At 43.7% G+C, this 72089-nt stretch overlaps 1 protein-coding gene across 1 annotated transcript; it reads right to left on the bottom strand.

Annotated features, from left to right (window-relative positions):
* Positions 1–20302: 20302 nt before the first annotated feature.
* rdh14a (retinol dehydrogenase 14a) lies at positions 20303–38745 on the bottom strand. Its single transcript, XM_068023672.1, has 2 exons — positions 38323–38745; positions 20303–21473 (listed from the first exon to the last, which is right to left on the bottom strand). The coding sequence occupies exons 1-2, from the start codon at positions 38662–38664 to the stop codon at positions 20859–20861; spliced, it is 957 nt and encodes a 318-aa protein (XP_067879773.1). The 5' UTR covers positions 38665–38745; the 3' UTR covers positions 20303–20858.
* Between the last annotated feature and the right edge of the window lie 33344 nt (positions 38746–72089).

Here is a 72089-nt window from a genome sequence, read left to right on the forward strand (position 1 = left end):
TGACTAAAAGGAAGCTGCTGCTGAGTTCCAGCATTGGAATTGTCTGTAATTGGAAAGAAAGCAAATGGAGGACCAGGGCAGAGAGAAGGCTCCCAGGTTTACAGATGTGGTGCTGGAGGATTTAGTCATGAAGGTCGAAAGGAGGCGAGTGGCCATGTTTCCAGACGAGGTGATCAAGGAAAGCACTCCAAAGGGAATGGGAGCAGCTGGCCAGGAAGGTCAATGCAAGGAGTCTGGCCTAGAGGATCTGGTAGTGGTGCTGGAAAAAGTTCAATGACCCAATGTGGGAATTTAAGGTCAGTGAATGCATCTTCACATGACATCTCCAACCCACCACATCATCAACTTCTCAATGCACCATACCCCCATCACTCACCCATCAGCAAAAAAGACTCAGGACTAACATCCAAATACTCCATTTCACCTTCACACACCTTTCAATGCTGTCAACCTCATACCCATCTCTCGCTTCCACCACATACCTCCAACTATTCATCTATGGCAGGCACACTCCCTTAATACAGTGCAACACAATCAATGACATTCTTCCCTCACTGTTGCAGAACACAACAGCAGACAATGGAAAGGAGAAGAGCAAAAGTTTTAGGGGATATGCATGCCTGCATCTCCACATCCCCTGAGTCCTATGGAGGAAATGGTGCACCGCATTATGTGACAGAGCCCATGGCAGCCAGCAGATGTAGGCATTGTGGCTGCTGCCGGGATAGTGGGCATTTACTGACATAATGGTATATGCATGGTCACACACCAACTCCACATTGACAGAATGGTAATGCTTGTACCTCTCCTTGTTGACATGGAGGGGCCACAGAGCCATATGCATGCAGTTGTTCGCTCCTGTAACCATTGGGAATCTCACTATCCTGGCAAATCTATGGGCCTACTCATCTTGCTTCTTTGTACTTAGAAAGCACATGTTGAAATCATATACAGGGCCTCCATTACCTTCCAGATGCAGCGATGGATGGCGGACTGGGAGATGTTTGCTAGGTCACCCACACCCAACTGGAATGATCCAGTCGAATAGAGGTTTAATGCGAGTCTGACTTTTACAGCCACTGACAGTACTGTACTCTCCCTGGCGTGAGGCTACACTTCCTCTTGAACAAGGTGGTACAGTTCTGTGACCACCTCCTTGTTGAATCTCAGGTGCTTCAGGCAAGGCTCCTGAGTGAGATGGTGATATGACAAGTGCTCTCTGAAAAGCCATAGGGGGTAGGCCCTTCTGTGGAGAGCCCTCCTTCTCCTCACTCTTCACAGAGCTTCCCCTCTCTGCAGCCTCTGCTCCATTTGTTGGTCATGTTGCAGACGCAGAGACACTGCAACTGCAGCCCCCCCCCACACCTCTTGCAGACTTGGTGTGTACAAGTGACCAAAGCCCTTGCCTACCCTGAATGGGTACACCAACTCACCAAAAGACAACCAAAAACAAGTCACAGTACTTCCCCAAACTTTGCCACAGCAGAATTAAGTCAAACACTCCTCACCTGCAAGTTGGACGCCTTTTTAAATAGTGCTGGTGAGGGTGGGGGGGGCAACGTGGAGCTGAATGCTTTTTCAGCTGTGAGTGATTAGCACAGGCATTCACTGGACCTGCGCAGTCCAAGTTTCCACAACATGCATCAAATCAGCTGGAAGGACTGTTTGAAGTGACGATCTGACAACTCCTGACGTGCCTGGCACACGCATGGCATGCCAGCGCTATCGTCCTTCCCAGAATGGGGTGCCACCCGGGCTGCGCTGGGAGTGGCCGGAAGCACAATGTACGCCATTTACAGATATTGGGCTTCTGTAGCGCTGGCACCGGCACTGCTTCAGAACCCAATTTTGCAGCCAAGGTGATTTTATCTCCAGAACATCACAACTCACTTTTGCAGTAAATCAGCTTTTGATTATTGTTTTTAACTTCTCCCTAAAAAGACCTTTTACTAAATACCAAGCAATCATATTTAAGCAATCATATTTAAGCATCACAAGGTAAATAATTATATGCAGAGTAACACACCAATAAAATTATTTGCAAGAAATATGACTTTTCTGCAGCAAAATATTTGCTTTTAAGTATAACTAAATAAATACCAGAAGTAGCCAGTTCAGCTATTTGCACAAAATGTTGCCAGCATCCCCCTGCAGCTCTTTATACTGGCAGTGCTTCTACCTTGAGCATTCATTCTGTCACGGCTGATGTACTTCACCATTCTGATGAGCTATTGTTAAAATAACTCCAGCTCAGCATGTCAGCACAAAGTCCCATGGTTGTATTCACATTGATCAGATGAAAACAGCACAAATGTCCAATTTCAGCTCATTTGCAGGATTTCTATTAATTTAGTTTTTTTTTAGAAGTGTGAAAAAAACTGGTAGTGTTGTTAACATGACAAAACTGTTGGCTTCACCTTATCTCCTATTTTCAGCAAGCTTTAAAGTACATCTTCACAATCATGGGCTGTTATTCTCTGATGACAAATGGCAGCATTGTGCCTTTTTATTGGATTTCATCTTTCATGCTGAAATTGTCTGTACTGAATGTTTTGTAATCACACTTGTTTTAATATTTGGCTGTTGTTCTTGACATGCTTTTACTCTTAATTGTTCTGGATTGCACGGGCTCAACTTCATTTTGAGTTATCAAAATGTTAAAATAGAATTTTTAAAAAAGGAAAGAAATAAATTAACACAAACTGTATATTTTGTGGATTTTTAGCTGACACAAGAGACTTCTTGACTCTGGGATGTTCTCCTACAAGGGCTGCTACAGCAACACAAGCAGCACAGTACATGAGCTCTGTGGCATACTGGATGTTTGTGTTGTGATAGGGTTATCCCTGTGAAGCACCCTTTCTATGATGCAGTGGGTTTGGAGGTGGCCTTTCCATTGACAATCATAATCTTCGGCTCCACATAAAAGATACAAATCTTTTTCGGACATTGTTAACCAGGACCAACCGCAGCCAAGTTGGGTGGGTGCAGAGGCACTTATGCTGACTTTGTGTCAAGTTATGATTTTACTACATTCAGGGCTCAAAGGAAGTCTTTCCACTGATGTCAAAGGCCTCTCAGGGCTTGGTCTAACATCTGTTTCTAATCTTGCTCATCTGTTTAATCCTAGTTTATCCTGTAAAAACATGATCAGAGTGAATTTGTGGGGCAACCTGATTCGCTACCTTGTACTACACCTATGTTTTATTTCTACAAATGTAAAAAAAATGCGACTTAGAACCTTGATCTATAAATATGTCCTTCTGCTCATTTTCTTCCCTTGCCTTGATCATCTTTTCCAAGCCAAGTACATTTTTGTAGACTTCCTCTCTTATCAAATTGCCATTCTACATTTAGAGGGATGAAATATTGCCCTTGTCTGTTAGTTAAATGGCCATTTGGATGTTTCAAATCAACAATATTACAGGTATGTCCTAACTGAAGCTTTTCATTAACACGAACATTCTCAATTAGACTTAGATTTCTTCCATTGGGTTGTGCCAGATCTCAATCAAATTCTATCAGCAAACAGCAAAAATGAATTCCCCAATCCTCTCTCATGCCCAGTGAAGATGACTATTTTGTAGGATTTTGAATTTAACATTACTTTTGGCATTTATACATGTGATTTTATTCTTCAGGTCTCCTCTTCTTAGAAGTGTAACTTTGTAGGCTATAATATGTTGCCACAATATAGGCTGGATTTTGTTCTCAGCCCAACGTTGGGTTCCATGGCGGGAAAGCCGGAGAATCAGAGTGGCAGCGGCCGCCACGGAACCCGACGCCAGGATTGCCAGGCCTGATCTTCCCGGGGATGGGGAAGCTCTGAGGCGGCACCTCCACTGCTCTGCAATGGGACCCGAGCTAGCATATGTAAATTACATCTTTGCATGGATTAAAATGCAAACCACAGTGATCTTACCTTCAGTTCCCAATCTTCAGCGCCTTCATTTTCCAGTCTAGGGAAAGCTGGCGTCACCGAGATGGGGAAGGGATGAACTCTGTACTCTGATGGGTATGGGTGGGGAAGGGGTGAACTCTATGTTATGGTGTGCTGTTTGTAGGGCTGGCAGCCTTTTAAAAATGGCACCATTACCTGCTCCTTCAACAGGTGATGCCGTGAAAGGCACCACCGAGGCCACCTCCGCCACGTGATTGGGGGGTACGGCTGTTGTTAATATGTAAAGTGGCCGCCCGCCTCATAATTGTGACGGCGCAGGTCCCATCGGGGACGGTAGCCATGTTCCACGCCCACCACCGGGATTACAAAATCCAGCCCTACTTTTCTATATCTTTGACCCTAAAGAGTACAACAGCTCCATGGATCACCTGGCTTCATGGGTCAACCAGTTTTACGAATTTTCACATTACACATCATGAGCCTGAAACAAACTCTCATGGAGAAATTTTAAAAGGAGGTTAAAATGTAACGGGGCTTTCCCACTCCATTCCTGTCCCGATCTGGTCAACTGCAATTTTAAAGTGCAAGCAGTGAGGGCAGTCACCAGGGAACTTATTTAAATATGCAGGTTGGGCTCTGATGATATCCTTGGAACCTGACCACTGTTTTAAAATGGAAACTTGAGCGACGGAGGGGTGGTGCTTACCCATCAGGCCAAAGCTGCCGGATTCCAGACACAGGGCCAGAAGAGGCCCAGACAAGTGTGATTTTTTTTTTACATGTTTCTTTGTGGGCCAAAAGCAGAAGAACCTGCTCAAGACTTCCCTCATCTTCTGTCTACAATTCCCCTCTCTGAGCCTTCCATTCTACCCAGTCCCCTGGGTCCTCAGTAACAGTGTCTGATCCACCTGATTTTAATGGCTGAGTAGTTGTTTCCCACCAACTTCCCTGTCCCTTTGTTGAAAAGTGCTAAGCGGCAAACAAGTGGGATCCGGCCATCAAAATTAGCAGAGCTGCCTTGCCACTCCCACACGAGCCAGCCACTCACTACCCGCCTTTCTGCCCTGGAGTGAAAGCCAACCATTAATTTTCAGATGGCCAAGTAACTTGATTAGTGTCTAGCACAAAAATAAGCACTCAAAACAATTTTAAATATAAAGTTAACACATTCAGCTTATGCTTGCCACATCTTCCCCTTTTCTCTTTTGATATCTTTCCACCTTTCTCTCTGGAGGTAAAATTCTAGCTTTTCTGTTACTTTTTCTTCCTAAGCCCTACCATTCGCTGTCTAAAAAATAACTGTTAATCGGCTGAAGTTCATCTCTAAGGGTAGTTTTTCAGCCAATCAATACTCAGAACTGTAAAGAAAGCCATACTTGTATCATAGATGTGACCAGTCCAAAATCTTGACTTTATATTGTGTTAAGTTTAAAGCAGGGTGACCTGACAAATTATCCTATACAACACACTCCCATCTTGATGAGATAATGTAACACTAGTTTCTAAGGGTTATCTTTAACTGTCTGTCTATGTTGTTACATTAGTAAAAAAAAATCCCAATTCCTTCCTGAAATAGATGGGTGAATCAACAATCTTACTATCATGAAACTGCTGTCCACTTATTACAAAAATCTGAGCACTTATCTTCCATTATTTAGCTCATAAGGAGCAAAGGAATGCATCTCAAAGATCAATGGAAACTGGTGCCTCCAGTCATAATGCACATAATCTATGTCTGTGAACTTAATCTTTTAATTACACATTTTTAATAGTATTAATTCCACATCAGCTGCAGTAAACAGCTAGTGGTAAGATCACAAGCTTTTGGCAATCAGTTTCACATCAGCATTCTAGACTTCAAATCGCTGCTTAATTCACCTCAAGGTTGCAACTCTTGAGACAGCCTATTCACTGTAGCTGAAACTGAATTTGTTAGTACTTTCTAGGTTTCATTGTACTATTACTCAGTAGAGGTATAATATTGGTCTTAGTGTGATAAAATTCCTAACAGTAACATTTTGTCACACTAAGATTTAGATACCTAAGTAACAGGGAAAATAAGAGTCAGGAGAAAACTAGGAAAGAATATAAATACCCTCAACTATGATTCTCTGTTATATCTTTCAAATTTATTTCCCCTTTCATAGAATCATAAAATGAAAAAGCACCGGGGTCGGCAACATGTCCGTACACAGACACCAGTGTCCGTGGTAAAATATTTTGAGGCCCGTGACTGGTAATGTCAGGGTTGACAAATTTCCCATTGGCTTCTTCTTCCAGACCAGTCTGACTTAAAAAAATCGCAGCTGTCAGTTTCAGAGCGAATAGGTGCTTCGAGCAGAGACAGCACTTCCGAACCTTGAACAAGTTCGGGATTCTCCGGCGGGTTCCAATTATTTTTTAAAAAGCAAAGAGAGAGGTGGGAGGCAGAGAGAGAGAGAGAAAGGGGGTCAGCGGGAGAGAGGGGGCAGGGGGAGAGGTTCAAAGGGGGCGGAGAGAGAGAGAGCAAGGGGAGAGAGAGAGAGGGGGAAAGAGAGGGGGGAGAGAAGGGGAGAGAGGAGGAGGGGTGAGAGAAGGAGAGAGATGGAGGAGAGAGAAGTGGAGCGAGAAGAGGGAGAGAGAAGAGGGAGAGATGGGGGAGAAAGAGGGGAGCAGAGAGAGAGAAGAGGGGTGAGAGAAAGAGGGAGGGGGAGAGTGAAAGGGGGGAAAGGGGAGAGAGAGGGACGAGAGGGGAGAGAAAGAGAGGGGGAGAGAGAGAGGGGAGGGAGAGGGTTTGATTCTCCAGGTCTCCTCTTCTTAGAAGTATAACTTTGTAAGCTACAATATGTTGCCACACTATGGGCTGGATTTTGTTCCCAGCCCGGCATCGGGTTCCATGGCGGCCGCTGCCGCTCTGATTCTCCGCACCCCACCCCCCCACCCCCGCTCTGCCACGGAACCCGATGCTGGGATTGCTGGACCCGATCTTCCCAGGGGCGGGGAAGCTCCCTGGCAGCACCTCCGCCAGTCTGCGACGGGACCCGAGCTAGCATATGTAAATTACATCTTTGCATGAATTAAAATGCAAACCACAGTGATCTTACCTTCAGTTCTCGATCTTCAGCACCATGTGCGGCACACACGCCTTCATTTTCCCATCTAGGGAAAGCTGGCGCCACTGAGGTGGGGAAGGGGTGAACTCTGCATTCTGATGGGTATGGGTGGGGAAGGGGTGAACTCTACTTAATTTATGCTGTTTGCAGGGCTGGCAGCCTTTTAAATATGGCACCAGTATCTGCTCCTTCAACAGGTGATGCCGTGAACGATGTCGCCGAGGCCGCCCTGCCACGTGATTGGGGGATGCGCCTGCTGTCAACATATAAATTTTTAATGCCTTTATCTTTCCTAAATAGTCTCACCAGTCTCCTATGTTCAGACAAAAATTGAAATGTGCACCCCCCACGCGAAAAGCCTTGTGTTTTAAAATAATCTAACAGCAAAAGTAATTTGCATTGTTATTGCACACTATTTTGTTTGCTAGCTAGCTCATACAGTTGTGCTGCTCTCCATTGATGTTTGTACGCTTAGCTACTTTATTTATAGGGAGAAATGTGTTTTAAATTGGACTGTGTTTTGATGGCATTAAATTGGCTCTACACTTTATATACAGATTAATAGCCCCCATGTCCGTGGCTGAGTCAATAATTTTATCAAATGTCTGTGGTGCAACATGTCGGTGCCTATCCCTGAACAGCACAGAAGGAGGCCATGCAGCCATCGTGCCTGTGCCTGTGCCAGCTGTTTGTAAGAGCTGAAAGAAATCTTACATTTTGTCACCATAATACTTTGCTTCAGTGGCAGACAGTGCACCCTAAAGACACTTTTAATTATTTGCATGCTGTCAACTCCCAAAATGTGGGTCTCACACAGTTGTTAGCGCTACAGGAAACAAACCTACAAGCCTCCAGCAGCTGATGACAATCTTTCCCAGGGTGGTTGGATCTGCCTCCAGAACTCCGTCCTGAGCCTTGGCCCTTTAAAGGTGCTGAACTGGTCCAGCATGTCAGTATCCTTTTGATCTTACATAAGCAGGTATCATACCACAAGTACATGGGATGCAATGTGTTGAACCAATACCTGGTTCTGGCTCCTGAGCCAATTTTATTTAACCTGTTTTTGTTCCAAGTTTAAAGGAGGAATATACAAATTAGTGCCTCACTCCTTCATAAGGACATTTGAGGCAGCCAATTTAGAAAATGGAGCCTTCAGCATTGGGCTCCAATTGGCTAGAGAGAGAAGACATGCACAAAAAACATCTCAAGGGGTTGCTTTGGCATTGGTCTCCCAAAATCAACAGTAAGTATAAAATCGCCCTGAGCCAAGACTTCTCCAAAGCCACTGCCAATCTGCTTCCTGATATGCCAAGAACTGTCTTTTCATGATGTAGGATAGGAATTTTGTCATCCAATGTTAGAAGATACACCTTCCAGATTATAAACCTATTTATCTCTCATCTGAGCAGTAAGGAGTGAGATACATTAGTGGAAAGAGAGCACTGAATGAGGCAATGGACTGGGGACAAAAGGATAAGGCAGTAAAAATGGAAACAGGCCTTGAAGAGGGAGCATGAAAGGAAGATAAAGATGTGAAAATGCCTACAGCAGAAAAAAAAACACATTCAGTATGAGAAATGTGTGACCAATGCTGAACTGTACAAGCAAATACAAGGGAAATTTAATTTCAAAAATGAAATAATGTGGAATATAAAGAAAATAACTCTGATCATGTTGTAGTAATTAAATTGTCAAATTTGCACAAATGCATGTAATATTCTAACTAATTTACCTTGCTGTTGGTTATATATAGCTGCAATGGTTACACAAGGTGCTACTGATTATACATTTTTTTCATATATTAAAATATTCCCATATTGATTCGCTCAGTTCTGCTTTTTCTACTACTTAGCCTGGGGATTCTCAGGCTGTAGTCATACCGGAAAAGAATCAACCAGATGTTGCAAATTATCAATGCACAGCACACCATAACGGAGAAAGTGCTGTGGACATTGAGAGTTGTAATGTGGGTGTATGGAATTTATATGAGCAATTTCTTGTGAGCATAAAGGCTAATACCAGTGGAATTGAACATTACTGGGCAGAACTTTTGGGAGTCTGTTGCATCGTGCAATGCCCATCTGGCTTCTGCCTGTCCCTGAATTACTGCAACCGCTTTGAGGTTTTTGAATGTATTGCATTGCATGTATGTTTTGTGACAGTTGTTGGGCTGGATTTTATACTCATCCCAATGGTGGGTTTCGTGGGGGGTGGGGTGGGGTGGGGTGGAGGGCACACAGAGAATCAGGGCAGAATTTTCCGCCACGGAACCTGATGCCAGGAATCCTGGTTGTGATTCTCCTGGGGGTGCGATAGGCCAACAACGGCCTTCCCGCTAAGAGGCCAAATAAGGGCCTCTTCCCGCCGCTGCTGGGATCTCACCAGTGGTGGAGGGAGCCTCCACCATGCAGGGAGGACGCCTTGGAAAATGAGGCACCCTCCCTGCGGGCTTGGGGGGGTGGTCCCTCCTTTTGTGTGCCCACAGAGGACCCCACCAGGAACCAATTTGCGCATCGGGGACACTCCCTCCCCCTGGACCGAATGCCCATCCCCCTCACCGGGTCCTTCCCAACTGGCCCTGGCGACCCCGCCACACCTACCTCTTCTCTGGGGTTCCACCTCTGGGCCCGGATCTGAGGCCTCTGCAGTACCGACAGTGGCCACCGCTCCCAATGATTGGCCAGCAGCTCTTGGGGGCGGGATCCCTGTCCCTATTAAGTCTTTAAAGGGATGGGGAACCTGCCTCCTTAAACTTTGACCCAAGATCAGAGGATCGCTCTGGTGGTCAGAAAAATTGGAGAGGCGGAGATCCCCCCGACTTTTCGGCCTGGCACCGGGAGCTCTGCCTGCTGCAAAAAATCGAGCCCATTGTATTCTTTATTTCTGATGATTAAGGGAGAAGTTCACAAAATCTCAACCTTTATACAACATACTGCTGCCTCTGGGATAGAAGTTTGTGGGTTCAAGACCCACTTCAGAGACATAAGCACATAATCCTCTGGGCTGATACTTCAGTATGATGCTAAGACAGCATCTGCAGTCAGCAGTGCAACCTTTCAGATGAGATATTAAACTGAGGCCACTGTTTGTCCTCTTCTGCTGTCCTAGTGAACAGTGATTATTACTGAAAAATTGTGGCTCACTTACACTTGCTAGAAGCTACAAATATTCATAGAAAGGACCTGTCTTCTGCAGGCAAAAGGAACGTGGCCAGGTGTTCTGCCTTTTTTGAATTAAACAAAAGCGTGGGGGACAAGTGTTCCCTGGTGCATTCTCCATGGCAACACCTTGAGCAATCAGAGTTGGCTTGCCACCCAATCAGCAGCCTTTCTTATGCAGTATAAATTGTTGTTCCCTTTGAAATTTGGCATTCTTGCGTCTGTCCTGATGAGAGCAAGACAAAAAGCTTTTTTCAGCAATACTCATGTTCTGTACCACCAAGCGACTATATGAACAAAGATTCCTTAACCAATACCACCAAAATAGTTTACTTGGTCATTTGTCTCATTGTTATTTGTGGAAATCTTGCTATGTGCAAATTGGCTGCCACATTGCAACATTGACCACACTTCAAATGTGATTCATTAGCTGAAGTGCTTTGGGACATCGAGGAGAACATAACCCAGTTACAGCCCTATTTAACTAACTACTGACTATTTTATGCCAGACATCTATGCCAGGCTTAGTTAAAGTTAAATGGAGACTTGAAGCAAGGTTCCTGAGAGACTCTTTAACCCTGACTAATGATTCCCTTGTGGCAGCAGCCAAGAACAGAAGCAAAATACAAATACAATGAGGCCCATGAAACCGCCAGAATCATTACTCTTCATAGCAATGACATTTTGAAGTAGAGCTTCTCAAGTCTGGACAAATCAGGAGGCACCTTACAGTATAGCCCATTGGGGCTCCAAGGATCATTTGACAGCTGTTGCATGCTCCATATCTTTGCTATACAAAGTGGCTGCACCATGGAAGATAAGGAGACCAATTCGGAATCAAGGCTAAAACAGGAGGCAGACACTGACCACATGGGTTTTGCTCCCAGATATCACTACAGCCAAGAAAACTGGCACAAAAGTTGTTTGTCTTAGATATATCCAACAAAGTGCTTGTACTGCCTGTTTTAGTTTCTTAGTAATATCATTGAGTTTCTTGTCTGGATTTCTTTGAAATCTAAGCAGAATTTTACAGGACCCAATATCATGTTTTATAATTAGACCCAGGAGACACTTGCATATCCATCTGTAGTTGAGAAAGGTTTCCTGCAGTTTATGTGGAATTTAAAAGCAACAACGGACGTGAAACTTAGCCTTTAAAATCTCCCCAAGACTCAAAGCAGAACTCCAAAAGTTTTACAGAATCAACAGCTGTGATGTAATCACTTTGCAAGATGCTCTCGTGGCACATAGCTTGTGAGTGATGCCAACGGCAGGAGAGCAAATCTGAAAGTGATCCATGAGGGGGTGGTGTTCAAGCTAGTTTTAATGACATAGTAATGGATATAAGCAATTGGAGGTTATAGAGGTCTGTTTTTTTTGGTTACTGATCATATTTTACAATACAAGTTCATGGAGTATGGTTCAGCGAACTATTCGGATATAAAAACCAAATTTGTTTCCGGCAAGTTAATAAAGGTTTCAAAGCAGATTTGACAAGAATTATTGCAAGATCGGAACAATAATCTGTTATCCAAACATCAGTAATGAAGGTAATTTACTGCTGCTCCATCTCAACATATCATGCCCTCTTTTCAGTAATCTCACTGCCCTTGTATCCTCCTGTAATCTTTTACAGCGTATAAACTCACCTACCTGTATTCACGACTAACACCTCGAACATGCCACCTCATGTGGCCTCTCTACTCCCATCATGTCAATCATGGATAAGGTCATCTCTAATCACTTCCCTTGAATCCCTTTCCACTCACATTCCCCTTCCCCTAACAACCTCAGTTCTTTACCTTCCTGCTCCTGAAAAAAAAACTCTCACCCAAGTCACTTACAAAGGCACTTTCAAACTCCTAACTGTCTAGCCTTTGGCCCTCCATTCTGCAGATATGGATTTGCTCAATCACATCATCACCTCCATCTTTGATGCTCTTTTCCCCAATAAAACCATAAGTCTCTCTCACTTTGATCGTTCCCCTGGCATGACCCTGAAGTCCAAGGAATGCAGACATCAAAGTTGATGGTTTAGTCATTAATCGCCAGATCTGTTTGGACCACATAAAGCATTATCAGGTCCTGCTCTCCTCTGCCAAAACTGCTCACTATTCCAGAATCATCCTGGAATGCAAAGACAAAACCGGCTTCTCTTTTCCACGACTTCTGAAACCCCATGCCTCACCCCCTCCACGCTCACCTCCAACAAGAATTGCCAGGAGCACTTGGACTTAATCATCATGATTGAGACCATCCGTTCAGCTATCTCTGCTGCTTCCCTAACTTCCCCTAGCCCACTGGGCCTAAGTTCCCCTAAGGTTCCCCCATCATAGCCCCAAACTCACATCTTTCTCTAGTCACTCTCCTATCTTCCATCATGTCCTCTCTGAGTTTACCTGTCCATGAGACCCACCTTCTTTTCCAAAGAAACTAATACTGAATCAGGGACAGGGGTTCATCAGAATTAACATAAACAAAATATCAGTAATGAAGAAAGTTATGGCAGAAAAGAATAACAAATCCTGAAATCCAGATGGCTTCCATCCCAAGATTTTACAGGAGGTAGGTGAGAATATTGCTGATGCCCAAACTATAATCTTCTAAAGTTCTCCCAATTAGGGAACCATTCCTTTAGATTGGAAAATTACACAACTCACTCCGCTATTTACGAAAGGTGAAAGAGGGAAACCAGGGGATTATAGATGTTAGTCCAACATCTGTTGTCGGGAAATTACTAGGGTTTATAGTTAAGGATAGATTGACTGAACACCTCAAAAGTTTCCAGCTGATCAGAGAGAACCAACACAGATTTTTAAAGGGTAGGTTGTGGAGTATTCTGTCCAGTTCTGGGCACCACAGTTTAGGAAAGATATTAAGGCATTAGAGTGCAAAAAAGATTCATGAGAATGGTTCCAGGGATGAGGACCTTCAGTTATGTGGATAGATTGGAGAAGTTGGGACTGTTTTCCTTGGAGAAGGAGGTGTTCAAAATCATGAGGGGTCGGGACAGAGTAGATAGAGAAAAACTGTTCCCATTGGTGGAAGGATCGAGTACAAGAGGACACAGATTTAATGTAATTGGCAAAAGAAGCAATGGAGATATAAGGAAAAAAATTTTCACACAGCGAGTGGTTAGTATCTGGGATGCACTACCTGAGAGTTTGGTGGAGGCAGGTTCAATCGAGGCATTCAAGAGGAAATTGGATTGTTATCTGAAAAGGAAGAATGTGCAGGGCTATGTGGAGAAGGTGGGGGAGTGGCATGAGGTAAACTGCTCTCTCAGAGAGTCAGCGCAGACGGGACGGGCCAAATAGCCTTTTCTGTGCCGTAAGAATTCTGTGATGTCTGACAAACCTGATTGAATATTATGAAGAGGTAACTAAAGTAGTGGAGAGAGGAATGTCTATGGATGTTATTTATATGGACTTCCAGAAGGCATTTAATGAAGTTTTGTTTTATTCATTCATGATGTGGGTGTCACTAGCGAGGCCAGCATTTATTGCCCATCTCTAATTGCCCTTGAGAAGGTGGTGGTGAGCTGCCTTCTTGAACCGCTGCAGTCCATGTGAGGTAGGTACACCCACAGAGCTGTTAGGAAGGAAGGTCCAGGATTTTGAGCCAGCGACAGTGAAGGAACGGTGATATAGTTCCAAGTCAGGATGGGTGTGACTTGGAGGGGAACTTGCAGGTGGTGATGCTCCCATGCATTTGCTGCCCTTGTCCTTCTAGTTGGTAGAGGTCACGGATTTGGAAGGTGCTGTCGAAGGAGCCTTGGCATGTTGCTGCCGTGCATCTTGTAGATGGTATACACTGCTGCCACTGTGTATTGGTGGTGGAGGGAGTGAATGTTTGTGGATGGGGTGCCAATCAAGCGGGCTGCTTTGTCCTGGATGGTGTCGAACATCTTGAGTGTTGTTGGAGCTGCACCCATCCAGGCAAGTGGAGAATATTCCATCACACTCCTGACTTGTGCCTTGTAGATGGTGGACAGGCTTTGGGGAGTCAGGAGGTCAGTTACTCGCTGCAGGATTCCTAGCCTCTGACCTGCTCTTGAGGCCACAGTATTTATAAGGCTACTCCAGTTCAGTTTCTAGCCAATGGTAACCCCTAGGATGTTGAAAGTGGGGGATTCAGCGATCATAATGCCATTGCATGTCAAGGAGAGATGGTTAGATTCTCTTATTGGAGATGGTCATTGCCTGACACTTGTGTGGTGCGAATGTTACTTGCCACTTATCAACCCAGGCCTGGATATTGTCCAGGTCTTTCTGCATTTCTGCACAGACTGCTTCAGTATCCGAGGAGTCACGAATGGTGCTGAACATTGTGCAATCATCAGCAAACATCTCCACTTCTGACCTTATGATTGAAGGAAGGTCATTGATGAAGCAGCTGAAGATGGTTGGACCTAGGACACTACCCTGAGGAACTCCTGCAGTGATGTCCAGGAGCTGAGATGATTGACCTCCAATAACCACAACCATCTTCCTTTGCGCTAGGTATGACTCCAACCATCAAAGAGTTTTCCCCCTGATTTCCATTGACTTCAGTTTTGCTAGAGCTCCTTGATGCTACACTTGGTTAAATGCTGCCTTGATGCCAAGGGCAGTCACTCTCCCCTCACCTCTTGAGTTCAGCTCTTTTGTCCATGTTTGAACCAAGGCTGTAATGAGGTCAGGAGCTGAGTGGCCCTGGCAGAACCCAAACTGAGCGTCACTGATCAGGTTATTGCTAAGCAAGTGCCACTTGATGGCACTGTTGACACCTTCCATCACTTTACTGATGATCAAGAGTAGACTGATGGGGCAGTAATTGGCCGTGTTTGACTTGTCCTGCTTTTTGTGTACAGGACATACCTGGGCAATTTTCCACATTGCCAGATAGATGCCAGTGTTGTAGCTGTACTGGAACAGCTTGGCTAGGGGCGTGGCAAGTTCTGGAGCACAGGTCTTCAGTACTATTGCCGGAATATTGTCAGGGCCCATAGCCTTTGCAGTATTCAATGCCTTCAGTAGTTTCTTGATATCACATGGAGTGAATCAAATTGGCTGAAGTCTGGCACCTGTGATGTTGGGGACTTCAGGAGGAGGCCGTGATGGATCATCAACTCGGCCCTTCATAAGAGACTGTTAGCTAAAGTTAAAGCCCATGGAATTGAAGGCAAATTATTGACCTGATTGGGAAATTGGTTGAGCAGCATAGGGCATAGAGACAGCTATTCTAACTGGCAGGATGTGACTAGTAGTGTCCTGTAAGGATCTGTGTTGGGACCTCAAACATGCTCCATATTTATTAATGACTCAGACGATTGGATAGAAAGCCACATATCTAAATTTGCCAATGACACAAAGATAGGTGGCATTGTAAACAATACAGATGGAAGCATAAATTACAAAGAGATACAGATAGTTTAAGTGAATGGGCAAAACTGTGGCAAAGGGATTTCAATGTAGGCAAATGTGAAGTCATCCACTTTGGACCTAAAATGGATAGAACAGGGTACTTTCTAAATGGTGAAAAACTAATCCTCGTGAAGATCCAAGGAGACTTGGGGATCCTAGCACATAGATTATCAAAATATCATGAACAGATGCAGAAAATAATTGAAAAGCTAATGGAATGCTTTTATATCTAGAGGAGTAATTGTCATAAACTTGCCTATTTCGTCCTTCTTGACCTGTCTGCAGCTTTTGACAGCGTTGATCAAATCATCTTCCACCAATGCCTCCCCTCCATCGACCAGCTGGGTGGGTCTACTTTCACCTGGTTCCATTCTTATCTATCCAGTTGGAGCCAGGGAATCACATGTACTGGCTTCTCTTATCACTGCCATATTGTTATGTCTGGGGTCCCTCTAGGATCGATTCTTGACCCCCTCCTATTTCTTATCTACATGTTGCTTTTGGGAGACATCATCCAAAATCACATAGGGTTCCACATGCATACTGATGACAACCAGCTCTACACCCACCAGCACCTCGCTCAACCCTTCCACTGCCTCTGATTTATCACACTGCTTCCCTGACATCCAATACTGGATGAGCAAAAATTTTCTACAACTAAATATTGGGAACTGCAAAGCCACTGACCCTGATGTTTACAAGGAGTTGACAGGGCAGGTAGGAAACAGCCAAGGATCCTGGCAAGGCCGGGGATGCAGAGGTTCTGCCAAACTTAACAGCAGGCCCTCTATCATTATTGTCTTTGCTTCCCGCCCAGATGGGAAAACCAATAGCAGGAGGCCGCAACTGGGGACAATCAAAAGGGAAGGAAGGTGCTTGAAACTTGCTGAGGGTGGTTGGCTGTAATTGCTGCAGGAATGAGAGGCCATGATTGGCAGAGAGAAGGCCAAAGGCTTTTTTGAGGGGCTGAAAGAAACACTGCTGCCAAAAGCACCTACCTTGAGGAGCTGACAACTCCCACCACCCTTTCACTGCCTGGTTTCCTGATCCTCGAGAAACCCGTGCAGCATTGATAAATTTTTAATTGACTTCCAATTACGGTGTGGGGGCCCAATTTAAGCATATGTTGAATTGTCTCCCCTCTCCACAGTGGGACACTCTGATGCCAGGGAACCAACCACCGTAAAAATGGCAATGATGTGTGTGCACCATGGATGTTTTAATGTCAAGGCCACTGTCTTCAATCCCCACCACAAACTCCATTCCTGAGCCACCACCTACAACCATTTCCCAGACCAGTCTGAGACTGGCTGTTCACAACCTTGGTATCTTACTTCACCGTGAGTTGTGCTTCCAGCCCCATATCCACTCTATCACCAAGACTGCATATTTCCATCGCTGTAGCATTGCCCAACCTGCTCCTGTCTCAGCTCACCTGCTGAAACCCTCACCCATGCCTTTATTACCTTTAAACTTGACCATTCCAATGCTCTCCTAACCAGTTTCCCACCTTGCCTCCTCTGTAAACTTGAGTTCATCCAAAACTCTGTTGCCCATATCCTAACTCACATCAGGTCCTGTTCGTGCATCATCCCTGTGCTCACAGACCTATACATGCAACAGTCCAGCAATGCCTCAATCTTAAAAATCATCATCCTTTTTAAATCCTTCCCCCCGATCTCTGTCATCTCCTCCAGCCCTATTACCCTCCAAAAACTCTTGCTCTCCCCAATTCGGAACTCATCCACATCCCCAGTTTTCATTGCTCTACCATTGGTTGTTACGCCTTCAGCCGCCTGGGTTCTAAGCTCTGGAATTCTCTCTCTAAACTTCTCCACCTCTCTCCTCCTTCAAGACACTCCTCAAAAATGACATCTTTGACTGAGCTTTTGGTCATCTGCCCTATTATCTCCTATGTGGCTAGGTATCAAATTTTGTTTGATAATGCTCCTGTGAACCACCATGGGGGACATTTCCATTTTAATGGTGCTATATAAATCTAAGATGTTTTTGTTCTTGACAACAACTCCATTAGGAAAGGAACGTCTGAAATATTACCCAAGGTTTTCAAACATTAAAGGACAATGATAAACATAGAATTGAAAAAAAAAATCTTAAACATACAGGTAAGGTTCTTTGTGTAGATTTGGTTACAGTATCCCTGTTCAATGTTAATCTAACTCATTAAGAGAAAAAAATGAAATACTATCTAATGACGCTTTGTAGAGTTCATTTATATATTCAAGCTAGTTGCCACATGATCTACTGCTGATTTTGTGTGCACACGCACAACTGGATCACTGAGATGCACAGCTACAGATGTCTTAATGCTGTCCAGTAGCATTCGTTATAGATCACTGAACTGCTTAAACACTTTGCAATACTAAAACACAAACTCAATTCTGCATGCCAGCACTGTTGGAAAATGTTTAAGGATTAAATTTATCTCAATAAACTGGATTATAAAGTGAAAATATTAACGGACCTAGAATATCATCATTCGATCTTATAAATTACTTTGCTCTGCCTCATCTGAACCCATTAACTCCTGCTGGAGTTCCGTTCCATCTACTCCCATTGCCGCCAGGACTATGTCTAACCGTCCATTTTTCATTTATAAGACTAAACTGTGGCAGTAATTCTATGAATCCTGACTAGTTTTCCCTTCCTAATCCAGGAATTGTGGTAACCCTGATACCCACACTCCTACCCATAGCTGAGATACGTTAACTCACTAAAGACCCCATGAGTTAAACCAGACACTTTCTGGTCTACACACTTCAACCTTGGCCATTAGCACATCTCCCATAATCTCATTCTAATACTGGATATTGATTATCTGTATAAAACCTTACTGATAAACTGGTAGTTTAAAGGCTATTCTTGCCTTACGTTCATGTTTTTCTGCCAGCCCATTTTTTTCAGTAATCAAAGACCTATTATGCACCTCCAGGTTAGCTATTTTCACTTTTACAAAATGGATAATTTTTTAAAAATCTTTATAAATTGTTGAATTTCACCTTTAAGCCTATGCATTATTCAAATCAGTATGTGGCCATTCTAAATGTTAGTGTTGCTTTCCAATTTTATTGGGCAATGTTAATCACAAACAGTTCCAAGAATTCGTAAAGGTCATTCAATAACTTATATTTATATAGCGCCTTTATTATAACAAAACATCCCAAGGTGCTTTACAGGAGCATTATAAAACAAAGTATGACACCGAACCACAAAAGGAGATATATTAGGTCAGATGACCAAAGGTTTGGTCAAACAGGTAGGTTTAAACAAGTGTCTTAAAAGGAAGAAAGTGAGGTTGAGAGGTGTAGGGAGAGTATTCCAGAGCTTGTAGTCCAGGCAATTGAAGGTGCAGCCACCAATAATGGAGCGATTAAAATCAGGGATGCACAAGAGACCAGAATTACAGGAGTGCAGATATCACAGAGGATTGTGGGGCTGGAGGAGATTACAGAGATAGGGAGGGGCGAGACCATGGAGGGATTTGAAAACAGGGGTGAGAATTTTAAAATCAGGAGTCACCTAAAACATTAACAGTTTCTCTCTCTACAGGTGCTGCCTGACATGCTGAGTATTTCCAGCATTTTCTGTTTTATTATGTGTTGCTTTGTAGCTACTGTAATCACATGATCATTGTCAGTTTCAAGCAATCTCACTGACCAAGTCGCCTTGATTGTTCGGGATCAATGCTGGTGCGTAAAGACTGACAAAGAAGGGGCAGGAGCTTGGCAGGCTGCTTGGTAGAGAAATTACAGCAAGATTCTATCTCAGTGCTTACTCTTGCTCTTACTCTACTTGCTGAGTGTCTCTGGGCAAGCGAGCTGACTCCTCGCCTCCTGGTGCCCTGAAGCCACTGCTTGCCAGTCTTTGCTGGTCACATCTGCAGTTTATCTGACTGTAAGTGACCTTCTGAGGCACAGAAGTGTCAATGTAATTTCATAGTTCTCTAGAAGCTGTCAACTGCCTGTTTGCAGGTGCCAATACCATTTTTTGATCTGGCTGTGCATTTCATTTGCCATTTTACATCAAGTCACAAATGAGTTATAAATCATTCTGTTAAGTCAAATTTAATTGTATGCCACTGGACTTTGTAATGTATTTCTGTTCATGTTAACTGCATGCACACATGTGTGCTGCACAGACAGAATTAGTTATAAGGTCTTTGCAATGTTTGTGTTGAAAACTTTAGCTTGACGATGCCAATTAATTCTGATCCATCACCTCTGCTTTGACAGAATGGACAGCATCTTTCACCATTGTCACCTCTCCATTCAAAAAGTACGTTACTTAAAAGACACTAAACACTGGACAGATCAGGTCATCTCCTACCGACTCAGACAGCACTGCTTCGAGAGCCCTGTGCTTCTCATAGATGTGCTGCAGAGTAGTTTAATAAGATCCTTTAAGAGCAAGACACATTAACTCTCCAACTGAATGATCTTTGAACTCTCTATACGTTTCTCAAACACAGGTGGTCCTTATTTTGCTTTTCCAAAGATGAGCAAAACATAATCGTCTTGGTAGCCTGACTGAATCAGAGCAATTGTTATACTCCTTTAAATATATTACTAAATTACAATTCTTGTGAAAAAGTTATATGTAAAAGTTACACAAATACTTTTTTACTATACAAAATATTGACTGAAAGTACACAAAACTTTCAAACTTCTGGAAATATTCCCAAAATAGTTTTCATATAAAGTACAAACAGCAGGCTTCAACATTAGCTTTCAGGAATCGTATTTATTTACTAAGTACTACAAAATTTGAAGAAATTTATGTCCTTAAAATTAAGCTGCAGTGGTAGGCTCCATGGGTCAAATTTTCCAGGTAGCTACAATAAAGTATCAATTAAACAGGACCAAGCATTTCCATTACATTCCCTTTCTTTTAAAGAGTTGTTAAGTGTTGGGAAAAGGTAGAGGGTTGGTCTTTACCCGCCAGTTACAATGTTTGGCGTGCAGGAGTGGGACTCATTAACAAAAGATAAATAACGCCCACGTAAATAATTGTTACAATCCCAAGAATTTGCAATTTTGAACCCTATGGAGAAAAATCAATCACATCAAACAGGGCACTTTCCAACACATTATTTTATCACATCATTCCATGCAGATGCAAACTTAAAAGGATTTACTTTAAAATATATTCCAGGCTGTGTTCACTGATCTAATAACTGCTTTTCACACATACAGCAACTTTTTATTCAATTAGGTAATAATCCACACAAGGCATATGTTTGCATTTCAGGTAATAGCATAGAAGAATATTTACAGTAATTTAGTTAGATCAGTCCCACCATTCTCTCACTCGCATCCCACAATTTCTTTGCAACCATATCGTCCATTGCCTTAGACAATAATTCCTCCTGTTTGCAGTCTCCAAAATATTTGCCCGACACTCCTTTAACTTCTGGAGATGTAGCCAGGTAAAGCGTGGTTTGTGCTCCTTGTTCTGGTGTTTTAAAGAAAGCCCAAGACACCATCTTAAAGAGCGGTTGTCCAAGTAGAGGAATATTGATGTGTCTTCCCAGGTTTGTGCGTACAATGCCTGGGTGTAGCACATTTGCAGTGACCCCGGTGTCTTCCAGCTTTTTGGCTAGTTCATGAGTGAACAGAATATTGGCCAACTTACTTCTACCGTAAGCAAAACTCTTGTTGTAGCTTTTTTCACTGTTCAGATCATCAAAGTTGATTTCACCATACTTGTACAGCTTGGAGGACACCACCACTATCCTGCTTGGGGCAGAGCGTTTGAGGAGATCAAGGAGAAGATTGGTCAGAAGGAAGTGCCCCAAGTGATTCACTCCAAACTGCATCTCAAAACCATCTTCAGTTTTCATGTAGGGACACTGGAAGATTCCTGCATTATTGATTAGGACATCTAGTCTTGGTTCTTCCTTTTGGGGAGAAGAAATTAAAAAAAACTTTTGATCCACTGTTGTGCTGCATTATTCACAAACAATTAAAAAAAAACAATGAGAAGCAATAAGGATTCTGTGCCCTCTGCAGGTTCATTAGTGATGACGTTTAAATGAGAAATACTTTGCAGATTTTTGTATTGCAAATGCATTTTTTAAAATAAAAAGCAGGTCCCAATACAAGCTGGGTCTTACTTTCATACATTTCTAGTCTTGGACCTTTCAGAAATTGAACTGTTAATATTCAAATAAAACTACAGGGGATGGGATGAGTGTAAAATGGGAACAAAAAAGAAAAGATTTTTAAAAAAGCAAAATGGAAGCTTACCCATGATAAAAATGCATATGTACACAAACAAAAAGCCCTTCAATAAATGTTCTAACAACTCAAACTATTCAGTTAATAAAACCATTGTGAATGAGATTTAACAAATACAACAACTTATATTTATGTAGCTCCTTTAACGTCATAAAACCTCCCAAGGCGCTCCAGAGGAGCACTTTAAAATAAAATATGACACTGAGCCACATAAGGAGATATTAAGTCAGAAGACCAAAAGCCTGGTCAAAGAAATAGGTTTTAAGAAGTGTCTTAAAGTAGGAATGCGAGGAGGAGAAGTGGAGAGGTGGAGGGAGAGTAATCCAGAGTTTAGGGCCCAGGCAACCGAAGGCGCGGCCGCCAATGAATTAGATGTGTGCAGATATCGCGGAGAGGTGTGGAACTGGAGATTACAGAGATAGGGAGGGGCGAGGCCATAGAGGGATTTGCAAACAAGGATGAGAATTTTAAAATCAGGAGTCACTTAAAGCATTAACCATTTCTCTCTCCACAGATGCTGCCTGACATGACACTGAGGTTGCAAACAGAATGGTTTAATCTCAGACTGCTGCCAGGGAGAGGGATGGAGTATGTGGCTATTTGGTACCATTGCTGTTGTTAGACAAGGGCATGTCCTAAATTGTTTAAATGCGAGTGTATCACAGTTCAAATATTGTGCTACCAGGCTTAATTCTGAAATGTGTGAAACACTGGAGCTAAAACTGAGTATTCCTTATTTACTAGAATCTCTCATATTTGCGCATGTTTTGTATCATTCCACATACAGCAAACGCATGGTTGCAGGTCAATTTTGTTGCTCTTAAGAAAAAAAAAATTGTCACCTTAAAATGTATTTTAAACACTGAAAAGTACAACTGGTCTTGTCCATTCTTGTCTAAACCCCCTAGTTCAACAGTAAAAGACTTTATTCTAGTCTATGACTTACTGAACCCAAACATGCCAACTCACAAATTTATTGAAAGAGGCACAATTTCTCAGTCAAATTCAGCCTCATTCACAATCTCATGAGGGGGGCTTGGAAAACTTGGGATTTTACACAGTCCTTCTGCACATATGCACCCGGTCCGGGACTGCATATGTGCACCAATCGGTTGCACCCACACATTGTAGGCAGGCTTGGGTAGTTAGATTTTAGTTTAACTTGACAATTTTTAAACTGTATCCATTGTAATGACCAACAAAGTCAAGGAAGCCATTTTAATACTAACAAGTGACCAAAGAAGCCATTCTGTATTGTGTATTAACTAATATGTAGTTACCCATCATGAAACAGATGATTGTAAAAGTAATGAACCTTGATTAAGTTATAACTAATGAATCAACAATCATGTTAGAAAGAATGGGTTTTCATTTAAAGTTTGTTAAGTTTAATTAATACAAGTTTCTGTGCCTGTGAGAGAAAGCGCAGTTTCAGCTAAATGTGTTCAAACAATGGATTCCTGATAAAGAATGGTACGTCATGGCCTTGTGGAGTCTGGCTTTTGTGAATAGAGGGGCTGTTTAAGATCAGATTAAGAGACAGTGTGAAACCACTCCATTGTACTCTACTGAGCCCAGGTGGCCATTAGTGGAAGACACAATTCTCTTTGGCCTCCTTATCTCGAGAGACAATGGGTAAGCGCCTGGAGGTGGTCAGTGGTGTGTGGAGCAGCGCCTGGAGTGGCTATAAAGGCCAATTCTAGAGTGACAGGCTCTTCCACAGGTGCTGCAGAAAAATTTGTTTGTCGGGGCTGTTACACAGTTGGCTCTCCCCTTGCACTTCTGTCTTGTTTCCTGCCAACTGCTAAGTCTCTTCGACTCGCCACACCTTAGCCCCGCCTTTATGGCTTCCCGCCAGCTCTGGCGAACACTGGCAACTGACTCCCACAACTTGTGATCAATGTCACAGGACTTCATGGCGCATTTGCAGACGTCTTTAAAGCGGAGACATGGACGGCCGGTGGGTCTGATACCAGTGGTGAGTTCGCTGTACAATGTGTCTTTGGGGATCCTACCATCTTCCATGCGGCTCACATGGCCAAGCCATCTCAAGCGCCGCTGACTCAGTAGTGTGAAAGACACAATTAGGACCCAATTAAATTTATCTAGTAACAGCTAGAGCTGACTATTAAATTAACAAGAGCCTGACTCTGAGGTGGTATGATGGCCATCCAGGGGTTAAAAGCAGGAGTCTAGTAAAGTTTTGTTGCGCAGAGACAATAGAAGACCTCAGAGGTAGACGCACAGACCAACAGCCAAGTTCTCCGCTTGACAGGGGATCAAGACTGAAAAGAGAGGACTGCATCACTCTGCGACCAATACTTGATCAGGAAGCGTGCCTGCGAGAGCAGTAAAGTTATATTCTCAAGTTTGTTGAGTATAATTCCACTTCCAATTGTTATGTATTGCTTTACTTGTCATAAAAACATGCTAGGTTGAATGATGATTTTTTAATCCACCAGCTGGAAACCTGAATATTAAACTGGTGGCGACGAACCACTCAAACCTTGCAAGCTTTGAACTCTGCCTGCTAACTGTGAGCACCGAGGCATATTCCCTGTTGCTGACTGTAGTGTTCAGTGGTTTAATTGATCTGTGTTTGTGTTGGTCTGTTCACTAATTGACACTCACTGTACTTAATGACTTATGCCTGACAGGGCAGCTACTGAGAGTAGAGAACTTTCCAGAAAGAACAGAGATCTCCCTTGAAGGAATTCAGCTGCATTGCTGTCTCCTGGAGGACCAGTGAATCAGCATCGACATCTTCAAACCAGAAGTCTCTCAGAATTGATACGGCGCAGAAGGACGTCATTCGATCCATCGTGTCTGCACCTGCTGTCCGAATGAGCAATTCACCCAGTGCCACTCCCCTGCCTTCTCCCCATAACACTGCACATTCTTCCTTTTCATCTAAGCCTAATTCCCTTTTGAATGCTTCAATTGAACCTGCCTCCACCACATTCTCAGGCAGTGCATTCCAGACCTCAACCACTCACTGCCTGAAAAAGTTTTTCATGTCGCTTTTGCTTCTTTTAACAATTACTTTAAATCTGTGCCCTCTCATTCTCGATCCTCTCACGCGTGGGAACAGTTTCTCTCTATCTGCTCTGTCCAGACCCCTCATGATTTTGAATACCTCCAGCAAATCACCTCTCAGCCTTTTTTTCTCCAAGGAAAACAGTCCCAACTTCTCCAATCTATCTTCATAACTGAAGTTCCTAATCCCTGCAACCATTCTCGTGAATCTTTTCTGTACCCTCTCTAATGCCTTCACATCCTTCCTAAAGTGCAGTGCCCAGACCTGGACGCAGTACTCCAGCTGAGGCTGAACTAGTGTCTTATACAAGTTCAACATAACCTCCTTGCTCTTGTACTCTATGCCCTATTAATAAAGCCCAGAATACTGTATGCTTTATTAACCACTCTCTTAACCTGTCCTGCCACCTTCAATGACTTATGCATATATACACCCAGGTCCCTCTGCTCCTGCACCCCCTTTAGAATTGTACCCTTTTAAATATAAATATACCTTATATAAATATAGCCCATGATCTTCTTACCTAGCTGGGTCAGGACCTGTCTGTGTGTTAACAGTGACTAGGAGCAGTGAGAAGCTGGGTTATCATGGCCAGTTTTCCTACTGGTGATGCATTGCTTGTTGAGGTGTATTTGGGAAGCTCCAAATCACCGAACATTCCTAGCCGTGTTTCTAAGCACACGTGCTGTGTATTTAGGTTTCCACATCTATGCCAGGTTATCTGGGCAAAAAGCTACTGCTTTCTTGGAATGCACTGTATGGACCCTGTCAAAGCTCTGCTAAGAGTTTGTTACTGTCAGGAGATATTGCCTTACTTTTGGATATATGAATAAATATCTATAGAGGTATGAAGTTGCTGTAGTTGAGTTTCAGTGAGCAGCGACAGTGTGAAGCACAAGTGTACTTACACCATTTCCATCGTTTAAACTTCTCGCCTATAATCTGGTGGATTCTGAGCTTGTTGGGAGTGTTACCTCCTGCTCTTTAACGAGTGAAACAACTTCAGTGACTGTGCTTGTAAAAAGTTTTTCATTGGCTGTGAAGTACTTCGGGACGTCCTGAGGTCCTGAAAGGTGCAACAGAAATGCAAGTCCTTTCATTCCATGGATGTTTCTGATCACCGTAGGCTGTAATTTCTTTTGGGAGTGCGCTGGTGATTTTATAAGTTTGCAGCGTCGCATATGCAGTAACAAAGGGGCCGACTTGTGCGCAACCTGCATGGGCACTTTTGGGTTGCTGTGCAGCCATGCAGCTTAGAGGGAATGTTGGTTCTGATGGTTGCATTGTGTATTAATTGATTTTTACATTGAATGCAGGTTTGCATATTTGACCTCACTTGTGAAAACACAGCCACTGTTCTGCTACTGACTCCCATCACTTCAGTCACATCAGTAACTGGGTACAAGGTGCGAGTGAAAATGGCAGCAACACTGTGGTACTTTGCTTTTGCGACCGATAACTGCTGTCTTTGCAGTTCTGGACCAATTTTTTTATTTAGTTTCCCTAATTTGCCTGATGACATGCAGATTCTAATCAAGTGCTTCTGGTTTGTATTTAATTCCATTTTTGCCTCAATAGTAAGGACTGTGGTGTCCCCTGGAATGTTCTTTATGTTTCCTGTTACTCTTTGGGGAAAATAAAAAGTGGTTTGTACCAGTTGAGTGTGATGTTTTTACAGCAGGAACTTTGCTTGTGTGCATGCATTCATCGCACTCCCTTTACACCTTAATATCCCACCCAGTCTAATCCCATTTTCCTGCTCACTCCCTGTACAAAATTCCCCATCAGCTGTGCTATGAACATGTGCCTGGCACAATTATGCTGTGTTAGATTGTGCCCCCCCCACCCCACTGCGTTCACTGTTTCTTGGAGATAGAGAGCCCAGTGGTCCTGGTAACGGCCACCATCATTTGTGCTTGGCTTTGTGAGCTCACTTGTCTGGGTGAGATGGACGCTGAGCATTGCATTAACTCAACTTAATGTGAAGAGGCAACGTGATTTGTCTGGAGGTTTCATCTATCCAAATATCAAAGTGTGAGCAACTGGGCCAGAAGACATTGGGTTCACAAGACAGGCCTGCAACCAATTTGCTGGCTGGGTTACACTGGCTGCAGGAAACTGACTTTCAAGGTGTAACAAAGGCCAAACAAGTACAGTGACTGTTTGGGCAGGCACCAGCAATGAATCATAATGTATGTATCAGCCTTGCCTAAGTGGGTAACTCTCTTGCCTCCGAGTCCCAAGGTCTTAGATTGGATCGCCACTGCAGAGACTTGAGCAACTAATCTACAGTATTGTGGGAGCGCTGCACTGACGGAGGGTTAGTACCAAAGAAGGGGTGCTGCACTGTTGGAGGCACTATTTCGACGAGTAGGGGAGATCTCCTGTGTGACCTGGGGCCAATATTTATCCCTCAATCAGCAACACAAAAACAAATCATCTGGTCAACATCAGATTTTTTTTCTGGGAGTTTGCTGTAAGCAAATTGGTTGCTGCGTTTCCAACATTACAATAGGACCACATTTAAAGTATTTCATTGGCTGTAAAGTGCTTTGGGGTGAGCTGAGTCGTGACAGTTGCTGTATAAAGGCAAGTTTAAACAAATCCCATTCTCTCCCCAGTCTGCTATTAATCCAAACTAAGTGAACATACAAATTAAGAGCAGGAGTAGGTCACTCAGCCCCTCGAGCCTGCTCCGCCATTTAACAAGATTTTGGCTGATCGGACTGCAACCTCTACTCCACATTCCCACCTACCCCCATAACCTTTCCCCCCCTTGCTTATCAAGAATCTATCTACCTCTGCCTTAAAAGTATTTAAAGACTCTGTTTCCACTGCCTTTTGAGGAAGAGAGTGCCAAAGACTCACAACCCTCAGAAAAAAATTTCTCCTCATCTCGGTCTTAAATGGGCAACCCTTTATTTTTAAATAGTGACCCTCAGTTCTAGATTCTCCCACAAAGGGAAACATCCTTTCCACATCCACCCTGTCAAGACCCCTCAGGATCTTATGTTTCAATCAAGTCGCCTCTTACTCTTCTAAACTCCAGCTGATATAAGCCTAGCCTGTCCAACCTTTCCTCATAAGACAATGCACCCATTCCAGGTATTAGTCTAGTAAACCTTTGCTGAACTGCTTCCAACTCATTTACATCCTTCCTTAGATAAGGAAACCAGTACTCCAGATTTGGTCTCACCAATGCCCTGTATAAATGAAGCCTAACCTCCCAACTTTTGTATTCAATTCCCCTTGCAATAAACGCTAACATTCTATTAGCTTTCCTAATTACTTGCTGAACCTTTATACTAACCTTTTGCGATTCATGCACTAGGACACCCCGATCCCTCTGCAAGTCAGAGCTCTGCGTTCTTTCACCATTTAGATAATATGCTTCTTCTTAGAACTGTTGCCCCATTGTTCTGTCAAAATTCCAAATCGAATCCCATTGCACCTCTCTGCATCTTCAATTATTCAACTTTTCCCTTAAAAGATGCAATGGGTCCTCTGACACAACCTCTACCTGTGAATAAACTATTGCGTAGTGCAATAACTGGGGGTAGTTTTTGATGGACTGATTGGCCTTTTCTCCTAGCAGCCTGGACTCAATGCAACAGGGGTGCAATGCACAGAGCAGTGACCACTGAATTCAGCCTGAAGCCAGCCGAGTCACCAACCTCCATAGACTGTATACTTCTTTTATTTCTCTGGACTCCAGTAAGACCAATCTATCCTTTTCCACTCTGTAACCTATTTGTGTATGTGTGTGTAAGTTGGAGCATATTCTGTTTTACGTAGATCAGTTTCAGTACAGTAAAGCTAGCCTCTTTCTTTGTTAAACTCAAGAAAAATGGTCCGATTGGCTCTCTTTATGATCACAGTGCATAAACAAGTAAACACTTATTGAATTGGCAAGTATTTCCACTTGAAAAAGAAATAAAGCTGTTGTGGTCAAACAAGAAGGGAAAAGAAGGGAGCCCTTTGACACGTCCTCACCTGATCATAACACTCTCAATAAACTTTCTGGACTGATCAGGTATCCTGTTGCCTTGATTGGTTACATCATGCCCGGACAAATTGCAACAGAATTTCAACATGCACCTAGACTTGAGAGAGCTGACGGCAGAGGAAACCAGAAGAGGGGACTGCCAAAGCATGTTGCTTTATTGAGCATGGAGCTTGAATGAAGTTGCCTCTCATAGTGATTTCCATCTTGTCCACTTACTCCAATGTGCCTTTGCGTGACTGCCTGAAACTCTTACTGAAGTTGTGAGTGATGCTAGACAGATTCAGACTCACTCAGTGAGATGGGCTAGTACATCGGCACTGACTCCCAATGAGAGTTGAGTCCTCACCTTCCTCTGTTCAGCTCTGAGATTGCTGAGAGTTACGGTCATGTGAAGAGGGGTCAAAGGGCTTCCCTCTTTTCTCCTTGTTTGACCACAACAGGTTTAAGTCTTTCTTAAAGTGGATGTACTGGCCAATTCAACAGGTGTTTGATTACTTACTTGCTGTGATCATAACAAGAACCAATCAGACAGGTTTTCTTGAGTTAACAAAGAGGTTAACTTTATTGTACCCAAACCAAACTAATAAAAATAATAAACAATGCGGCAACTTTCACTCACATACACACACACACTGGAGGTAGGTTAGAGTGGGGAAAGTAGATTGGTTGAGTTACAGGCCATAAAAAAGGTATACAGTCTGTGGAGATTGGTGATTCGGCCAGCTTCTAGGCTTTTAGTTTGAGGAAGTAGATGATGATTTGGTGAGTCTCTTGGAGATAGCGATGTGGATGATTTCCTCCAAGGGGTTTCTGATTGACCATCTTTGCATATTCTGGCTGCAATCAACAGGCAGGATTTGAAAGCTTTCAAGCTAGAATGGAGAGGGAGGGAGAGGGGTACCCCCATTAGGGTCTGCTCATGTCAGAGTCCAGTTGCTTCTCCTCTGCTGCAGAGAAAACACCAGCTTAAAACCACAGATGGGGAGGGGCCTGTCACCTAAAAGTCACTCAGTGATTCAAACATAGAAGTTATCAGTATTTCTCTGCTTGCTAAAAGAAAGAGAACAAACAGTTCCCTTAAGCCTCCTGGGTCTTGGTTCTGGCTGGGGAATTAGCAGACATTTTGTCTCCCTCCTCACAGCCCTTTGCAAGGTACAATACAGTGTAGCAAACTAGGTGATCATCTTAAGCTGCTAGCAGTCATCCTGTTTTAAATGGTTATTTTTTGAAGAAATTCAAAAAGATCAGATTTCCAGTTAGTGGACCAAAGAAAAGTATCATTCAACAAACACATTGGAGTAACATGGGCATTAGTTTTGACCTCAGTAGCTTACCACTAGCAACACAGAGCTGTAAGAATCGGTTCAGACCTGTATAGGTAAAGAAGTCTCGACACCATTTAAAATCAATTACTCTTTATTGCTTGCAAGCTGAACTCAGTTGATTCTACTGTGCAGGACCACACACCCCACTGACAGTATCACAAGTGAGTTAAGTTAAAACAATTCGAGGTAGCATTTATACATTTCAGAGCATACGTCACTTGTTATTCTAAATTTAGTGTGGTTGCCTAGGCAATTTACAGAAACGGAAGGTCCAGCAGATTATTCTTAGCTTACATCACCATATCTGTCATGAGTTCCGTCTACTCCTTGAGACAATTAGTGTGGTTAGATTAGCTCCAAACTGCATCCTATTATCACTGTTTCTAAAGGTTAGCACACCTAGTCTGGAGATCACGAACTTGCAATAGTTAGTGAATGAGTCATTTTTGTCTGCTGAGCTTCCCTATCCGAACAAACCAGATGGAACATTTTACTGCTGACCTGACCTCACAGATCATGCAGCTAGGAGTTTAGTCTTGCTTTCTCTAAACTTGTTTTCATTGTTTTTCCTGGGTTAGGGCTAGGAGTCCAAGCAATTGTCCACATTTCCACAGAGCAACAACATTCTTTGATCGTCAAACTGAGAACACCTCTCTCCTTCCCCATCATCTCCTTCCTCTGACACTACAGGCTTTAAGTATCCAAACTCACCAACACCTGAGTTCTACTTCTTCACGTGTGCTATCTGGGCTCCTACTCTTTCCAACACCGGGTCTGGTTCGCACTATGGCCATTGCTCCTTCTCCAAGCTGTCTCATTGTGTGTAAAGCAACCACTAGCTCTTTGTATCAAGAATGACTGGGGAGAGAGGAGTTAGTTCCTACATAACATATATTTGAAGAGAAAGTTGCAGGGCTATGGGGAAAATGCAGGGGAGTGAAACAAATTGGACAGCCATGATCATAGCTGGATTAACAGGTAGCAGTTAAAGGTTTTTGTAAAGCATTTTCAGTTGCAATATAGTTTCCCTCTAGTTTCTGTCTCTGACCTGTTAGAGATTAAATAAGCCACTAATGAGACTTATCAACCAACTGTCCACCCATATTTGATTACGTTCAGGGAAAAAAATGAAACTCATGATCTTTATACCAAATCTCTGGATTTTTAAGAATTTGTCTCTTACTTTTTTGAGACAGTTGGCTTGGCATGATCAACTTTCCTGGCAAAATTAAATTGGCCACCAAAATTGCACTGCAGGAAGCCTCAACAGGACTATTGGACCCACATTGTACACGAAGATGTAGCCTTATGATGGTCTCTCTACAGAAATCATTTGCCTACATGCTGTAAGACCAATTGCAATTGGTAATTTCAGTAGGTGGGATATGGCACCGAGCAAAAAAGAACAGCCTGTGGGCTAAATGGAATGATGTTAAGACTAGATTGAGATGTGAGTTAAAACTTGCAAGCTGGGGGTGGGTGGGAGGGTAATATAAACTTCAACCAGGCATGAACTATTTGACTTCCATCATACCATCCTTACATTATAACCCAAGGTTTAAGTTTGCAGCCAAGAAGAATCTCAGCAAAAATAAACCTCTCAGGTATACAGAAAAATATACTGAGATGTTTGACAATTTTCAGTATTGTTCCCTTGACTACAGATCAACAGCTGGCGAAATTGAGACCGATACAGCACTGAAGGAAGTAGAATGCCCTTCACAATTGGGACTCTGGGCAAGTAATTAGTATTTAGCTCAGTGCAGTAATTAACACTGAGCACCATCAAGCAGCAGCAAATGTGGCCATCAGGGCTGAAGTATTTAATGGATACATACCCTGCAACTGGAATGGAAAATGCTGAGAGCTGACAGAATCAAGAGTTCACACAAAGAAAAGCAGAAAAGGGATTAAGAGGATTTTCTGCAAGGTTAAAAGAGAAAATACTGCTAAATGGTAACTACATGTAAAGAATAATATTTTAACAGTCCTTTGATTTAAATCAAAAAATTATCTTTTCAGTGGTAGTATCCAAAGCATGCATCTATGTAGTAATGTACAGATTAAAAAGTGTTTATCACCGGTAGATTCAGTAATAGATTTCAGAAATGTAAAATCCTAATATTTTAATAATTGAGGAAAGAGTCGTGTAATCTGGTGTTATAAACTAAATAGACATTTTACTTAAAGGGACATATATTATAAGGGTCTGTGAAAGCCCCTTGCTGATATATTTAATAGTTCATTCCACTCTGGGATGGCTCCCTTAGACTGGAAAGAGGTTAATGCTGTTCCCAGCTTTATAAAATGGAGATAAGACTGACTTGGAAAGCTCTAGGCTCATTAGTTTGACATGAGTAATGGGGAAAATCCTTGAGGGAATCATGAGGGATGAAATATATGACTACTTAGAAACAGGGACATATTAGGGACGCCCAACACAGCTTCAAAAAACATTATGCCTTATAAATTTGATTGTACATTCTCCCTGCTCACTGGCTGCTCCCTGCTAGAACGTACTCTCGCTTTTCACTCCGCTGGCGTTCGCCACTGGGCATCTACCCTCGCCGCCTCGTAATTCCCGTTGTGGTGTCAGGATGCGCATATGCGGATTAATGCTGGCAGGATGACGTGACCGATCAGGAGCATTATGCAAAGGCCAACGCAAGGTACCAGTAGCTGTCGATCAATGTGTGGGCGACCCCTGGCCTATGGTCTTCCAGCTAATGGTGTACTGCAATCAAATGGATGAAAAACAACAACAGCTGAGGTCTTCAAAGCTGGTGGGTTTTTACTCACATCAAGACTTCATGCATTCATCCTACAGATTTGGGAGGAAAAAGAACTCCATCCCCCTCGACTTCAGGCATGCGACAATTACAACCATCTTCAAGAAGGGAGATAAATCATGCTGTGGAAACTACTGAGGTATTTCCCTCTTGTCCACAGCAGGTAAAATTCTGACATGCATTCTCCTGAATCGCCTACTTCCTGTGGCTGAGGAAATCCTCCCAGAAACACAATGAGGCTTTAGATCTTCCATAGGAACCTCCAACATGGTCCTTGTTGCCAGACAAATCCAAGAAAAAGGTCAGGAACAACACCAGGAACTCTTCATTGCATTCATCGATCTGACCAAGGCATTTGACTCTGTAAATCACAAGGCTCTGTGGATTGTGTTCCAAAGATTTGGATGTCCAAGAAACTTCATCACAATCCTGCAATTGCTTCATCATGATATGACTGCAACTGTCTTGAATGGGAGATCTGAAACTTCAAAATCCAGACCGGGGTCAAGCAAGGCTGTATGATAGCCCTATACTATTTACAATCTATCTGACAGTGACTAGTCACCTCGTGAAAGATCAACTGCCCTCTGGTGTGAGTATTAAATGCCGCCTAGATGGAAAACTCCTTGACCTCAGTCGCCTCTGTGCCAAAACTGAACTGACCACCACAGACATGCATGATCTACAGTTTGCGGACAACTGCAGTGTCGTTGCCCGCTCTGCACCAGATTTGCAAGCCATGCTCGGTTTCTTCAATTTTGCATACAAGAGACTCGGCCTGTCCTTGAATGTTGCCAAAACAAAACTCATATCAACCCACACCTGGTCAGCCAAACATTCCACCTGTCACATATGCTGAAAGACAGACTTTGGAATCTGTTGAGCACTTCCCAAACCTTGGCAGCCACCTCTCTAAAAAGGCCACCATTGATCAGGAGAACCAACAATGGATCAGTTGCGCCAGCTCAGCCTTCTACAAACTACGGCAGTAAGCGAATGACAACAAAGACCTCCGCAAGTCAACTAAAGCCCTAGTGTACAGAGCAGTTGTTGTCAGCACACTCCTGTACCGCAGTGAGACCTGGACTTTGTATCAGCAACACATAAGTGCGCTAGAGAAATTCCATCAGCAATGCCTCCATTACATCCTCTGGATTCAATGGGAGGACCGAGCAAACACAAATGTCCTTCCTGAAGCCAACTCAACAAGCATTCAGGCAAAACTCCTGCAAAACCACATTGTTGGACTCTACACTGTGTCCGGATGGCCGAAAACCATCTCCTCTGCCAGGTCCTGTTTTCTCAAATTTCAATGGCCAGTGTTCCAGGGGAGGACAAAGAAAACACTTCAAAGACATTCTGAAGCTCTCTTTGAAGTGTGGCAGCATTGACATTAATGACTAGGAGAAGCTTGCTACCAATCATTCAAAATGGCAACAACTTGTCCATCAAGCTGCATCATGCTTGCAGTCCAAACGCCTTAACGATGAGGCAGAGTAGCGGCAGAGAAGGAAAGAAAAGGAAGCATATCCTGCACTCTACCTTGTGGCACTTCCTGCCCCATGTACCCAAAGATCTGCTAGTCGAGAATCAGCCTGTTCAGTCACATGAAGACCCATGCAGAAACTCACGACCTGGTGTAGACCTCGAATCGAGGGACAGCCAATGACCGGAGGGATCAGTGTTAGGACTGTAATTCTTTACTGCTTTTATTAATGATCTAGATGTAGGTATTGGAAGTATGATTTGCAGATGATGCTGAGATTTATGTGAGCGTCAAGATTGTTGACAATACTCGAATGCCTTAGCTGGATCTTGATGTGTTGAGAGATTGGATTCATGACTGGCAAATAATGTGTTATGTATGTAGACAAGGCAAATGATCAACATACACACACCATTCAGGGAAAAGCATAAAAGATGGAAAGAGAGAGAGATCTGGGCTTTCTAGTACATAGATCTCTAAAAGTTCTTGAGCAAAGCCATGAAATAATAGCTAGAACGAATAGGGTATTGGTTTGCATTTAACTACAAGTCAAAGCATACTGCTTTTGTCTTTGTACGAGACCTTGGTCAGACCTCAGTTAAGTTAGAATATATTGTCCTACTTTGGTTTCCTCACATGTTTGGTGACATTGAGGCTCTAGAAAAGGTGCAGAGGAGGTCAACTCAACTAATTCCTACTATAATGCATTTTAGTTATCAACACATATTAAAAGAGCTGAAACTTTTTACTTTAGAGAATCACTTGGGGGTAATTTGATCAACGTTGAGATGACGATGAAAGGAATAGATTCTGCTTGAGTAGACATTTTGTTCCAACTAAATAGGTTAGGGAGAACCAGGGGTCACAATTTTAAATTGGGTAAGGCCAGATCCAAGTTAGATGTCAAGAGGTGGTTCTTTTACCAGAGAATAGTGAATCTCTGGGGCAGTCTGTCAGCTTGTACAGTGGACACCAATTCACATGTCTGGAGTATTCCCCCCAATATCAAGTTAATCATCAACCAGGCTGGTTATTTATCCCCAGCCTCCATTTATTACCTTGAGTTCAGGGTTATTACTGCAATACACCAAATTAGTTATCCCCAGTATTAACCCAATTCAGGTTATTTATCATTTATTACCTCCAAACCTAGTTTATTTAATAGCAGTAACATTGCCCATGTGACCAATTCCAGGATTTTTTTAACCCCATTCTTGCTTATTTACCCACACGATTAACCCAGATCCCAATTATCTCTTCCCCGCATTATCCACAGCCCTGGTTATTATGACAGTATTCGCTTATTGCCAGGGTATTTGCTCGAATCCCTGGTTCTGATTTATTCCAGTGATCAAAAATTATTACACCACTATCATTCAGTCCCATGCCTATTCCCCCAATCCTGGACGACTGCTCTAGCTAATCCTCAATCATAGGTTTACCTGCGCCCCATCTACCCATACCCTCCAGTCCTGGATTATTACACAGATAGATAGGAAAGCAAGTTGTGAGGAGGACACAAAGTATCTGCAAAGAGATATAGATAGGTTAAGTGAGTGGGCAAAAATTTGGCAGATAGAGTATAATGTGGGAAAATGTGAGGCTCTCCATTTTGGCAGCAAGAATAGAAAAGCAGAATATTAGTTAAATGTAGAGAAACTGCAGACTACTGCAGGACAGAGGGATCTGGGTGTTCTTGTACATGAATTACAAAAAGTTAGTATGCAGGTACAGCAAGTAATTGGGAAGGCAAATGGAATGTTGGCCTTTATTGCAAGGGGGATGGAGTATACAAGTAGGAAGTCTTGCTTACAACTGTACAGGGCACTGGTAAGGCCACACTTCGAGTACTGTGAACAGTTTGGGTCTCCTCATTTAAGGAAGGATATTCTTGTATTGGAAGCAGTTCAGAGAAGGTTCACAAGGCTGACTCCTGGGATAGCGGGGTTGTCTTATGAGGAAAGGTTGAGCAGGTTGGGTCTATACTCATTGGAGTTTGGAAGAATGAGAGGTGATCTTATCAAAATTTGTGGGCGGTGCAGTGCTTAGCACCACAGCCCCACAGCTCCAGCAGTTCTGGGTACTGCCAGTGCGGAGTCTGCAAGTTCTCCCTGTGACCGCGTGGGTTTCCGCCGGGTGCTCCTGTTTCCTCCCACAGCCAAAGACTTGCAGGTTAATAGGTAAATTGGCCATTGTAAATTGCCCCTAGTGTAGGTAGGTGGTAGGAGAATGGTGGGGATGTGGTAGGGAATATGGGATTAATGTAGGATTAGTATAAATGGGTGGTTGTTGGTCGGCACAACTCGGTGGGCCGAAGGGCCTGTTTCACTGCTGTATCTCTAAATAAATAAAACATAGAAGGTTCTGAGGGGGCTTGTCAGGGTAGATGCTGACAGGATGTTTTCCCTCATGGGGGAAATCTAGAACTAGGAAGCACAGTTTGAAAATAAGGGGTAACCCATTTAAGACAGTGATGAGGAAGAATTTCTTCTCTCAGAGGGTCGTTGACCTTTGGAATTCTCTTCCCCAGAGAGTACTGGAGGTGGGCTCATTGAATATATTCAAGGCTGAGTTACACAGATTTTATATGTACAAGAGAGTAAAGGGTTCTGAGAGACCGACAAGAAAGAGGAGTTAATGCCACAGTCAGATCAGCCATGATCTTATTGAATTGCGGAGCAGGCTCGAGGGGCAGATGGCCTACTCCTGCTCCTATTTCTTTTGTTCTTCTTACTTCTCAGTCTCAAGATATCCCACCAGTCCCAAATATTCATCATGTACTTACTTCATATTCCGGCCCTGGGGTATTTACCCAATATCCCCAATCCCAGGATATTTACTCAATCTTGTATCTGCATCCCCAGTTTATCCAGTCCTAGACAGGGCTGTCAACTCTTGTTGGATGCATTCCAGGAGGTTTCATCACATAAATATCTACCTCCAATCACCCCGCACTGTCACTCCTACCATCAGTCACCCAATACGTCTATACCAAACCCCCGGTATTTCCCTGCATAATACCAAATAATTACGCAGTCCCAGCGCTTTTACCCAGTATTTCCCCAGCCGCAGGGCATTTACCCAATATATACCTGGTTGCAATCCCCAAACATTTACTAGTCCATGGGTATTTACATAGTTGTAGAGTATTTACCCAATATTTAACCAGTCCCCAGGTATATACCCAATATTTACCCAGCCCCTGGGTACTTACAGTTGTAGAATTTTTACCAGTCCCCAGATATTTACACCATGCTTACCCAGTCCCCAGTATGCACCTATTCTCAGGTATTTACACAATATTTATCCAGTTGTAGGATATTTACCCAAAACCTACCCAGAATATTTATCTAGTCCCAGGGTAATTACCTGGCACTCCCTATTTGCCCAGTCTGGGTATTTACCCAGCCCCCCCAGCTATTTACCTGCTGACAGCAACCCCCCCCCACCCCCCCCCAACACCCAGAATATATACCCAGCCCTCCTCTGGGTATTTACCCACTATCCCCGAGTACTTACCCGACCCTCCCGCATATTTACCACATATCCCTGACTATTTACCCACCCATCTGAGTATTTACTCCTCCTGATATTTACTCAGCCCCATGAGTATTTACCCAGCTTCCCCCAGGTATTTACCCCTCACTGGCATTTACCCACTCCCCACAAATATTTATCTGACTCCCCCAGGTCTTCACCCATCCACCAGTATTTACCCACCACCCCCTCCAGATATTTACCAAGATCCTCCAGGTATTTACCCCCCACCCAGGTATTTATGCAAATTCCCCAGGTATTTACCCAGATCCTCTGGGTATTTACCCGCATTCCCCGGGTAGTTACCCAGCCCCCTGCTCCAGCCTTACCTCTATGATGCGCTGGCAGAAACTCCTGACCGAGCTGAGCGAGGCCAGGTCCAGCCTGCGGACCAGCAGCTCCCCGGATCCTCCTGCCTGTTGCCGGATCTCCTGGGCCGCCTCCTCCGCCGCCTTCTCATCCCGACAGGCCAGGATAACGCGGGCCTGCAGCCGCGCCAGCCCCGCCGCCGTCGCCTTGCCGATGCCGCTGTTGGCGCCGGTGACAATCACCGTCTGGCCACGCATCGAGGCCGACTCCAAGAGCCGGACCGCACCACCCGACATGAACCAGCGGGAGAGGGAAACGGCGAGGGAGAGCCCAGCCACCACGGACAGGCACAGGGTCAGCATCCAGACCACGAGTGCGCTCGCCGGCCCGCAGTGCCGGCTACAAACATCCAGCCGTCCCAGTGAGCAGGCGCAGAGCCGGCTACAAACATCCAGCCGTCCGAGTGAGCAGGCGTACAGCCGGCAGACAAACAGAGGGCCGTCCCAGTGAGCAGGCGCAGAGCCGGCTGCAGTACCACATCCCACCAGGCGGGGCCAATCTTCATTGCCCCTGATTGACAGGTCAGGAAATGTCAATCATTGTTCCAAATCCAATGGTGACATTGGCATTTCCTGGGAGCTGAAAATCTTTGCAATCAGGATGATTATCACCTGAAGAGAAACTGCCATAAAGATATTGAGTCTGGAAATACAGGCGTTCTTGTGTGCTCCCACCCATAAATCTGGCAAAAGGGCCAGGAAGGAGAATGAAACGAGACATGGTCGGTGCCAGCTTTCCCAGCTTCTGCAGGGCCTGTTTTAGGGTGAAGCCTCTGCCTGTCTTAAACCTGATCCCTTTAGAAGTCTCCCAATCCAGAAATCTCCTTGTCCCTCACCTGGGAATTATTCTTTCATGGGATAATGGTGTCATTGGCAAGGCCAGCATTCATTGCCCATCTCTAAATGTCCTTGAAAAGGAGGTGGTGAGCTGCCTTCTTGAACTGCTGCAATCCATCTGGTGTAAGTACACCCACAGTGCGGTAAGGAAGGGATTTCCAGGTTTTTGACCCAGCGACAGTGAAGAAATGGCGATATAGTTACAAGTCAGGATGGTGTGTGGCTTGGACGAAAACTTGCAGGTGGTGGTGTTCCCATGCATCTGCTGCCCTTGTTCTTCTAGGCGGTAGAGGTCACAGGTTTGGAAGTGTTGTCAAAGGAGGCTTGCCCAATGAAGACAGACATGCCTACAGGTGGCTGTGACCGTGCTAAACTATTCCTTGTCATTCTTCTCGACCTGTCTGCAGCTTTCAGCACAGTTGACTCCACCATCCTTATCCAATGCCTCTCCACCAGCATCTCGGTGGCGGAACTGCCCTAGCTTGGTTCCAGTCTCATCTTTCTAATCAGTACCATAGAATAACCTGCAATGGCTTCTCTTCCCACTCTCACTCTGTGACCTCTGGAGTTCTTCAAGAATCTATTCTTGGCCCCCTTCTATTTCTCATCTACATGCTACTGCTCGGCGATATCATCCGAAAACACAGCTTTCATACGAATGCAAACAACACTCAGCTCTATTTCACCACCAGCTCCTTGGACCCCTCCTCTTTTGGGCCTCCTTATCTCGAGAGACAATGGATACGCGCCTGGAGGTGGTCAGTGGTTTGTGAAGCAGCGCCTGGAGTGGCTATAAAGGCCAATTCTGGAGTGACAGGCTCTTCCACAGGTGCTGCAGAGAAATTTGTTTGTTGGGGCTGTTGCACAGTTGGCTCTCCCCTTGCGCCTCTGTCTTTTTTCCTGCCAACTACTAAGTCTCTTCGACTCGCCACAATTTAGCCCTGTCTTTATGGCTGCCCGCCAGCTCTGGCGAATGCTGGCAACTGACTCCCACGACTTGTGATCAATGTCACACGATTTCATGTCGCGTTTGCAGACGTCTTTATAACGGAGACATGGACGGCCGGTGGGTCTGATACCAGTGGCGAGCTCGCTGTACAATGTGTCTTTGGGGATCCTGCCATCTTCCATGCGGCTCACATGGCCAAGCCATCTCAAGCGCCGCTGACTCAGTAGTGTGTATAAGCTGGGGATGTTGGCCGCTTCAAGGACTTCTGTGTTGGAGATATAGTCCTGCCACCTGATGCCAAGTATTCTCCGAAGGCAGCGAAGATGGAATGAATTGAGACGTCGCTCTTGGCTGGCATACGTTGTCCAGGCCTCGCTGCCGTAGACCCCTCAACTGTCTATGATTTGTCATACTGCTTGTACAATATCCAATATTGGATGAGTAGAAATTTCCTCCAACTAAATATTGGGCAGAATGAAGCCATTGCCTTTGGTCCCTGCCACAAACTCTGTTCTCTGTCCACTGTTTCCATCCATGACAACTGTCTTAAGCGGAGTGAGACCATTTGCAACATTGGCATTGTGTTTCAGCGTTGAGCTTCTGTCCATATATTCGCACCATCATCAAAATTGCAAACTTCCCTCTGCATAACATCGCTCGACTTGGACCTTCCTTCAGCTTATCTGCTGCTGAAACCCTCATCCATGCCTTTGTTACCGCTACACTAGACTATTCCAAGATCTCCTGGCTGACCGCCCATTTTCCACCCTACATAAACTAGTGCTCATCCAAAACTCTGCAGCCCACATCTTAACTTGTTCCAAATATCATTCAACCATCACCCTGTGCTTGCTGACCTTCACTGGCTCCCCATCCGACAATGCCTTAATTTTAAAATCCTCATCCTTGTTTTCAAATCACTCCATAGCCTATCTGTGTAGCTTCCTCCAGCCATACAACCCTCTAATATCTCTGCACACCTTCAATTCTGGCCAATTGTATATTCTTGATTTTATTTGCTTTAGCATTGGTGGCTGTGCTGTCATCTGCCTTGGCCCTAGGTTCCATAATTTCCTCCCTCAGCCTGTCCACCTCTCTCTTTCCTCTTTTAAGGTACTCTGAAAAGCCTACTTCTTTGATCAAGCTTTTGGTCATCTTTCCAGATTTCTCCTTTTATTGCTTTGTGGCAAAGATGTTTATTATTGATATCGTTCTTGTGCATGCCTTGGAATGTTTTACTATGTTAAATGTGCTGCATAAATGTAAGTTGTTGTTGTTGTCCATCTAGAAGTCCAAGACTGGGTTGTAGCCTGACCCTGAAGATATTTAGTAATTTTATGCAGCCCCTTTGTGAAGAAGGTCAATAGACAGACTTGCAAGAGAGTGGGCACGCACTCCACACTGGGATTCTGGCTTCCACTCTCTGGCAGGTATCTGCGATGCACTTCCTAATGGCCAGGGCATCGGCCCATTTTATCTAAATAAGGCGACACCCCAACGCATGAATTTTAGCAGGGTCAGTGCCGGAGGTAACAGTTGGCATTTCTCGGCTTTTATGGATTATCAGGCCCAAACATCTTGCAGTGAGGCATTGTATGAATTAGTGCACTATATGCAGTGCTAGAAAGCATAAAGATGCAGGCTGATTTACCCTACATGTCAGACTAAATAAATACTGGAAAAGGCTCCAGAAAGCTTGACAAATCAAAAGCAGCCCTAATTATGTCTGTGACTTGAAACATGTAGTTATGAAGACATTGTAATTTAAGCCGCAGGTAGACACAACGTTCCTTCACTCATACAAAAGCAAAATACTGCGGATACTGGAAATCTGAAATAAAAATCAACAGGTCAGGCAGCATGTGGAGAGAGAAACAGAGAAAACGGGCTAGATTTTCTCGAGGTCCCGTGGCGTTTGGCGGGGGTGGGGGTGGGTGCTGAAAGATTGTACAGGCAACGACCCGCCACGGAGCCTGTGCCGGGAATGCCGGGCCCGATCTTCCCGGCGGCAGCGTGGCTCCATGTAAGCACCTCCTGCCGCTGGGCGACAGGAGCCGACTTTGAATATGTAAATTAAGAAAATGAATATATTTAAATAAAATTGTCAGCGATCTTACTTGCTGCCCGGGATCTTCAGTGCGATGGGTGGCACTCACGTGCCTTCACTTTCCCATCCAGGGAAAGCTGGTGCTACTGAGGTGGGGAAGTGGGGGACTTAGGATTTTCAGTGTAGTGGGGGGAGAGAGGGTTTGGGGTCAAATGTGCATTAATGTGTAGGGGAGGGGGTGAAGGGTTGACCTCCGCACTTTGAACAGTTTGGCAGGGGGGGGTGGTTGGTGGAGGTTAAGTCTTGCATGTAAGGATCTTTTTTGGTGGAGAGGGCAAGTAGTATACGTAAGTGTTATTGGGGGGGAAGGGACAATATTTTTTATTGCAGTGTACCGAGGGGGTATGATTTTAAATATTTAAATTTAGCAGCAGTTCTGGCTGCCCTTTAAAAATGGCACCAGCGCCTGTACGCAGGCAGCTGACACCGTTGCCGGTGTCGCAGAGCCCGCCCCTACTATGTGATTTGGGGGGGGGGGTGGGGGGGCGCAGCCCGACCGGTATTATCTTGACCCACCGTGCAATTGATCACGGTGGCATGGTGGCACATGGCCCGCACATGTGGGCCGCCATTTTTTTCACCCGCCACTGCTCCCGGTGGAGCTGAAAGTGGAAATCCAAATATTACAGGTACAATATTGACGATGTATTTTTAGGGGCTATCTCCCTTGAAAATGTTGATTTTTTTTAACATAAAAATTTTGCATTCTGGTTAATTTTAAGCATTTAAACCTCATTGATTTTCCTTATTTTAAAATTAACAATCTAATTGTTTTTTTTGAATTTTCAGAAGACCAACCCAACCATTGCTTCCCAAATGTTAACTCACAAGTCTCTCCCACTTGCCAATTTCCTGCCTAAATTAACAGGGCCATTTTACACCTTCGGAAACAAGTTCACACTGTATCCCATACAGCTCCCTGGACTTCACAAAGATGCTCCCTCCTCCTGTGTGAACTTTCCCAGTTCTACTGGCACTTATCTCCCTCTCCGTCCTCTTTTCAGACTGGCACTCTTTTCTCCCTGCCTCTTTAGTATCGGACTCGCTTCCCGTCACTGCTGTATTGAAGCCCTCTCTCCCACACATTCTTCCCATCCCCCCATTTTGAAAAATGTAAATAGCAATAATAAATTCCTCGGGAACTTTACTGGTCATTTTACAGCTGGAATTTAACACCACCCCAGGAGCGGGCTGGGAGGCGGTGGTGGGTGGGGGTGGGGGTTGGGGGGGGGGGTGGGGAGTATAAAATCGGTTGGGATGCCGGTGAGGGGGTTGCTGTGCACTATTAAAAGTATCTTACCAGCAGCGGCGGAGGTGGCAGATGGTCTGCTCACCCTTAGGTCAATTGAGGCCCTTAAGTGGTCAATTAATGTCCATTTATGGGCCTCTTGCCACCATCGCTGGTAATTTTCCACGGAGGGTATTTCGCTACCTGGGGAGGCTGCCCAGTAATACTTGATGGCCTCCTTGCGATCTGGGGTTGGGGGGTTGTCCTCCTGATCGGGCACCTTATGCCCCATAGAGTGGCCCTCCCAGCAGCATAGGCTGCCCCTGCTGGAACACCCGCCAAACAGGTCCCAGCAGCAGCCACCGCTCTTGGAGGGGAGGGCTCACCCATGGCTTTTGAGCTGGTGGGAAGGGCCACCGCCTCCTTGTGAAATTCAGGCCTACATTAAGTGGAGCTCTTTTTGCATTTATCTTTCCCTTCAGTTTCCTGTTGCCACACCAGTTTTCAATCCAACTAATTTTCCATTCGTTATTTGAACCTTGTCCCTTAGCCGTAATTCTGGGGGTCCCCAACCAGCTTACTCATCAATTAACTATCCCTTCCTGCTTGACTGGGATAAATGCATCAGAAATTGATCTTGTCAGATCAATGACATACCACATCAATCTTGAGTGTTTTACTGCTCGATTTGCTGAACAAACAGATCTTGAAATGTTTGAAACCAACTGTCAGCTCCAAACAGTAGGCTGGATTAGGAAGATAGAAGAAATAAAAGATTGAACTTGTTTTTAATAAAACAGATCACGAATAAGATGAAAATGAACAACAGGTTAAGTTTTAACTGTATTTTTGATAAGTTTCTGAATAGATTTATTTGCGTAACAGTGATGTTTCTGACAACATCTTAGTACATTAGTTATATATCTTACAAAACCAGCCGACCCGCGATTATTTGAATCTCCTTGCACCTGCTGGAAATTGAAGCCTTGAAATGTTTTCAGTCACACAAGGCTGCAGAGCAATAGTGGGAGACTAAAATAAAAGCAAAATGCTGCGGATGCTGGAAATCTGAAATAAAAACAGAAAGTGCTGGAAATATTCAGCAGGTCTGGCAGCATCTGTGGAGAGCGAAACAGAGTTAACGTTTCAGGTCAGTGACCTTTCATCAGAACTGGCAAAGGTTAGAAACTGAGTGTTAAAGGTAGAGTTAATGGCACTCTCTCTGGACTAATGCTTTATCTATTCATACAATTATTTGCACTCCTTTTGCCTTTGTTCTGTGACATCTTTGTCATTTAATCTTTCCTGCCCCTCTGCCCTAATACACACCTTTCCTTTTGTTCTTCTTCCCCCTTCCTCCTTTTCACTTGCTCAAAACCTATTACATTTCTAACCTTTGCCAGTTCGGTTGAAATGTTAACTCTGTTTCTCTCTCCACATATGCTGCCAGACCTGCTGAGTATTTCCAGCACTTTCTGGTTTTAATACTGGGAGAATGGTTGAATTATGTTGAATAGGCTTTTCAAATATGCTTCACTTTTATGAATAGAATGCAGGTGAATTCAATATTTCTGAAAAACATTATCTGGTATTTTGCTGGAGCAGGACATCTTGCAGCTTGCCCCATTAGTTAGCCGTTTCCTCCTCACCCTTCAGCTCAAAAACATTTTGCTTTGTAAGTGTGAACAAAGGGGCATCCAGTACCTTGGTGAATGATTGGACTAACAGTCTATTTCTTTATCCAAAGAGACTAAAGGATTGAGAAGGAAATGGGAACATTGGAGAAGGAAATAGAATGAATTAGAGTCAAATCAGATACAGAAAGAGAAGTAAAGAAAGGGAAGGAAAATTTGGACTGGGAGAGAGAAAAATAGAGACAGAAAGGAAAAGTAATTTTTAAAAAAATGTCTAACAACAATTTACTTCTTGTGGGAATGAAACGCCATAATTCAGTTCCATTGCTGGACTGGACAGTTTGCATGGTATGCAAGAAATAAAATGTCCTCATTGTAAACAGTGCTCATGCTGTTATCATTCTGCGGCAGATTTACTTGGTAATTTTTGCGCAATTGCAGCCATTTCATGAAACTCACGGGAGGTTGAGGGTGAGCTGCTGTTCTTCCAAAGCTTACAGTAGTGCTCTGCAAATCATCCAGCAGCTTGTGACAATTCACAATTCATGGGGTTATTTTTTCCTCGCAACAAGTTGCTGGGTGATTTATACATTAAAAACAGCGAACGCCATTAACTTGGCATTATTTTAGCAGCAAAATCAGCGCCGTAGATTTTGATTGGCTGAAAACTGGTTGGAAGGTTGATTTTTGAAGTTTGGTGTCATCATATTAATGGAGCAACCTTAAAGGAGCAAACCTTTTAAAATGTGCCTACTTGTGCCATTTCAGAGGGCAGTTAATAGTCAACCACATTGCTGTGGGGCAGGTCAGACCATGTAAGGATGGCAGATTTCCTTCCGTAAAGGACATCAGTGAACCAGATGGGTTTTTATGACAATCAATGATAGTTTCATGGCACCATTACTGAGACTAGCTTTCAATTCCAGAATTTTATTAATTAATTGAATTTATTAATTGTATTTAAATATCACAAGCTACTGTGGTGGGATTTGAACCTGTGTCCCCAGAGCAGTAGCCTGAGCCTCTGGATTACTAGTTCAACCTGGGTCATAGCCTGTTTTGTGGGTGGGGCCTGATTCAGGCAATTTGAATCTTGAATCAGTGGAAAATGTCGTGGAAAACACGAGCATAAGTGCTTTTGGGTGTAACTCACTTTGTTTAAAATTCCCTGATCTTTTGCGCCAGTTCGGGCCGATCCCTCCCAGATTGCACTGATATTACCAGTGTAAACAAGTGTAAACGCAACACCTTGATGATTAGCACTTTTTCAGATGTGAACATATCTTCAAATCAAGATCTTAAGTCCCCAGACACTACTTGCAGGCATTCTTTTCACTTTTCATCACAGGATTATCTTTCCTTTTGCAGTTTCTACTTTAATTTTAAATATTTTCCAATCTCCTTTCTTCTCAATTTCATTTTTAAAAATGTTTTATTTGATATTGTTTTCCATTCTCTTATTTTGCTTTATACTTCTGAACAGCCGATATTAAATTTTTAACTGCCAATATATCCTCAAAAAATTCAATTTTGTTTTCCATGTTTGAATCACTCCAATCAGGTTTCTTTTCCACCACAGCACCAAAACAGCTCTCATCAAAGTCACAAATGACTTGTGACAAAGGTAAACTTTCCCTCCTCGTCCTTCTTGACCTGTCTGCAGCCTTTGACACGTTGACCACCCCATCCTCCTCCAAAGTCTCGCCACTGTCATCCAGCTGGGTGGGACTGCTCTCACCTGGTTCCATTCTTATCTATCAAATTATAGACAGAGTATCAAGGGGAGGGATGGAGTTCATAGATAGGGAACAGAGTTTGTAGCGGGGACCAAAGGTCATGGCTTTGGTCTTCCCAATATTGAATTGAAGGAAATTTCTGCTCATCTGCTCTTCCCACTCCTGCACCATTACCTCAGGTGTCCTCCAAGGATTCATCCTGGGCCCCCTCCTATTTCTCATCTACAAGCTGCCCCTTGGCGACGTCATTTGAAATCATAGTATTAGTTTTCACATAGTATTAGAGGACACCCAGCTCTACCTCACCACCACCTCTCTCGACTCCTTTACTGTCACTAAATTATCGGACTGCTTGTCTGACATCAATACTGGATGAGCAGAAATTTCCTTCAATTATATATTGGGAAGACCAAAGGCATTACCTTTGGTCCCCGCTACAAACTCTGTTCCACATCTATGAACTCCATCCCTCCCCGGCAACTGTCTGAGGCTGAACCAGACTGTTTGCAAGCTTGGTGTCATATTTGACCCCAGGATGAGTTTCCGACCACATATCCACACAATCACTAAGACTGCCTACTTCTGTCTCTGTAACAGCGCCCCATTCTGCCCCTGCCTCAGCTCATTTGCTGCTGAAGCCTTCATTCATGTCTTAGTCAACTCCAGCCTTGACTGTTCCAATGGATTCCTGGCGAGCCTCCCACATTCTACCCTCCAAAAACTTCAGGTCATCCAAAACTTTGCTGCCTGTGTCCTTACTCGCACCAAGTCCCATTCACCTGTCACCCATGCTCACTGACCTATATTGGCTGTTGGTTAAGGAATGGCTTCATTTTAAAATTCTCATCCTTGTTTTCAAATCCCTCCATGGCTTCAACCCTCACTACTTCTGTAATCTCCAGTCCCACAACCGTCTGAAATACCTGCACTCCTCTATTTCTGGCCTCTTCAGCATCCCCAATTTTAATCGCTCCACCATTGGTGTTCATGCCTTCAGCTGTCTAGGCCCTAAGCTCTTGAATTCCCTCCCGAAACCTCTCCTTTCTCAAGACGCTCCTTGAAAGGTACCTCTTTGGACAAGCTTTTGGTCATCTGCCCTAATATCACCTTATGTTCTGACTGTCAAATTTTGCTTTATAATGCTCCTGCGAAGTGCCTTGGGATAGCAAAGTAATTTCATAAAGGTTACATTTATTTTCCTCCTCTGTATGTTGGCCTCTCCCAGACCTACACTTTTCCAGGCTTGCCCTTATGAATGTCCCTTTCCACTTCTTCTGGGTATCTGCACATCTTGACAGTCTGAAGTAATAAGGACTGAATTTTAACTTATGGACCTGCTCACAGCATGGGAGACTGGCAGTGCATCAGGAACCTCGAAGTTTTCAGCAGCTTATTGTCAATCTAGAACATGGGGCCACAGTCTCAGGATAAGGGGCCGATCATTTAGGACTGAGACGAGGAAACATTTCTCCACTCAAAGGGTTGTGAACCTTTGAAATTCTCTATTCCAGAGGGTTGTGGATACTCCATCATTGAATACATTTAAGGTTGGGATAGACAGATTTTTGATCTCCCAGGGAATCAAGGGAAATGAGGAGTGGGCGGTAAATTGTTGAGGCCGATCAACCATGTTCATATTGAATGGCAGAGCAGGCTTGATAGGCCTACTCCTGCTCCTATCTCTTATGTTAACCTAACCATTGAATTTGCATTTGACTTCTGGGGTTGCCAACAAATTAGAGCGAGTGGGATTGATGACCCACAGCAGTCAGTTTCAGCTTCGCTATTTAAAGGGATCCTGTGAGGATCAGACTTGAAGGATGTTGGAGAGCCAAAACATGTGCTGCACAGATGTAGGCTGATATCACTGAGGCAGGAGGAGGGCACTGTTTATTTTAGTCCCACCTCTCCACGGGTCACAACATATACAAAGAACAAAGAACACTACAGCACAGGAACAGGCCATTCGGCCCTCCAAGCCTGCGCCAATCTTGATGCCTGTCTAAACTAAAACCTTCTGCACTTCCGGGGTCCGTATCCCTCTATTCCCATCCTATTCATGTATTTGTCAAGATGCCTCTTAAACATCTCTATGGTACCTGCTTCCACCACCTCCCCCGGCAACAAGTTCCAGGCACTCACCACCCTCTGTGTAAAGAACTTGCCTCGCTCATCCCCTCTAAACTTTGCCCCTCTCACCTTCAACCTATGTCCCCTAGTAACTGACTCTTCCACCCTGGGAAAAAGCTTCTGACTATCCACTCTGTCCATGCCGCTTATAACTTTGTAAACCTCTATCATGTCGCCCCTCCACCTCCGTCGTTCCAGTGAAAACAATCCGAGTTTATCCAACCTCTCCTCATAGCTAATGCCCTCCAGACCAGGCAACATCCTGGTAAACCTCTTCTGTACCCTCTCCAAAGCCTCCATGTCCTTCTGGTAGTGTGGCGACAAGAATTGCACACAATATTCTAAGTGTGGCCGAACTAAAGTTCTGTACAGCTGCAGCATGACTTGCCAATTTTTATACTCTATTCCCCAACCGATGAAGGCAAGCATGCCGTATGCCTTCTTGACTACCTTATCCACCTGCGTTGCCACTGTCAGTGACCTGTGGACCTGTACGCCCAGATCTCTCTGTCTGTCAATACTCCTAAGGGTTCTGCCATTTACTGTATACTTCCCACCTGCATTAGACCTTCCAAAATGCATTACCTCACATTTGTCCGGATTAAACTCCATCTGCCATTTCTCCGCCCAAGTCTCCAACCGATCTATATCCTGCTGTATCCTCTAACAATCTTCATCACTGTCCGCAACTCCACCAACCTTTGTGTCGTCTGCAAACTTACTAATCAGACCAGCTACATTTTCCTCAAAATCATTTATATATACTACAAACAGCAAAGGTCCCAGCACTGATCCCTGCGGAACACCACTAGTCACATCCCTCCATTCAGAAAAGCACCCTTCCCCTGCTACCCTCTGTCTTCTATGACAGAGCCAGTTCTGTATCCATCTTTCCAGCTCCCCTCTGATCCCGTGCGACTTCACCTTTTGTACCAGTCTGCCATGAGGGACCTTGTCAAAGGCTTTACTGAAGTCCATATAGATAACATCCACTGCCCTTCCTTCATCAATCATCTTTGTCACTTCCTCAAAAAACTCAATCAAATTAGTGAGACACGACCTCCCCTTCACAAAACCATGCTGCCTCTTGCTAATAAGTCCACTTGTTTCCAAATGGGAGTAAATCCTGTCCCGAAGAATCCTCTCTAATAATTTCCCTACCACTGATGTAAGGCTCACCGGCTTATAATTTCCTGGATTGTCCTTGCTACCCTTCTTAAACAAAGGAAGGACATTGGCTATTCCCCAGTCCTCTGGGACCTCACCTGTAGCCAATGAGGATGCAAAGATTTTTGTCAAGGCCCCAACAATTTCTTCCCTTGCCTCCCTCAGTATTCTGGGGTAGATCCCATCAGGCCCTGGGGACTTATCTACCATAATGCTTTGCAAGACCCCAAACACCTCCTCCTTTTTGATAATGAGATGACAGAGACTATCTGCACTCCCTTCCCTAGGCTCATCATCCACCAAGTCCTTCTCCTTGGTGAATACTGATGCAAAGTACTCATTTAGTACCTCGCCCATTTCCTCTGGCTCCACACATAGATTCCCTTCTCTATCCTTGAGTGGGCCAACCCTTTCCCTGGTTACCCTCTTGCTCTTTTTATACGTATAAAAAGCCTTGGGATTTTCCTTAATCCTGTTTGCCAATGACTTCTCATAACCTCTTTTAGCCCTCCTGACTCCTTGCTTAAGTTCCTTCCTACTGTCTTTATCTTCCTCAAGGGATTCGTCTGTTCTTAGCCTTCCAGCCCTTACGAATGCTTCCTTTTTCTTTTTGATGAGGCTCACAATATCCCACGTTATCCAAGGTTCCCGAAACTTGCCAAACTTATCCTTCTTCCTCACAGGAACATGCTGGTCCTGGATTCTAATCAACTGACGTTTGAAAGACTCCCACATGTCAGATGTTGATTTACCCTCAAATAGTCGCCCCCAATCTAAATTCTTCAGTTCCTGTCTAATATGGTTATAATTAGCCTTCCCCCAATTTAGCACCTTCACCCGAGGACTACTCTTATCCTTATCCACAAGTACCTTAAAACTTAGGGAATTATGGTCACTGTTCCCGAAATGCTCCCCTACTGAAACTTCGACCACCTGGCCGGGCTCATTCCCCAATACCTGGTCCAGTATGGCCCCATCCCTAGTTGGACTATGTATATATTGTTTCAAGAAGCCCTCCTGGATGTTCCTTACAAATTCTGCCCCATCCAAGCCCCTAGCACTAAGTGAGTCCCAGTCAATATAGGGGAAGTTAAAATCACCCACCACTACAACCCTGTTACCTTTACATCTTTCCAAAATCTGTCTACATATCTGCTCCTCTACCTCCCGCTGGCTGTTGGGAGGCCTGTAGTAAACCCCAACATTGTGACTGCACCTTTCCTATTCCTGAGCTCCACCCATATTGCCTCGCTGCATGACCCCTCCGAGGTGTCCTCCAGCAGTACAGCTGTGATATTCTCCTTAACCAGTAATGCAACTCCCCCACCCCTTTTACATCCCCCTGTATCCCGCCTGGAGCTTCTAAATCCTGGAACATTTAGCTGCCAATCCTGTCCTTCCCTCAACCAAGTCTCTGTAATAGCAACAACATCATAGTTCCAAGTACTAATCCAAGCTCTAAGTTTATCTGCCTTACCTGTTATACTTCTCGCATTGAAACAAATGCACTTCAGACCACCAGTCCTGCTGTGCTCCGCAATATCTCCCTGCCTGCTCTTCCTCTTAGTCTTACTGGCCTTATTTACTAGTTCCCCCTCATTTATTTCACTTGCTGTCCTACTGCTCTGGTTCCCACCCCCCCTGCCACAGTAGTTTAAACCCTCCTGAGCGACGCTAGCAAACCTCGCAGCCAGGATATTTGTGCCCCTCCAGTTTAGATGCAACCCGTCCTTCTTGTACAGGTCCCATCTGTCCCTGAAGAGATCCCAATGGTCCAGATATCTGAAACCCTCCCTCCTTCACCAGCTGTTCAGCCATGTGTTTAGCTGCACTATCTTCCTATTTCTAGCCACACTGGCACGTGGCACAGGGAGTAATCCCGAGATTACAACCCTAGAGGTCCTGTCTTTTAACTTTCTACCTAACTCCCTAAACTCCCCCTGCAGGACCTCGTCACTCTTTCTGCCTATGTCGTTGTTGCCGATGTGTACCACAACCTCTGGCTGTTCACCCTCCCCCTTCAGAATGCCCCCTGTCAGTTCAGAGACATCCTTGAACCTGGCATCAGGGAGGCAACATACCATCCTGGAGTCTCTTTCACGTCCATAGAAGCGCCTATCTGTGCCCCTGACTATAGAGTCCTCTATAACTATTGCTCTTCTGTGCTTTGTCCCTCCCTTCTGAACAACAGTGTCAGCCATGGTGCCACTGCTCTGGCTGCTGCTGTTTTCCCCTGATAGGCCATCCCCCCCAACAGTATCCAAAACGGTTTCCTTGTTAGAGAGGGGGATAGCCACAGGGGATTCCTGCACTGACTGCCTGCCCCTTCTAGCGGTCACCCATCTATCTGCCTGCACCTTGGGTGTAACCACTTCTCTAAAACTCCTGTCTATGACACTTTCTGCCACCTGCAAGCTCCTCAGTGCATCCAGTTGCCGCTCCAACCGATCCATGCGGTCTGTGAGGAGCTGCAACTGGGTACACTTCCTGCAGATGTAATCGTCCGGAACGCTGGAAGCGTCACGGACCTCCCACATCTCACAGGTGAAGCACTTCACCACTCTAACTGACATTTCTAGCACTATTTAATAAATAAAAATAAATACTTATTAAATCCTTACTAAATTGTTATAATTAACAATATGGTCCCTGGTGCTAGATTCCTACTATAAATATAAAATGCTGACTAAATACAGTAATCTCCTCCCTCTGGTTTAGTTACTCTACTTATTAATTAGTTAATTAGGGTTTTAATCAATTTTTATCAGTTTTATTTTCAAATTCAGTACAAATTCCCTACCAGCCAATCAGGTCACAGCTTTCCTGTGACGTCACTTTTCAGTTTTTTTTTACCAGAGGTAAGTTTTTTATACTTACAGGTCCGGAACTCTGCCCTCCGAATCTTCTCCATGAATGTAGGCTGCGAATCCCCGAGGTAAGTTTTTTATACTTACAGGTCCGGAACTCCGCCCTCCGAATCTTCTCTGTGAATGTGGGCCGCGAATCCCCGAGGTAAGTTTTTTATACTTACAGGTCTGGAACTCCGCCCTCCGAGTCTTCTCCGTGAATGTTTATATTTAAATTTTTTCCCACTTACCAATATGGTCAATCACGGACTCAATTTTTATCCAAGAATAAAACACACCAACCAGGTTTCTTCAATAAACAACAAAATTATCAATTTATTAGAAAACATGTCTTAACCAGTAATGAAGTAAAGCATAAACACAGAGATTGAAATATAAAAGTTCCCTTTTTGCCTTAGCCCCTCACACTCTCACACGCACACATACACCGGTTAACCGAAAAAATAAAAGGATTTTTGTTTTGAGAGCTCTATTACAGACAAAAATAAAACACTTGGGCTGAATAATTGATCATTCTTGAAGAAAACAGCAGATGAGATATGTTGTGTTCCAAAACTGGCATACAGTATGGCCACCAAGTACACGTAGACGGGTCACTGGGATCTTTTCGAATAGGTCTTTTCAGACGACATTGAGAATTAATTTAGCAGACTTTTCTTCAAAGACAGTAGATGAGATGAGTTGACACAGTGGACTTCTCAGGGTCTTTTAGGGAGGTGCTGGAAAATTGAAATAAAAACAAAATACTGCAGATGCTGGAAAATTGAAAATTATGGTCTTCTTTCCTTCCTTGGGAATTCTCTCCTTGGAAGTTCTCTTCCTTTTTACACAGTTCAACCCTAACTCAAAACAATTCAAAAGTAAAACAGACAACAGGAGGACAATATTTTAACCTCCATCAATCCTGATCTGTCACTTCTTTGAAACATCTTCTCCAGGTGTCCAAAGTTCTCTGTTGTTTATTAAGCTAGAAATCAGGTGGTTTCCAGGAAAGGCGTGTTATTGTTGCTGGAAGTCAAGTGGTTTCCCAGAAAGGCTTGTTTTCCTCATAAGACTTCTCAATGCCCCTTTTAAAAAACATTTCCAGGGATTTTTTTTTCAAAGTCAAGTGGCCTTTACATGACCCCGTTTGAAACCCCAAAGTTTAACATTTCTTCAATCTTTCAAAAATGAATCCTCAAAAAATATATTTAACAAAACACAGAGGCACTTTCGTAACAAGGCTCAACGTGGTAAAGCTGCACCACACTCCAGCGATGCGCCCCTGGACGATGCTGCGGGCTGTAAGGGTCTGCCAGGAGATCCTGTTCCCTGGAAGGAATAAAGCAGTCACCGAAAACAAACAGGTATGGCTGGAAATTGCCGAGAAGGTCAGCAGCAAGAGTGTGGTGCTTTGCTCCTGGATACAGTGCTGCAAGAGGTTTAATGATGTGATCAAGGCAGGAGAGGTGAGTGGCATGGCACATTCAAGTACAAATCCCCTCACTCTGCCTACCCAAATCTTCCCCTGCGTGGCACTCCTCATACCAGCAAACCTGTCAAGGCATTTCCTCACATCCCCATCTGACAGCCACCACTCACACGCACCCTCACCTTATTGCAATGTAACACCCATCCCTCACAGTGACCCTCCACAAATGTTGTCCTTCTGTTTCTCACTTCTCACACTCATAGGTCTTTTCTTTCTCTCTTTACAGGAGAAGACAGCACAGAACACTAGGGAGATGTAGAGAACTGGAGGTGGCCCTCCAGTCATCTCCACCTTGATAGCTGGAGGAGAAGAGGAGACATTGGAGATAAGCTGGGTTTTCACATGCCTGGTCATTGGAGACAGAGAAGTGAGGGTCTCCCAGCTACCTGGTGTTAGAATTAAATATCACACAGCCATATGGCATACAACACTAACTTATGTTAACATGATATCATCAGGCACTGAAAGGTAATAAGGAGGAAGGATGTTCTTGCTATGGAGGGAGTGTAGCGAAGGTTTACCAGACTGATTCCTGGGATGGCGGGACTGACGTGTGAGGAGAGATTGAGTCTGTTAGGATTATATTCGCTGGAGTTCAGAACAGTGAGGGGAGATCTCATAGAAACCTATAAAATTCTAACAGGACTTGACAGGGTAGATGCAGGAAGGATGTTCCTGATGGCGGGGGAGTCCAGAACCAGGGGTCATAGTCTAAGGATACAGGGTAAACCTTTCAGGACTCAGATGAGGAGAAATTTCTTCACCCAGAGAGTGGTGAGCCTGTGGAATTTGCTACCACAGAAAGCAGTTGAGGCCAAAACATTGTATGTTTTCAAGAAGGAGTTAGATATAGCTCTTGGGGCGAAAGGGATCAAAGGATATGGGGGAATGTGGGAACAGGTTACTGCGTTGGATGATCAGCCATGATTATAATGAATAGCGGAGCAGGCTTGAAGTGCCGAATGGCCTACTCCTGCTCCTATTTTCTATGTTTCTATGTGCACAATGATGGTTTAGAACCCTCGCACCTTGTCAGTTCCAATTCACACCTTTCATCTCCCACAGGTCCTGCAAGCTTCCTTGCTGTGGTGGTGCTGGGAGGAGGATGAAAGACTGCTCAGAGGAGGTCACTCACTCTGAGGAAGCATTGCCAGACAACTCATGCACAGACTCCGCCAGCTCAGATATGGAGGGCTGGATTTTCGGTCTGCACTGGGGCCAGGAACAGAGGCAGATAGGAGCTAAAAATAGTTCCAACAGCCTGCATGCTGGTTCCCTGGCTCCATCCAGCCTCTGGGCACTTTTGGCGGAGGAGAGATCAGGGGCCGGCAGGGCTACCCTGGAATTTTCCAGTCAGCCTCCAGGTTCCCAGAGGCAACGGGACAGTTTAACTGCCTGGAGGTGGCCTCCTAGTGGCAGGCCTAGTGTTCCTCCCTGCCTACCTGGGTGCAGGAGCAGTTCAGGGATATCATAAGATCATAAGAACTAGGAGCAGGAGTAGGCCGTCCGGCCCCTCGAGCCTGCTCCGCCATTCAATAAGATCATGGCTGATCTTTTCGTGGACTCAGATCCACTTCCCCGCGCTCTCACCGTATCCCTTAATTCCTTTATTGTTCAAAAAGATATCTACTTTAGCTTTAAAAACGTTTACTGAAGAAGCGTCAGCTACTTCACTGGGCAAGGAATTCCATAGATTAACAACCCTCTGGGTGAAGAAGTTCCTTCTTAATTCAGTCCTAAATCTGCTCCCTGTAATCTTGAGGCTATGCCCTCTTGTCCTAGCTTCACCTGCCAGTGGAAACATAGTAGCATAGTGGTTATGTTACTGAACTAGTAATCGAGGGGTCTGGACTAATGATATGGAGGTATGGCAGCTGGGGAATTTAAATTCAGTTAATAAATAAATCTGGAATATAAAGATACCTTCAGTAATGGTGACCATGAAATTTGCAGATCATAAAACCCATCTGGTTCACAAATGTCCTTTAGGGAAGGAAATTGTCTGGCCTACGTGCAACTCCAGACCTACAGCAATGTGGATGACTCTTAACTGTTCTCTGTAGCGGTCTCGCAAGCTATTCTCATTTGTATTCAACACGCAGCTCACCACCATCACCTTTTCAAGGGCAATTAGGGATGGGCAATAAATGCCAGCGATGCCCACATCCTGTGACTGAATAAAAAAAACAGCCACTGGCCACCCTATGGAGGTGCTCATCCCCCACCTCCACAGTGGTGGGCTGGCTGCAAAAGCATTTTTTAATTAAAAGTTGAATCAAGTTGGAGAGAGGGTGCCTTCATCTTGATGCATCCTCTCTCCTACTTACCTTCCATTACAGCCTGCTGCTCCTCTCAAGCTGGAAGGCCTCTGATTGGCCCTCCAGATTCACGAGTGCACCCACTGTCCTTAACCTGACGATAAACTTGTCTCCAGGACAATTAAGGGCACGCCCCCATGAAAATCACAAAGAGTGACTGTTTCCACCCGTGGGCAGATTTGGGACCTGGAAATGGTCCTGACCTCTATTTCTTGCCCCCTGAGGGAAAATCCAGCCTGAACACATTGATGGGACCACCAAGACAAATAGTTTGGTTGTCATATGGTACAAGTGAGCAGGAGCAGATGATGGAGACAGGGTCAGCAGTAGAGAGTCCCTGTCTTGGGCACAGGATCCTCTAAGCTCTGCTCAACTGGGGCAGATGCTGAACCTTGGGGGTGATTCACAAAGAGAATTCTGGGGCAGCAGCAGAAACTGTGTGAGGTTCTGCCAGCATTTCCAGCTATACTGTGCACATCTGGAGCAGTCCTCTAACTGAGTGCCATGATGTCTCAGGCAATTGCGCTGCTGTCTAAGTCCATGGAACGGGCACCGCCTGCATGGAGCATCAGACCCGGCAGGCAACCGACTGCATGCTGACCCTCACCAATGGCCTGCACATTCAGTCTGCCAGTTTAAATTGGATTGAGGATAGCCTTCCTTTTGCTGTTCAGCTCCTCACTGAAGTGCAGCAAAGTGCTCTCCAGCTCTTGGCTAACAGCAAAGTGCAGTGATCCTAAGAGGGAAGATGGAGAAAGTGGACATGGAAGAGGGAACTCTGCTCAAAGCGCTCTCACTCCCCTCACATCCCTCTACCCCCACAGTTGGCGCTCTACATGCTGCCTCCAGATGGCAGAGTCTGCCCCTGTCCAGGTGCAAGTCCTCACGGGCTCCAAAACCCAGAAGATGTTGGCTAAGAGCATCTGAGCAGCCAGAGCACCATGTAGAAGCAGAAAAAAGAAGATAATTTGTAGTTACACAAATGTATTCACTTGGGTGTTTAACACAGTGTTACAGCGTCACATTGCTCTTTCATATTTATGAACCATGAAATTTATTTCACTGCTGCAGTCTTGCCTGTCGCCTACCAGGCAGCCTTCTGTCTTGTGAAGAGTGGTATAACAGGAGTTAAATACAGCTATGTGTATCAGTGAAAGGGATGAATTGTTGTCTTTGGGACTGCTTTGTGCTGGAAACTGAGGGATCACAGTATGTTCAGAATTGATGTGCCAATGGCTGCACTGCCTCAGATTAGCTGAAGCGTGCCTGAATCTGACTGTTCTGGGCAGCTAAGTGTACGGCTACAGGCGCCCTTGTCACATTAGGCTCCTCCTCCTCTTGCAAAGATGCAGAGGCCTCGTCACCTTCCACCTCCTGCAGCTCCAATTCTCTCTGCTGTGTAATATTTTGCAAGGTGCAGCAGACCACTACCGTTTCGGATACCCTGGGTTGTGCATACTGAAGGGTGCTCCAGATCAGTCCAGGCACCGGAATCACATCTTCAGCATCCCAATTGTTTGATCAATTAAAACACTTGTGGAGACGTGGCTTCTGTTGTACCTTTCCTGGGTGTCACTGTTTGGGCTCCTCACAGGTGTCATCAGCCACGTCTTCAGTCGGTAGCCCTTGTCTCTAAGAAGTCATCTGCTGACTCTGCTCTAAGGTGTGAATGTCTCTGGGAGACTTGATTTGATGCAGAATGAATGCATCATGGCAGCTCCCTGGGAATCTTGCACGGACATGTATGATGATCCTTCAGTGGTTACAACTCCTGAGGTGCGGCCCACTGCTACCATTGAGCTAGGTGGTACACCTGGTCTCACTGTGTACAGCTGCTGATACACTGGGGCCTTCAGAGTGTTAGGAATGCAGTAACTCCTGACATTGGAAGTCCTGACCTTTCATGCATTGTTGGCCTTGTTTGATGCAGACAAATGCCCCACCCTAACCGGCCAGCAGGAAACTCCAGGCAAGGCCAGTGTCAGTGTAATTGGGTCCTGGCCTAACTTATGGCCTTTCTGGTGCCCTCTGCTGGAGTTACATTGGAAAGGCTTTGGAAGAGCCATGGATTTTTGGCTCCACTGCCTTCAGAAGAGATGTAAAGGGCAAAAATTATCGGTTGGTTATTTATCTTTGCAGACAAGCTCAGTTTTGTAATAAAGGTATCATATTCTCAATCACTTGTAGTAATTTCCATGGGTAAGATTTCAGTTTTCAGATATGATTATGCATCTTATATTTTTGCTTGGCCATGTTTTATGTTCCATACTTTTAAGTAGAAGTAAGAAAATCATAATAGTCACAGAAATCTTAAACACGCATTTACAAGTCAGGTTCAGCTGGTTCACATGGTACTTGATGCAGCAATCATACACATGCAGATGCATTGACAGTGCTGGCATGGCCATGTTGTTATAGTTTGTTATAACAGTAAAGTAATAGTTCAAAATAGCGATTTTTAAAATTAATATCCAGCGATATGTTTCCCTCCAGAGATGCATGAAGAATTTTCTTTCCTACTTATTGGCCATTTGAGAACTGAATGTTGATGATCTCATCACTAAACCTTATGTGGAGAAACCTCCACCGGTTGGAAGATTGAGCTGATAACAGTGAGGAAACATCAAGTGAGTTCCAGGTGAAAAATTAAAATGAACAAGCATCCTCTGGAGAAGGCTGATTACTTTACCTCAATGTGAATAATCTACTTTGCGCTATTAAAAGGTTTGTTGCAGAAACAGGTTTATTTCATTATCACTAATGGCACTGCATTTCTGCCCTATTGATTCATGAAAGGATAGGCTGGGATGTTACTCTTGGCAAAAAAATAGCCGATCAACACTTGATGAGCTTGTATGACATGTCTATCGGCTATGGTTATGGAGGTGCTAACCAGCTTATTAAATATCCCTGTTAAAATATTATACCAACAAATTAAGTGTTTGTCTCCTATTATCGCTATCAGTAATTTCTAGTATTATGTTACTTAAGGTGTTAATGATTTTCGGCAGTCTGAAACCAGTTCCATTTTCATCACTGACTTCTTCCACCTTGATAAGCACAAATTATAATACCCAGAAATTTGAAAATAAAAACAATGATAATGAACCAAGATATATGTTCAAATCGAGTGTGCAAAACAATAGATACAGCATAAATATATAGGGGTAGCATTGCAACCTGGGCGCAAATTGCACTGATTTTCTGAAGTGAAATTATGGTTCAAATTTCTGCTCAAACTCGCAAATGTAACATTTTCCATGATCCAACACAATCAGGCAGTGTAACAGAATGTAATTTTATTATTTTTTTTGCCTTGTATTAAAAAATTCAGTGTTATATTTAAGAGTGGTAACCTCATGCAGTTTTCTTAATGCAACTGAAAATGGGCTTATCACAAAAATAAGCATTTTAGTAAGTGCCTGAGTAATTTGTTAAAAATTACTGAAAATAACTTTAAAAAACTATACTGAACCGCTTACTTGTTTCGTTGAACATTAGTCAGTTTCTTAATAAATTTCCTTTATCTTTAATATCTAATACTTTTAAAATGTGTCTACTAGTGACTTTGCATCTTAAAAAAAAAAATTTGAAGAATTTCCTCAAACAAACTAGTGGAAACTCAGTATGCTCATTAATTGGACCTGGAGATGTTTAGTGGGCGGAGCCAGCTTCCAGCACAATACTTTTTAAACCAGCGTTAGAGAGCGGAAACTCAATTTGTGCTCAATGTAATTTGCGCTTAAAATTGCTCGATTGTTTATGCTGATTTGACTGATTTCAGACAAATTGCAGAGTAGCGGAAACTCTGGGCCACGGTATTTACTCAGCTCCTGTGGTCTCAGTGTTTTGATGAAAATTTGGGGGCATTTATTTTGAAGTATGCATTAGTAATGTATTTCCCAAGATATGTTCGTTGAAGTAACTTTAAAGAAAATGGGATTCAATGTGAGAGCCTGGTGCAGAACCGTGAATCCATGCTACACAAAAACTGGACACTAGATGGAGACTGTGAGCTAATCTTTAAAATATATTTTGGATTTATGATTTTAAGTTTAGATCGCGCACACCGATAAAACAGTAAATTTAGTAAAAGAAAATAAGTTTAAATCAAAACACTTAGCTGCATATTTTTATGGTGCACTTACATTTGTATGTTAAATGTGACATTATTTTACTTAACAAAGTCACAAAGAAATATTGTTTCTATTTGTCGAAAACGCTGAAACAATCCGGTCAATTTTTTAAAAATAGGAATTTTGAAACACCAGTAAAACCTTGATTTGGTGCAACCAGAAAAAAAACTAAAATAAGCTCAGGAAACACTTAAAAATTGCCCAGATTTTGCTGTAGAAACATCAGAAAGTCCAACAGTATTAATGTGTGCAGTTAGACACAGAAATCAGGCACCCCGGGTGTGCTGAAAGGCTGTCTGGTTTTACCGGGAGGCCTTCCACGTCTCCAGAACACCTGCTTGCCACGGGTAAAATCCCTGTGTAGGTGGGCGAAGGCCGTTAAGTGGCCACATAAGGGCCTTGATTGGCCTGGGGTGGGCAGCCTGTTTTTCGCCCCCCCCCCCCCTGTCCTATGTAAAGTGGGGCGGAGGCGGAAGTGGGTCGGGAAGTCCCGCTCAATTTTACGCCATCCCCCACCACCATCCGGCTCGCTGGCGTGGCGTAAAATTCCAGCCATGGAACGGCGCGAAATTGCAGTACTTACCCACCAGATACACAGTAAACTTGCCAGAAAAAGTGAGGTTTTGTTCATTCGAGTGCAAGTACATTTCTAATGGCATGACAAATGTTAATTACTGCAAAACAATCTCTCTGGTACTGAAAATTTACTTTTTTACAAATGTGGCGGCTCATTCTTTCACATTTTAATTATTGTTGGAGATTTTAAACTTTTTTTGTTTCTTCTATCTCTCTCTTTCTTAGTCCAATGTTTTTTTCTCTCACTCTATTTTGCTTTCCTGTACATGATTTGGCTTTGAATTAACTATTCTGTCTTACATTTCTTAGTTCAGATGCGCTGCTCATTAACAATCTGATTGGCTAATGCAATGTACAGTTATTTGTCCTGTTCACTCATGTCCCAGATGACCTGTAGAGGGTGCTGCACTCTTTGGATGGTTGGCTGAGGGGAACATCCAGTGTAAAAGCTCATGCAAAGTCTATGGGCAAATGCAAATGTAACAAATGGCCACTGGGATTCGTTCACCATTGACTGCATAATTGGGCTCAATCAGAAATCCTAAATATATTTTCAAACTAAAATAAGTTCAGTTTGTAAAACAATGCCCTGAGAAGATATTGATGGGCTTTCTCCTTGAACCGCTGCTGTCCTTGTGATAATGGTCCTTCTGCAACACAAGAGGTGATGAGGGTCCTTCAAGTGGCAGAGATGCCCTGAACACTACATCAAGGCTCCCAATGAAGGTCTCAATTGAAGTAAAGTCCGAGGTCTTCAGCAGGCAAGTGAGAGGTGAGGCTGTCAAGAGGCTTTCTCCCTCCACTGGGCAAGCTCTGGGCTTTTACTGCTGTTTCCCAGAGTGTAACACCACTTTCCACCTGGTATTCCGGAAAGGATTGTTAAATGAGTTGAAGAGAAGGGAAATCCTCTAGGCATTGTCTCCCTGTCAACATTTGTAGGTGGTGGGCAGAGGAGGATCATCCAGTGGCAGTCCTGGTGGGAACAGGAGGAGGATAATCCTGGCCAGGGTGGTGAGGTGGTGGTGGCTTCACTGACTAAATTGTTCCCCATTTTCTACTGTAATTCAGCTTGGTTTTGCTGGGATCATGGAAGAGATTTCCCTCCATTTGTCCATGTTCACCATTCCTCTAATGCTTTCAAATCCTTCAGAAAGAGATTAAAATTACTGGAGAGTTTAGAAATATATATTTTTTTGATTCTTTTTTTAAAAAAAAAGATGATTTTTGCTTGTTTAGATTATTAATGAAGAACTCATTGGATACATAGTGTGGCGGCACGCTGTGAAGGCGGTGACCTTCTGACACCAAAGTGCCGCACAACCCCTGAGATATTATGTGCGGGGGCTGATTTAAATGGAGGGGGCAGAGTGTCCGCCCCCGATAATGTAGAGGGGATGGTCGTTGCAAGACGCAGGCCATTTTTAAAGGGCTTCAAGCCCTTCAGTGATATTTAAATATTTGAAGGTCCTGGTCTCTGGGAAATAAAAATAAAATTTTAATACAACTTTAAATCCCGTCTCTCATGCCCCCAATGGGTAATCTATATATTAATTGCCCTCTCCTCCCAGAAAAAAACTTTCCTTTATATCCCCAACTTCCCCCCCCCCCTGAAATTTATTCCCTTTGACCCTCAACCCCTTCGCACCATCCCTGCAACCAATAGGGATAGTTTCCCCCTCTCCCTGCAACACCCGCCTCCCCCCCCCCCGCCCTGATAATTTTATTCCTCTCCCCTCCCCACCAGTGTCTCACCTCAGAACTACAACTGAGTTCCGTTGGCGCACGAGTTGTGGCCGGTTGGCTGTAAAATCGGCATGTGATAGCCGACGGCATCAGGTAAGTCCATTAGCATGTTAATGTGGATAATTTTAATATTGTCGGCAGGATGGTCGCACCAAGGCCTCACTGCCACAGGAAAAATGCAGCGGGGCCTTTGACTTTGGGGGTTGTGGCGGCCCTCTCCTACCTGAATTTTATGGGGTCCCCCGCCACGAGCCCTGGCGACGAGGGGCTGGTAAAATTCAGCCCATATAGTCAATTGAAAAGTGAGTATTTTACTCCAGGTCAAACCTAATATTGGCTTAATAACAGAAAGAATTCAAAGCATCAGTCAAACACAATTTAGTTCCACAGGTAACCTGGGCAGCCTTCTTAAATACCTTGAGCAATATCAACCCAGAAGTGGCTTCTTATATTTGCAAATATGCTCGCAGATGGGCTATTTTTTAAAAATGGAAATTAAATCCTACTCAGGAGAAGGAAAATCTGGTGGGGATAGCTTTTGTTCCAAGAACCTCCTCATTTTATGAAACACAATAATAGTCTGAGCAGAATTTTTTTGAAGCTTCAATAAAAAACAGCAAGGTTCCTGCAGGCACAGAGGTCCTGAAGTTAGGTTTTGCTCTCTGCCATGTTGCTCAGGAGCGCAGGTAAATCACTTTATCAACTGCAAAGTCTGCCCCAGACTGCAGCATGATTTCCTGGGGGCAGAATCACCAGAATGGTCTATGAGAGGGAGCTTTACTCTGCACCTAAACACACTGTAACTGATTGATGTGGACACTAGGTACCTGGACTGGATAGTGCTCCAGTCCCCAGCACTTAGATCCCTCAGCTTGGTGGAGGCAAAAGAGAGAAAAAGTGGAGCAGAAATTTACAAAAATAACTTCTAATAAGATTGCATTAAGGGGATGATTTTCCACATGGATTCTACCATTTGCTCACTGTAACTTAAGTGGAAACCTCAGAAATGGCATGGACAACATTTCTAGGCTTTTTCCCAGGGTTTCTGCAGCTCTTCTGCTAAATCTCGAACAAGTGCAACAACATGCATGGAAATTCACCCCTTGAATTTAAAACTAGAAACAAGTTTGGAATTGACACAATTTTAATTTGAGTAATCTGAATTTTGTTCAAATTCAGTACAGGTTTTTATAAATGCCAGCAGCTTGCATGTGAAGTGGGGAGTTTGCAAAGATATCACAGAGTAAGAATTCCTATGCATAGTGACAATGTCCCTGTGTTCGTGAAGATTTCCTCCATTTGGTATTTTTAATGATATTGTGAGCACATTCTTTAAAAAAAGCAGCTGGAGAGGCAAAATCAAAAAGACCTGCCTTTGCTGTCGCTCTGGCTGTTATAGGTCCTGTGGTGTCATCAGCTTTAGCTGTGGCAGTAGTGCTAGCAGTTGCGGAGATGTCACAATAGGAAGCAGTAATAGTAGCAATATGCATGGGTCTACATTGGTGAACTGATCTGAAGCCTACTGCTTCTGGAGGGGTCTGTTTCACTGTTGTTCCATGGAAGGTCCTTCAGAAGAATTTGCTTCTCTTTTTTTAAATTGAGGAAGATGCATGCAGTGACATTGGCTGCATGTAGGAGCTGCACAAATGGAGCACCAGGGCTCCTAAGTCCACAGATGCAGCTTTGGAGACCTAAGAGATGGAGGTGGTGGCCCTGTAATTGATAGTGAAGACTCCAGAATGATATCAATGGTTTGGTTGAGTGGGCAGAAAAGTGGCAAATGGAATTCAATTCAGAGAAGTGTGAGGTATTGCATTTGGGGGGGGGGGGGGGCAAACAATGCAAGGGAATACACAATAAACGGGAGGATATTGAGAGGGGTAGAAGAAGTGAGAGACCTTAGAGTGCATGTCCACAGGTCCCTGAAGGTGGCAGGACAGGCAGATAAAGTGGTGAAGAAGGTACATGGAATGTTTTCCTTTACTGGCCGAGGTATAGAATGCAAAAGCAGGGATGTAATGCTGGAACTGTATAGAGCTCTGGTTAGGCCACAGCTGGAGTATTGCATACAGTTCTGGTCACCACATTACAGGAAGCACATAATTGCTCTGGAGAGAATACAGAGGAGATTTACAAGAATGTTGCCAGGGCTTGAAAATTGCAGCCGTGAGGAAAGATTGGATCGGCTAGGTTGTTTTCCTTAGAACAGAGGAGGCTGAGGGGTGATTTAATTGAGGTGTACAAAATTATGAGGGGCCTAGATAGAGTAGACAGGAAGGACCTGTTTCCCCTAGCAGAGGGGTCAATTACCAGGGGACACAGACTTATGGTGATTGGTAGAAGGATTATAGGGGACATGAGGAAAAAAAATTTCACCCAGAGGGTGGTCGGTGTCTGGAATTCACTAAATCACTGTCTGGATCAGTGGTGGAGGCAGAAACGCTCAACTCTTTTAAAAGGTACCTGGACCTGCATCTGAAGTGCTGTAACCTTGCAAGGCTATGGACCAGGTGCTGGAAGGTGGGATTAGATTGGGTGGCTAGTTTTTTCAGCTGGCACAGACATGAAGGGCTGAATGGCCTCTTTCTGTGCCATAACTTTTTTATGGTTTTCTATGGTTCTAGGTGGAGAGGAGGAGAGGCGCCATATTTGAAGACCTTGAAGGGGTGGCCGGGGAGATCAATGTAAGGAATCTGGCCCCAAGACAGCAGTCCACAAGAAGTTTAATGTCCTCACGCAGGTCTTTCAGGTCAGTGAATTCACATGACATCTCTTACACACTGCACCATCGCCATCTCACACTGTTCAATACACCACATCCCATCACTCACCCAGCAACACTCCTTGCTACTCAGGATTCATGACTAACATTCAGATACCCACCTCACACTGTTATGATCGAGGATGGAGGAGTGCACTGTCTTTCCTTAGTTCCACTTCTCCACGGGCCGCAACATATATTTAAATGTTTTACCCAGTTACTGATACGGCCAATTATACTTTATTTATTCTAGTTTCAGAATAAAAATCTGCCAACCAGGTGTCTTTAATAAACAACAAAATTGTTAATTTATTATAAAATAAGACCCATTCAATAAAGATGCAAAGCTTTAACACACAGTTTGAAATATGAACATTCCCTTCTAAATAACCCAACACACCCACACCGGTTAAAGAAAAAATAAAGAAGTTTTCTCTGCAGAGATTAACTTTACAAAAAAAAACTTTGGCCAAATATGTGTTAATTCTTGAAGAAAAAGGATAAGATATGGAATGTTCCCAGTTGGCCCTTTGGTCTGGCATTCAGATACACATAAACAGCGGTCACTGGGATCTTTTTGGAGCAGTTCTCTTCAGGCAATGTTGAGGAGTAGTGTAGCTGGCTTTTCAGGAGAAATGTGGCATCAGTTTCTCTATTTCTCATACTGGATTCTCAGGGCTTCTCAAAGAGGTGGCACAAGATGAGCTGGGCAATTCTCTCAGCAGGCGGCAATCCTAACTGCCATTCAAAATGCTCTACACCCCAACTGAACTAAAACAATATCCAAAAACACAACCCACTCTTGACCACCATAAATCTTGACATGTCACTTCTCTGTAAACAGCTCCCATAGTCAGCAAGGCTCCTGCTATTTACCTAGCTTAAGACATGTGACTTTCAGTAAGTATTTGTTTGTAAACAAAGTCCCAAGTCCTTCCAGTGACCCTTTTTTTAAAAAAAACAATTCCAGCATCTCCTCAGGTATTTCCACAGACTTTTCCACACAAGTCCTCAAAAAATATTTAAAAATGGAAGGACCTTCATAACAACCCTCACAGACATACCAATGCTGCCAGTCTCATACCCACCTCTCAATGTCTCCACATACCCCCGACTATTCAGCGGTTGCAGGCACATCACCCAAACACAATGCAACAAAATCACAAACTTTCTGCCCTCTCTCTTGCAGGACAAGGTGGGAAAAAATAGAGCGAAGCAGGTCACAACCTGTGGAGGGCAAGGACACCTGCATCTCCTGAACCCTATGGAGGAGATGGTGCTCCACATAATGGGGCCTGTGGCGACAGAGCCTGTAGCAGCCAGTGTTGCTGAGAAGATTGAGGATGATGATATGTTCCTGCCTTATGTCCCTTCTCAACTCCCAGCTCACCCTCATCCTGCTTTCCAGCATGTGAGCAAGCTGCAGATGGTGTGACCATGGAGCTCTTGCTTTCCACCCCACCCACTGTTCCTTCACCCCAACCTTCCCCATTTGATTTTCTGCTTTTAGACACACAAGATCTGCTGCCTGCCCAGCCACAAGAAGAAGAGAAAGAATAGTACAGCACTGATCCGACACTCGCAGCCTCCAGCTCAGATATCGGCATTGCACATACCCTAGAAGCTAGCATAGTGTTGGGATCAGCATATAGTCAGCTGAAGTTTGTCAGCCCGGTGTGGATCCTGGTGGCAGCACCAAAAGTGGATGCAACCGCCGCATGTCACGTGTGTGGCTGGCTGACCGCAATCACGCAGTGGCCGGCCAATCACCATAAATGAGGTGTGGGACCCGTCCTATTGCAGGCTGGGGCAGGCTTTGAGGTGTCAGCAGCCCTGCTTGTGCTGGTGCCTTTCACTTCCAACAGGAAGTCTTTGTTCAAGAACCAAACCCCAGTTAGAACCAAGAGCCTGTCCATATGTGACATCCTAAAACAATCTAGCAATTTAAATGTTCACACTAAATCAGGAATCTCCAAATTGAATTTCCTCAATCTTCTACACAGTCTATATAAAGTCCACGATATATTCCTATATTAAATAACCATCTATTTTCTGAAATCTATCAAAGTCAGACCATGCCTCATACACGTTCAATAAGTCATCTTTATTGTAAATTTCATCCAAGAATTCTAACAGAAGATCCAATCTTTCATCAGTACCCAACCAACAAGCATCCAGTTTCCAAAACACTTTCCTTCTGATTTCACTTTTGGTAGGAAGTGACAACGCCAAGGCCATACCTTGTTTCCTCTTCGGTAGAGATGTAACCCATGTCCACATATCCACTTCATTCTTCCACTGGTCATATGGTTCAGACTCAGAGAACATCGGAGGGTAATCATACCCTGACAATTTACACTTGCTTTCTGCCATTTTCCACAATAGCCCATGAGATTTTAGTTTGCTATGTAAAACTAAATCCTAATTTCCAATCTTCAGCTTTAGGCAACCATCCTCTGCTACCATGTTAAACTCTAGAAAGCTTGTTATGGAAGGATAATGCTGGAGCCTATCTTTATTCAGTTTTACATTTATTGTACAGAGTAAAAGGATTATAAACATGTAGCTCCTCACTCAAAACCCTCCACCAGTCTCAGTAAGTGTCTGCTTATGTGCTCAAGTAAGACTCCAATTAACACCCTCCACCTGCATATAATCAAACAATTGATACACAATTAACAGATTAACACAGTAGCCTTTGGCACATAGCTTTACAGAAGTAAGAAGTAAGACCAGAACCAGGACTGACGTCAACTTGTGTCTCAGCAGCTGTGGACAATAAAGGCCTATGTGACTTGTAGACTATCGCCTGGTGGTTAAGTATAACTTTGTTACTTAATAAATCCTCTTAATTTGTTACAGCAGAACTACTATCTTCCAGTTTTTTTGTTTTGTCCAAGAACCCAGAACCGTTGCAGATTGGCTAACTAATAGGAAACAGAGAGTCGGGATAAATAGATAAATGATCTTATTGAAACAAATAAGATTATGAGGGGACTTGACAGGGTAGATGCTGAGAGGATGTTTCCCCTCGTGGGGGAATCTAGAACAAGGGGCCAGAGTTTCAAAATAAGGTGTCTCCCTTTTAAGACGGAGATGAGAAGGAATTTCTTCTCTCAGAGGGTCGTTAATCTTTGGAATTCTCTTCCCCAGGGAGAAGTGGAGGCTGGGTCATTGAATATATTCAAGGCTAAATTAGACAGATTTTTGATCTACAAGGGAGTCAAAGGGTTATGGGGGGCTGACAGCAAAGTGGAGTTAAGACCATAATCAGATTGGCCTTGATCTTAATAAATGGTGGAGCAGGCTCGAGGGGCCGAATGGTCTACTACTGCTCATGTTTCTTATGTTCACTAATTAATTATTAACAAAGGACTGAGTTGCTCTCTTCATTTACATGACCACCAGCTTCATTCCATATCTTGATGAGTGAGCTTTAAGATCGTTAACATGATATTCAGTTAAATAAAGTCACTTAATAATTTTATCACAGTAGTCTCTTCTAATATTTCCCTTGCCCTGTGTCCTCATCTTCAACATCCTGAGTGACTCTATGCAGATAATTCTCTGCTTATAGATTTCATCAATATTGCAAATTCAAGGGAAAAATAGGGGATAAAAAGATCAGGGTAACCAACTTTACATACCTCCCATTACTTAAAAACCTTCCTCTTTATTATTTTCATAAAACATTTCATGGAAAAGAAAGAACTTGCAGTTGTATAGCAGTTTTTATATGTTCAGGACATTCAAAAGCCAATAAATATATATTTTTAACTGAGCAGAGAACCTGTTTTGCTGAGTCTAATTGCAGATGAATGCTGGCCGGACTGGGAGAATTCATTGCTTTTTGAAAAAGTGCTACAGAATCAGGCAGGCAGTGATTCAGTTTAACATCTCATTGCCAGTTTAAATGGTGTACACAAGTTCGGGAGTGTGGTTTGATCCAAAAGCCTTTTGACTCAGAGAGAAGAGTGCTAAGTAAAACCAACATTTGGCATCTAGTGCATGAGTAATATTGTCTTTGAAACACAATTTTTATGTGTAGGGGTAAAATTATTAAACCAAAATTATGCTAATGGTTACAGTGTGAACAAGTTGACCAAATAATATTTTCTGTCTCAACTTTTCATTTAGAGGATACCATTCAGGTCTGCAGATACTTACAATAACAAATATAGCTCTGAAGTAAGTCTGTCAGTAGAGTTCTTTTAATTATCATTGTCACATACATCTTGCAATGTTTTACATAAGACACTATTTAAACGTCAGTATATTTTAAACTGTGAGATGTTGAGATATTTTGAGAAGAGAAACTGTTTGAGTTCAGCTGATAATCAAAGAAAATATGAGGTCGTATGATGTCTAAGACTGTTTTTTTCGGTGAACCAGCAAGATAGAGAGTTTCATTAATCTCCAGGCCATAGTCGCTAATTATCTTCAAAACTTTTTCTACAGAACTTGTGGGTTCTCTTTCCGTGATTAAGTATGTGCGGATAGGACATTCCGTGCGTTCATTTTTGGCAAAGAATTTTCTCTGGATTTTTCCCAGTAATTCTATAAATCCTTTGATATGGTTCTGTTTGTGAAACAGGCAAATCACAACTTCAGAAATAGTTGTTCCGTATTACTGTATACAATTAAAATTCCATATTCTTTCATTTTAGCTAATTAATGCCAATGGCAAATTCAAAGAAACAGTGGTTCATTCCTCTCACCATCCCAATTATGCTTAACTCAAAGTCTAACGGCGGTATGCAAAAAGCTTTATTTAAACCTTCACTAGCTTCAGCTGTAACCCACAACTCAACTTTCTTAAAAGTGTCATTTGTTCTTAGGTAGTATCTTAAAATAAAACACACATCTGAGAGAAAATTAACGGCTATAACTCAATTCCAAATTTTAGATAAAATTTGAAAACAACTTTCACATTATGGCCACTAGGTTATCAAGAGTAATTTTCTAATTTTGTGCTCGCAGTGGGAGCTTTTCCTACCAGAATCACATCTTTGAAATTCTAGCACAGCACTGTGATGGTTTTCCACCATTATTTTAATCGTGCACTGCACAGGCAAATTTCCAATATCATCTCTCAGCGAGTGAGCCACCCCACCAGTAGTGCAAGGTTAGAAAATTACCCCCATGTTGTCATCTGAGCTCTTGCAACTCCCACTGCCCTTCTGCCTTGAGTATACAATGTTCTTTAATAATATATTCTTGGTTACCTAAAGCTGGAATGTCCCATTGCTGCCAGAGTAACCTTTATATTATTCAAACATTAGATTGTAACTGAAGAAAATGTTTTGAAAAGGACCAAAATATAATTGAGCTGTGGGTATTAAATTGCTGTTTGTGCTTCAACATTTTTGTGTTCTTACTCAAAGTACCCGAAGGTGTACAAAAAATGAACTGTATTTTCTGTACAACATCCTTTGTACCATTGTTCAGATTTTTTTCTACCATCTCTTACAATGTCACATATCCTGACACATGATGATAGCATCATACTTAGTAGGAGAACATTTGTTTACAGAACAAGCAATAAAAACAAATGGATAGAGCACTGGGTTCAAGTACTGCTCCTTCACCTTCTGAATACAGTTTGTGCTGATGGGTAACCTCTCTGTTTCTCTCTGAATGTCTAAAACAAAGATGTTGAATTACATATCATAGATGACTTTTGGACATCTGCAAAATGCTTCACACTCAATGAATTACTTCTGAATTGTAGTGTCTGTGTCTTGGTAGGTTAAACACAGCAGCCAACTTGGGTAGAACAAATCTCCACAACATTAATTAGATGAATGACCAGTCAATCTGCTTTTGATATCGGTTGAGTGATGAATGTTGGCTTGCACACCAAGAGAACTCTCCGTTCTTCAAAAAAGGTGATATGGAATCTTTTACACCCACCTTAACAGGGAGTCAGGGCTGGTTTAATGTCTCATCTGAAAGACAGCATCTCTGACAAAGCAATACTTGCTTGTTACTGCACTGCGGTATCAGCTTAGATGTTGTAGTCCAAAAAGTTTGAACCCTCAATCTCTTGACTTTGATGAGAGTTGACA

This window comes from Heterodontus francisci, chromosome 3, assembly GCF_036365525.1.
Source record: "Heterodontus francisci isolate sHetFra1 chromosome 3, sHetFra1.hap1, whole genome shotgun sequence".
Classification (NCBI taxonomy): Eukaryota; Metazoa; Chordata; class Chondrichthyes; order Heterodontiformes; family Heterodontidae; genus Heterodontus; species Heterodontus francisci.

Bases quoted from the DNA above. Each gene is read 5' to 3' on its own strand.
- rdh14a (XM_068023672.1), bottom strand. From the start codon at position 38,664: ATGCTGACCCTGTGCCTGTCCGTGGTGGCTGGGCTCTCCCTCGCCGTT. The intron at 21,474-38,322 runs GTAAGGCTGGAG...TCTCCCCAAAAG, and splicing joins TCTGCCAGCGCATCATAGAG to GAAGAACCAAGACTAGATGT.